The sequence below is a fragment of the Aulonocara sp. 'chitande type north' Nkhata Bay genome, linkage group LG20, assembly GCF_057382095.1.
Source record: "Aulonocara sp. 'chitande type north' Nkhata Bay isolate Kocher_YH1m ecotype deep benthic linkage group LG20, A_spYH_male_GT1.1, whole genome shotgun sequence".
Lineage (NCBI taxonomy): Eukaryota > Metazoa > Chordata > Actinopteri > Cichliformes > Cichlidae > Aulonocara > Aulonocara sp. 'chitande type north' Nkhata Bay.
The window spans coordinates 17,251,613-17,323,701 of NC_141363.1; the positions used below are offsets into that span (position 1 = coordinate 17,251,613).

At 44.0% G+C, this 72,089-nt stretch overlaps 2 protein-coding genes and 2 long non-coding RNA genes across 4 annotated transcripts; 1 reads left to right on the plus strand and 3 right to left on the minus strand.

Annotated features, from left to right (window-relative positions):
- Positions 1-25,174: 25,174 nt before the first annotated feature.
- On the minus strand, positions 25,175-27,494 carry LOC147305383 (uncharacterized). The gene is made up of 4 exons (XM_086278055.1): positions 27,356-27,494; positions 25,948-27,032; positions 25,704-25,872; positions 25,175-25,621 (listed from the first exon to the last, which is right to left on the minus strand). The coding sequence occupies exons 1-4, from the start codon at positions 27,492-27,494 to the stop codon at positions 25,560-25,562; spliced, it is 1,455 nt and encodes a 484-aa protein (XP_086134181.1). The 3' UTR covers positions 25,175-25,559.
- Positions 27,495-28,650: 1,156 nt separating this feature from the next.
- On the minus strand, positions 28,651-33,947 carry LOC147305384 (uncharacterized). The gene is made up of 3 exons (XR_015126596.1): positions 31,480-33,947; positions 30,304-30,392; positions 28,651-30,154 (listed from the first exon to the last, which is right to left on the minus strand). It is a non-coding gene; the product is annotated as an uncharacterized LOC147305384 (long non-coding RNA).
- Positions 33,948-38,582: 4,635 nt separating this feature from the next.
- Positions 38,583-39,834, plus strand: LOC147305385 (uncharacterized). The gene is made up of 2 exons (XR_015126595.1): positions 38,583-38,720; positions 39,566-39,834. It is a non-coding gene; the product is annotated as an uncharacterized LOC147305385 (long non-coding RNA).
- A 32-nt stretch (positions 39,835-39,866) lies between these two features.
- Positions 39,867-41,683, minus strand: LOC147305386 (uncharacterized). The gene is made up of 2 exons (XM_086277091.1): positions 41,328-41,683; positions 39,867-40,440 (listed from the first exon to the last, which is right to left on the minus strand). The coding sequence occupies exons 1-2, from the start codon at positions 41,585-41,587 to the stop codon at positions 40,170-40,172; spliced, it is 531 nt and encodes a 176-aa protein (XP_086133217.1). The 5' UTR covers positions 41,588-41,683; the 3' UTR covers positions 39,867-40,169.
- Between the last annotated feature and the right edge of the window lie 30,406 nt (positions 41,684-72,089).

Here is a 72,089-nt window from a genome sequence, read left to right on the forward strand (position 1 = left end):
ACCAGTGAGCCAATCACCTTAGGCTCCAACATCTGGATTCCTTTTATAACTCACCTGTTAGGATACTGGTAAAGCTTAAAGGGCTGCGGAAAAGCAGCAAAAAAATGTATTTATTTTATTTATTTTGGGTTGTAAACATTATTTTTAATTCTCTAAAGTTGGGCAAGTTTCGAATCTATGATAACTGACTATGAGTTTTTGCTATTTGTTGTGACTGTTCCACCTTCATGAGATGATGCTGCATGACAGTATAAGATTAGAATTATAAGTGTCAACACCTTCTTGACATGTGGTTTCAGTTGAGCTTATAAACTGCTAAATGCAGCAGCATAAGACGCATACAATTACAAAAACAACAACAACATTGCCCAGCCACCCTCTTCCCACCATCTTCTATCTCCCTGGCTTTTTCTCCTTTTTTCCCTTTCCTCCACCTCCTTCACTCTCTTCCACCCCCTTTGGCCGGTGCAGAAATGTGATTCTGTCAGCTGCTGTAAGCAGAGCTCTGCCACTGAGGCTTGTAACGGCCGTGTGGCAGCTATTTTAGCATGGACTCTGATGGTTGTGACTGTCACATCTGATGAAGAGGGCGGCGCTGATTTGAGCTGGCAGGCAGATGAAAAGGAGGAAGAGCTCCCTGCCTTTTTTCCTTTTTCTTTTACAGCATCTTTCACTACTGTACATTGCGGACATACTGGCACTTGCTGCTTGCTACATGACCTCTGCTTCGTATAACCATATGTGTACACAAAAATGCATTTGTCTCCATTACTCCTGCAATGCACAATTACACACACACAGATAGTACACACTTTTAACTTCATTCATAAAGAGACAAAGTGCACATTCTCAGACACACACAGCGCAGAGCACCACCGCATTAAGGTTGCAGTGCTGCCATTACTTACAACGCTGAACACTCAATTCTCTGCCTCTCCCTCTCTGTGTCTCCCCCCGCCCTTCCTGAATCTCCTACTTCCTTTTATTTTTATCTGACTAACTTCTCTACACATTCTGTTCTGCCTCATCTTCTCATTTTTCATTCATTCCCTTGTTCATTTAGCTTAGTGATTTATTCTTTATGACTTCTGCTGCTTTCTCTCTCTTCTCCTGCTTGTCCTTATTCTTCCCTTTCGCTCACTGACTTTCCTTTCCTTTCTCAGTTGCTCACATTCACGCCGGAGTGGCTCTCTTGTGCTGAGAGGATCACATAACCCTTACACAGTATTTGAAGTGTTATGGCCTACCCCTGCTCGACTCCCACTGGGTCGAGTCCAGATTTTCTCACCCTCAGAGACTGACTGGGTCTCAGAGCTACACCGGCGAGCCCTCTACTCATATCTCTAACCCTGAGGCTTCGCCAGATCAGAGGAGAGATACACTGGCAGCCCTCCTCACTTTCAGCCAACTGCTTCAGCTGTTCACCTGAATACTGAAATGTTAACAACACCAAGTCATATACTCCAACTGGGAACACACACATGAACTGAACTCATCAACTCATATTACCTTTGGTATTACATAGTTTAAACACTTTGGATTTAACAGAAAAAACTGTGTGTAATATCTTCATTAACAGCTTCTCAGTTCTAGCCTGAAAAATTAGTTATTTCCCATTTGATGACAGATTAGTCTGGAGAATCACTCCAAACTCTCCAAAGATTTTAAAGCCAGAAACGGCAATAGTGACATAAGTGCATGCAAGGCAAAGTTCTCAGTAATGGTATTTGTGCAACCATAGTAAAACCATTTACATAAAGTACACTTGCAGAGATGATGTTTTCTTGTTGAGAAGGGGCTGCCCAATGAAGAACAGAAATGCTGGCAGATACATTTATCAAATGATTTTCTCATTAGTTTTTACATAAATTATAAATGACAGAAAACTGAATGCATTTTCATTCTGAATTATTGCTCCCAAAACATTCAAGTTAAAAAGTAAAAAAGAAATAAACAAAAAAAAACATAAATACATCAAACTGATAAAATACAAAATAAATAATTTGACTTCTACTAAGGTTAATATAATTGAATCATTCATATCATTGAATCCAATTTGTTATACCTGTTCTAAACATAGTTGAAATGCTTTTCTTCATATTATGGCTGCTGCATATTGTTTTAGTCAAATGGTATACATTTGTTGCTTTGCAAATTTTGTGGCTTTAGGAGAAGGGTGTCTTTAGTCTGACTTCAAAATGTTTTGGCCTATTGACTAACTTGTTGAAACCAGTTATAGACATCTAGTTTGGTAAAGTTCGGTTTATCAGGTTTGACAATTGTTTGAGAGAAATTAGAACTAAAGCCACTACACGAAGAATTTAAAAATGAGTGACTCTAGCACTGTCAGTGGTAGTATCAGGAACAAGAGAAAACAACAGTCTAGCCAAATGTCTTTTCACTCACACTCTGGCTAAAGTTGTAAATGTTTCCATTGTGCACATGGAATTTACACGCAATGAATGACAGCAAGAGGTGGGACTGAACAAAGTGCAGGAGGTGAGACATTACCATTATTTCATGAGTGACACTTCAGAGATGTCTGGCAGGCCCTCAAACAGAGACTTGCTGTGTATTAATAGCAGAGCGAGGAAGCCAGCCTGGATACACAGACTGACTAGAACAGCAACAATTCTTCTCCACCAACTGCAAGAAAACCAGAACGGCACCTAGCCGTTAAAAATGAGTGACTGTAGCACCGTCAGTGGTAGTATCAGGAACAATTTTTGGAATTTAAGTATTTTTGCCAGGCATATGTTATTCTGTCAGGCTGTATATAACACATTATAATTTCCATGTGGAAATAGGATACTAAAGCTGTTTGCTTAAAAAAACAATAGCAATTGTCCTTTTCATGAACAGAAAAAAAGCTGTCGTATTTAAGTATTTAAAGTTATATCGGCACATCTATGCCCAAAACAACACTTTTGTTAATCTTCCCAAAGTTAAATAAGTGATGAACAAAAAGTGATTGCACAACCACTATGATCTTTATCTCCAAAATATCTATGCATTGGGCTGAACCATAATTTCATGCAGTTGCATTTTGTTTTACCACTTAGGTACTATAGCTAGCAAGATTTATATAGCTAACCAAAACTAAACTAAAAAAATGAAAACTAGATGTGAAAAACTCATTTTAGTTAATTAGAATAAAAATTTAAAAAAGGAAAGATCCTTATTTTTGGTAATGGACTTCTTCTTAGCGCTTTCTAACTCCCATTTACACTCCAATGGATGCATCGGAGATCAACTTGGGGCTAATATCTTGCCCAAGGATATTTGACATGCAGACTAGGGGGAGCCAGGGCTCAAACTACCAACTGTCCGATTAGGAGATGACCTGCTCTACCTCCTGAGCTACAGCCACTCAAGTGCAGAAAGCTGTGTAAAACCTTTACTACATCTTGCCTGATGGGGCACTGATGGACGTGTTTACTGAGACTGGATGTGTGGAAAACTGGGAGACAACCATTTTGAAAAAGGTTCTGCGGTTTTCTCTGTTACACCTGTGCTGAGTTTTTCAAAAATAATAAAAAATATCTAATTTTCCAATTGTTTTTCTAATGTTCTAATTTCTATTGCCCCTGACATATACCGCACAAGACTAAAACTAACACGGAAACTAATAAACTAAACTGAAACCCCACTATGGAAACTAAACTGAATTTGAAAAAAGAAAAAGAAACAAAAATTGAAAATAAAAAACTATGATCACTCTGGCACCAAATCCAACATGAGAATGAGCGGAAAAGATGGAAATACGGAAGAAGCATAATACTAATTTGGAACACAAAGCATTCTAGTGAATATAACAGTAATCCAAGACTAAACCACCTGAAAAGATCTTGGTATAGGCAGGACTCAAAGGCAGGGCTACAAGTCAAAGATCAGTTCATTTATTTACAGTGAAAACACAGCAATTCCAAAAGATCAAACAGTTGTGACAGTCCCAGTTTCCGAAAAATTTCCAACTCTCTCTCCATCACTCCAAACAAGGACAACTCACCACTCTGTTTCAGCGAATTCTCCAGGCAAACCAGAACAATCCAGCGAAGACTAAAGCTTAAAAAGTGCCTCTGGAAGTCACCAAATGCAGGTGTGTGATTACCACCAGGTCCCACCAATGCACCAAAACTGGCACATCAATACACACACACACACACACACACACACACACACACACACACACACACACACACACACACACACACACACACAGGGATATGGGAGAGGACAGGAAGAACTAGATCAAAGCTGGTAATGCTAAAGTTTGCCATGTAGCAATAGTTTAAAAGGAAACCTAATGTTCTAATAAAGCTAAAAGCTAATGTTTTCCAAACAGAAAAATTTTATAGATATTCGTAACAATTCTGTGTTAATCTTGATTCCCTTTTTAATTTTTTTTTAAGTTTGTTGACCTGTTTAAACTATGCGTTGTTAACATTAAGAGTAGGCTTATAGGAAATGCTATGTTACCTTAAAAGTAGCTGGATTTTGTAGCCTTTGTCATTGTGCTTAGGCAAAAAACCTCCTAGTTAATTTTTCTTCCATGTTTAAGTGAAAAAGTCCATCTGTGAACAACTTTTTCTGAATGTTTTCAGTAGACTTTTAATGAACTGAAAAAAATAAAATCTAATTTCAATAGATATTGAGAACTTAAATCAGAAGAACACTTCTGTCTTTGACTTTGAGGTGTTTTTGGAATTGGTTTATGCCCACTGAAGCTAAAGGATACTGTTCCTGGGACACAAAGACTAGCCAAAAAATTGTGACCACCCCTGCCAATTATGCTATTGGTCCTTTATGTGCCCAAACAGAAGATGTCGAAGATGTTGGCAACACATCTTTTAAGTCATATACAAAAGAGATGTTTTCTCATATGTTTTTGAATTACCATGTATCACAAGTATCATGTGAGGTTGACATGTTACTGAGTAGAAAGAAAAGTGAAAGAAAGATCTTCAGTTGACTACATCTGCAGTGGTAACCTTTGAAACTCTTAAAACTCTAAAGGGTGATTAAATAGGCGTATTATCTGTGTGCCTGTGTGTGTGTGTGTATACATTCACCTTGCCTCCACTTTTGTTTGACAAAGAATGTGAATTACACCTATAGGTGTGTGTGTGTGTGTGTGAACATGTGTATGTTTGGGCGGGTGGGTCGTGATCACCGCCCACATATAGGCTACACACACACCAACAGTGCCACTCAGCCATCTGTGTTACACCCCTGTCCATGACCTAGTCCCTGCACATGATTAATTCTGCTTTATTCCACTTTATGCATTAAAGTCCATTTCAAAAAGGTCAGCAACGGGGTGGCACAGGGAAGAATTGAACGGCCCCCACCCCTCCTCTTAAGATCATTTTGTGGACTCAAGGCCAGTTTCCTCTTAGTAAGCTCACATTAAATTCACATGTCTTTCCTTTTACCCTCTCCCTTTCTTAGCTTAAGAAAAATTATGCAGAGTAGTAGTACCCATTCAATTACCGTTAAGCCCTACTTACCCAGCAAAGAAAAAAGGGGATTCTAATTCATTAGGTGGGATTAAGTGATGGTTTAAAAGGCATTTTGGTGTCTGGGAGAGCAGTGACTATACTAAGTAGTGATAGGTAGTGAAGCGATGAGGAGTGTAATTTGAGTCCTCTGCATTTTCTGTCCTCGAATGTCTTCCTTTCACATTTCACGCCTGTTGGGCTGCCTCAGATAGACTTTTTATATGTCTGTTAAAAATGAAGGTGTCTACCTAAGAGGCATCATCATGGCCTGACTCCTTAACGGTCCGATGTCAGGAGCAAGATGTAAATAGATATCCCTGACAACCAAGGAAAACCCGTGTCAGCAACAAAGCAACACTGGAGGTCTTGGATAATGGAGCAAACGATGAGTGTAATCCAAACATGAGGATGTTTAAGTGTTTTAGTTTCTTTTTGAAATTAACCATTTTGATTTCATCTTACTATTCAGCACTTTTAATCTAAAAAGCTCAAAAACACTTGGTACACTGCACACACAACACTAACCAGTACAAACTGAGAAAAACTAGTAAAAGACCTGGACATTTCACTCTACATCTGGTGAAGCACCATATCAAGTTTTTAAAAGATTAGGCTGATTTGCAGTGAGCCATGAAACTACTTACATTAAAGGTCTATGCAAAATAAAGGTCTACACATATAATTTAATCCGCATCTTGTTCACACCATAATGAAAAATACTGACTCTATAAAATGACATCTTACTCATCTAACCCACATTTGTCATTTTGTTGCTCGTTTTTACTTGATATTTGTATTTTAGTTTAGGTACAGTTTTCAGATATTTTCATTATTTTCAGATTATTTTAACTGGATCCAGAAGAGTAATGCTTATCATTTTTGGCTGTTAGCAGCCTGGCTAGCTAACCTATGTCAGCTACTATACTTCCATGGGAAAATGCTAAAAAAAAACCCAAAACAAACATGCTTGTATACATATAATAATTAAACAAATTATTATTAGCAGTAGTAGTATAATAAAGCTATGGCAGCAGAACCTCCACCACCACCAACTACCCTACGCTTATATTTTGACATAATGGAAAGTGATGGCATTTAACAAATACAAGTCCACATACACAATGGACACTCGCATCACAAGATCAAACATAGTCATTTACAATGGGTCTTCTTCTTCTGGTTACAATCCACTGCTAATTTCCCCACCAACTCAGCAGCTTGCTTTGGCTTTCTTTTTAACACCTATAAGGCAATAAAAAACATTTGTATTGTCCCCAAATGAACAAAATTATCCAATACAAGCTCAAGTACATACTTTAATTAAGCAACAAACAAAACTGCCCAAGCTACATGCAAATAGATATGACATTAGAGTTAGATATTTAGAGTTTGAGGCTGTAGTTTCATATACGTACTTTATTTTGTCCTGAGATTCTTAGACTCTATTTTCAGTCATGGTAAAGTGCATAAATCATAGATAAAGAATATGGTGCAGCACTCCAATTTAACTTTTTATTGCGGTGTAGATGATACGGGCAAGATGCCATCTTTCAGCATGCATTTTAGGCAATAATAGTGTCAAATCTCAATTAATATTCATAAATCGACAATACAACCATGCACACAGCTGTGTCAAAAATATCATCCCTCATGCCCACATTCACTCCCACTCCCTGGGACAGTGGCTTGAAGAAGAGCTAGAGGCTCTGCACAAACTGCTTTCTGGGTAATAATTTCTTTTTAGAACTGAGAGAAAAAAAAACACCTAGATTCATAATAATTTTATGACCCACTCAAAGGGGGAAGAAGTTGGTCCCCCAGCTACAAAATATTTGGGAAACTCACTAAAAAATTCACTTGATTCTGTCTACAGCATTTTCATGGTGGTGGTAGAGTAAAGGGCAAGGGCAGACTGGATTTAGGGACGGTGGTGAGTTATGATAGGGCAAAGAAGAGAGAAGAAGACATCGACCAGGTTAGAGAAGTAGCACTCCAGGCAAAGCCACAGTTGCAGTATTTTTAAAAATTCAGCATGACAAAAAGATCCTCAGGGTCTTTCTTTGGTGTGAATGTGTATCTTTCTTATGCTTAGTCACGTGACATTGACAAAAAGGAAAAAGTTCAAAACAATATGCATTTTAGTACCACATGCAGTTTATAATAATAATAATAATGGATTGGATTTATATAGCGCTTTTCAAGGCACCCAAAGCGCTTTAGTACCACATCTACATTAACCAGAGCTCCAACTTTCAAGGTGAAGAAAACAGCTGCACCAAGTGAATGCACACTGTTTAATCTGGACATAAATGTAAATGGACGATTTTTATATAGCTCTTTTCTACTCTGAGCACTCAAGGTGCGTTACACACAAAAGCACTTTTGTCTATGCTCTTTCTATCTAACATTCATACTGCGATGGATGTATTGGAGAGCAACCTGGGTTAGTATCTTGCGCAAGGATATTTGGCATGCAGACTGTAGCAGAAGAACCAACCACCACCTTCTGATTAGGAGGTGACCTCCTCTATCACCTGATCTACAGCCACTTCTAAATTAAAAACACTGTCAGAACCTGGGGTTGAACCATCAAGAATTAGAGGCAACACTCAGCTGTATAGGCTCCACTTATGAAGCTCACATCTCACCTGAGTAGAATATGCTCAACTAATTTCTTCAGTCACTGGATTTTCCCGTTTAATCCAGTAAAAGTCGATGCTATGCTAACAGTAGAAAGACATTCAACAGAAAGGAATGTCTTGTAAACTCACTCTTGATCCTTTTGACGATATCGATTGATTATTCCATTTGCCATCCATCTCAAGTTTTCTCCTTCAATGAAAATTCATCTCCCCTTCCATGTCTCCCAGTTAAAGCCTGTAACTTCCAGATCTTGGTGGACTGGGAGGAGCACTCATGAATCCCCCACTCGTTCATCCTGGACCCTTCCCTCATTCTGAAGCTCAACAGGCAGCATCTGGACAAACCTGGAAAGCTGTCTTGGAGTGTCTGTTCAAGAGGGGATAATGTCAGGGTTACAGGCTGGCTGATATGTGTTGCAAATAAATATATTTACTGTAAGATGACAGAAGTGGGAAGCAATGAAGTGCAAATACTTCATTGTTGTATTGGTTCATTTTCAGGTATCTGTACTTTACTTGAGTATTTATTGCTCTGCAAACTTTTTACTTTTACTCCCCGCGTCTTTCCACAAATATGTAAACCTTGTGCTCCTTACATTTTCCAAAGAGGCTCATTACTGTAGCTTCAATGCATTTGAGGTAAGTTTTTATTTCCCAGCCCTGTGTGTATTTTAACATCAAACCAATTTGAGCCTAAATCAAGGGAACAATGCTATATAAAAGACAATCCAGTTGTTGTATCCATCACTTGGGTTTATAGCACACAAAGAGATGAAAGAGCAAAATGATAATTTTTGCAAAATAGTCCTATACTCAAGGGTTAAAGTGGGATGGATCGATCTGGAATGACAATTTTTATGCAGATTGTCATAAGCTGTGGTCTTGTCTTGGTATAAGCATGAGAGAAAAGTAGCAAGTAGAAAAGAAATAATGTTTTCTGACAGGTAATTTCAATGGCAACACTTTTATAAGCTCAACAAATATTGGAAATGCAACACACCGTATGTGTACAGTCTGTTGCACAATGTGTCCACTAGATAAAGGTATAGCCGCTGTATCTCTCAAGGAGAGAAAAGTGAATGAGATAACTTCACTCAGAGATTAAGAAAAGTGTAAAGGACATGAGGATCAAGTGAATGCAGTATAACATTTAATAGTATATATTATGATAATATATGATGAAATATTATTGTAGCGGGTCAGGGCTGTTTGTGTTTTGCTTGACAGCTGTGTTCTGTTGTGTCAGGCGGCAGCGTTATGTTGCCATGGCTACCATGTGACGCGCTCTCTCTTCAACTGTGTGTTTTCTAGGCGAGAGAGTGCCATTTTCTTGTTGTTGTTATGCTAGAGCTACGCCGAGCAGTGTTTTCCTGTTGGAAATAAACTGCTGTGCTCCCTGGCAATACGGGGAAGCAAGACCAAATGACACCTCTGTCTCCTCCTTGTCTGAGCTCGCCACATTGATGTCAGAAGTGGGATAGCTCACCCTCGCCAGAATGGAGAGAGATATTCAGAGGCTGGAGCAAGCCGTCGAGGAGAGCATTCACTGCTTGGGGAGCTGGCGATTGAAGCGAGAGGAAGCGACCAGCCATGTAAGTCCCCCGACGAGTCCCAATGGTGTGAGCACACCGCGGCGACGTCAGTCCATGTCAGTCAGAGGGGGGGGGGGACAGCAGCCTATCGCGACAGACGCTAGGACAATGCTTCGTGGGCTGCCTCTGTTGACCAACACACCAAGCCCCCGACAGCGAGCAGTGATGCCTACAAGGCCAACTAAAGTACTGAAATACAACGGGCTAACCCTGCTAGAGCCCTACCTCTCACAAGTCTGGCTAGCAGCGAGGCATAGTGGCTGGAGAGACGAAGAGGCTGCTTCACACCTAGCGCTAACATTGGAAGGAGATGCACTACAGGTACTCCTTGACCTAGCCTCGACAGAGCTCCAGGGCCTCACCATGGCACTCGAGAGGCGATTTGGGCAGCGGCACTCCACTGATCAGAGCAGGGAGCAGCTGACCAACCGGGCACCTTTGCAGCGGATATGTTGCTGTATGCTCGTCATGGCTCCCAGCAGCAGCCCATGAGGAGCTTAGCCTGCATGCTTTTCTACGAGGACTTTTTCCAGGGCGATTGCGCCAACACGTCCACCGGGCCATGCCTCGAACTGTCCATGAGGCACTCCTTGAGGCTGAAAGGGCCGAGCTGGTGCTCATGGGGGGGGGGGGGGGGGGGGGGGGGGGGAGTGAGGGGACACGGGGTCTACCATTTCCTAATATAAACTGGTGTGCTCCCTGGAATGTCCAGGCTGCTGGTGATGGGTTGGTCACCCACCGACACCCATCTGATGACGGTGACGGGGGAGAGAACTGACATGCGGGGGAAGAAACCATTGCGGATCCAAGTGTAGGATCTGGAGCTGGTGCATGACTTCTGGCTTGCTGACATTCAAGACCAATGCATCATTGGCCTTGATCTGCTGACCCGCTGGGGGGCCTGCGTTGACACCATTAAGCTGGCCATCACTCTTGGTACAGAGACCCTGGCCCTCCAGTGCAGTCAAAAGCAGACAAGCCAGGCTTCGGGCAACTGTCGCTCAGCAGACATTGGCAGGTGGAGCTAGCCCCCGATGCAGATTGGTTTCACCATCGGACAGGGGCTGTGGCAGTTCAGGGTCATGCCATTCGGGCTCTGCAATGTGCCAGCGACGTTCGAGGGGCTTATGGAGAGGGTGCTCGTGAACATCCCTCGTAGCCGCTGCGTTGTGTACCTGGATGACCTGTTGGTGCACGGTGGCAACTTCAACAGTGCACTGTCCAACCCGAGCGAGGTCTTCAGTGCCATCCGACAAGCTGGGCTGCGGCTCTACCCTGCGAAATGCCGGCTGTTGGCGAGAGAGACCATGTTCTTGGGCCATGTGATCAGCACTCAACATATCGCCACCGACCCCGCAAAGGTGGCTGCGTTCTGGGACTGGCGACTCCCTCAAACGTCAAAGAACTGCGCAGCTTCCTGGGCCTAGCCTCCTACTACCGCCGGTTCATCAAGGGGTTCGCGACAATAGCCAGCCCTCTCCACCGCCTGACTTATAAGGGCTAGCCGTTTGGCCAGGGTGATGCCTGCGCTGCGGCTTTTGCACAGCTGAATGAGGCCCTCACCAGAGCTCCAGTCCTGGCCCACCCCGACAATCGGCAACCTGTCATTGTGGACACTGACGCTAGCAATGTAGGAGTCAGGGTGGTCCTTTCACAGCAGGATGAGGCCGGAGAACGAGTGGTGGCATACTTCAGCCATGCTCTAGGGCGAGCCGAGAGGAACTACTGCGTGACTCGGTGGGAGTTGCTCGCCGTAGTGCTGGTGGTGCGGCACTTCCAGCCATACCTGCACGGCTACCAGTTCCTCCTGCGCACTGACCATGCATCTCTAACTTGGCTCCTGAACTTCAAACACCCAGAAGGTCAGGTGGCCGCTGGCTGGAGGTCCAACAGGACTACGACTTCGAGACCCAGCATCGGGCAGGTCGACAGCATGGCAACGCTGATGCCCTCTCCAGACGGCCCTGCATGGCTGTCGAGTGCCGCTGCTGTTGGCGGCAGGAGGAGCGGGCCCAGCAGGCATTGGGCGTGGCTACTGCTCAGGCCACGGCCTGTGGAGGGGGATTGCTCCCACTGACCACGCAGCAGCTGAAACAGGAGCAGGAGGCTGACACGACATTGGTTTGGATGGGGGCCAAGACTGGACGAGGGTGTCGGGGCAGGGGCCCGAAGTGAAGGCCTATCACTCCCAGTACAACAATATGGAGACCCACAACGGCCTCCTACACCAGACATGGCGGGCCCCCGGTCAGGGCAGAGATCTCCTGCAACTGTTGGCGCCTCGGTCGCTGCGGTCGCAGGTGATCAGACTTGTCCAAGGGTCGGTGGGGGCCGGCCACTATGGGAATTCAATTCAATTCAATTCAATTTTATTTATATAGCGCCAAATCACAACATAAGTCGCCTCAAGGCGCTTCATAGATACAGAGAAAAACCCAAGAATCATATGACCCCCTATGAGCAAGCACTTTGGCAACAGTGGGAAGGAAAAACTCCCTTTTAACAGGAAGAAACCTCCGGCAGAACCAGGCTCAGGGAGGGGCGGCCATCTGCTGCGACCAGTTGGGGTGAGAGAAGGAAGACAGGATAAAAGACATGCTGTGGAAGAGAGACAGAGGTTAATAACAGATATGATTCAATGCAGAGAGGTTTGTTAATACATAGTGAGCGAGAAAGGTGACTGGAAAGGAAAAACTCAATGCATCATGGGAATCCCCCGGAAGCCTATGTCTATTGCAGCATAATTAAGGGAGGATTCAGGGTCACCTGGTCCAGCCCTAACTATATGCTTTAGCAAAAAGGAAAGTTTTAAGCCTAATCTTGAAAGTAGAGACAGTGTCTGTCTCCTGAATCCAAACTGGAAGCTGGTTCCACAGAAGAGGGGCCTGAAAACTGAAGGCTCTCCCTCCCATTCTACTTTTAAATACCCTAGGAACAACAAGTAGGCCTGCAGAGAGAGAGCGAAGTGCTCTAATAGGGTGATATGGTACTACAAGGTCATTAAGATAAGATGGGGCCTGATTATTTAAGACCTTGTATGTGAGGAGCAGGAGTTTGAATTCAATTCTGGATTTAACAGGAAGCCAATGAAGGGAAGCCAAAACAGGAGAAATATGCTCTCTCTTTCTAGTCCCTGTCAGGACTCTTGCTGCAGCATTTTGGATTAGCTGAAGGCTTTTCAGTGAGTTTTTTGGACATCCTGATAATAATTACAGTAGTCCAGCCTGGAAGTAATAAATGCATTAACTAGTTTTTCAGCGTCACTCTGAGACAGGATATTTCTAATTTTAGAGATGTTGCGCAAATGGAAGAACGCAGTCTTACATATTTGTTTAATATGTGCATTGAAGGACATGTCCTGGTCAAAAATGACTCCAAGGTTCCTCACAGCGTTACTGGAGGCCAAGGTCAGAATCTGGTTAGATACCATATTTCTAGGCTTTTCAGGGCCGAGTACAATAACCTCAGTTTTATCTGAATTAAGAAGCAGAAAGTTAGCGGCCATCCAGGTCTTTATGTCTTTAAGACATTCCTGCAGTTTAACTAATTGGTGTGTGTTATCTGGCTTCATGGACAGATAGAGCTGGGTGTCATCTGCATAGCAGTGAAAATGTATGCTATGTCTTCTAATGATACTGCCTAAGGGAAGCATGTATAATGTAAACAGAATTGGTCCTAGCACTGAACCCTGTGGAACTCCATAATTAACCTCAGTGTGTGAAGAGGACTCTCCATTTACATGAACAAATTGGAGTCTATTAGATAGATATGATACAAACCACTGCAGTGCAGTACCTGTAATACCTACAGCATGTTCTAATCGCTCTAATAGGATATTATGGTCGACAGTATCGAATGCTGCACTAAGGTCTAGCAGGACAAGCACAGAGATGAGTCCACTGTCAGAGGCCATAAGAAGATCATTTGTAACCTTCACTAAAGCTGTTTCTGTGCTGTGATGAGCTCTGAAACCTGACTGAAACTCTTCAAATAAACCATTCCTCTGCAGATGATCTGTTAGCTGTTTGACAATTACTCTTTCAAGGATTTTTGATATGAAAGGAAGGTTGGAGATTGGCCTATAATTAGCTAAGACTGCTGGGTCTAGAGATGGCTTTTTGAGTAAAGGTTTGACTACAGCTAGCTTGAAGGCCTGTGGTACATAGCCGATCATTAGAGATAGGTTGATCATATTTAAGATCGAAGAATTAATTAATGGCAGGACTTCTTTGAGCAGTTTTGTAGGAATGGGGTCTAAAAGACACGTTGATGGTTTGGAGGATGTAATTATTGAAGTTAACTCAGAAAGATCAATTAGAGAAAAAGAGTCTAACTTAACATCAATGGTACTAAGAGTAGCTGTAGATAATATTACATCTGTGGGATGATTATTGGTAATTTTTTCTCTAATGATAAAAATTTTATTTGTGAAGAAGTTCATGAAGTCATTACTAGTTAACGTTAAAGGGATTGTTGGCTCAAAAGAGCTCTGACTTTTTGTCAGCCTGGCTACAGTGCTGAAGAGAAACCTGGGGTTGTTCTTATTTTCTTCAATCAGTGATGAATAGTAAGATGTTCTGGCTTTGCGGAGGGCTTTCTTATAAAGCAGCAAACTATTTCTCCAGGCTAAATGATGAACCTCTAAATTTGTGACACGCCATTTCCTCTCCAGATTACGAGTCATCTGCTTTAGGGTACGTGTTTGAGAATTATACCACGGAGTCAGGTACTTCTGACTCCGTGGTATAATACTTTTCAAAGCAATCAGCACAGTCAGATGGCGGCGCGCACAGACGCAGCGGCCCGGAGCTCCTACACTTTTGCACTTTTGGTGGTACTGTGTATTATTTCACACAGTCTGGGGTTACTTCAATACAACAGAGATGATCTACTACAACTAAGCCGTGGAGATCTTCAACTAACATCCGAGTATCTCATCCCCCCGGAGATCGTTAAGCAACCCCCGGGGCTACCCGCAACAGCAAGCCGCAGGAGGAGACGTTACGAGCGGAGGCAGAAGAGAGGCAAGCGGGGAGGCCTGTGGGCACGGCTAAAGACTAGTCCGTTTAAACCACCACTCCCGATCATATTCCTCTCCAACGCCCGTTCAATCCGTTACAAACTGGATGAAATACGACTGCAGATCGCCACTCGACGGACTTTTAATAACTGTTCGTGCATGATTTTCACTGAAACCTGGCTGGACAGCGCCATTCCCGATGCGGCTATCGATCTAGCAGGCCGCACCGCCTATCGAGCCGACAGGTCTGCGGACTCGGGTAAGAAGACTGGCGGGGGGCTGTGCATCTATATTAACAACCTTTGGTGCACGAACGTCACGGTAACGGAAAAACTGTGCAGTACAGAGGTAGAACTGTTGGTGTTAAAGTGCCGTCCATTCTATCTCCCTCGGGAATTTTCTGCCGTTTACATCTGCGCTGTTTACATTCCACCAGATGCTAATGCTAAGCTAGCGTTAGCACAGTTGAGCAGCAGCATCAATAACAGCCTGGTAGCACACCCGGACAGTGTCTTTATTGCGGCTGGGGATTTTAACCACGCGGACCTGAAATCTGTACTTCACAATTTCCACCGTAATGTGAAGTGTGCTACCAGAGGAGATAGAACGTTGGACCAGGTGTACACCAACATGGCGAATGCGTACAGAGCCCAGGCTTATCCCCACCTGGGTCTGTCAGACCATCTCTCCCTTCTGCTACACCCAATATACACACAAAAGATCAAGAGCACTGGGATTACAACCAAAACCGTGAGAACATGGCCGCAGGACGCTATTCCGATGCTTCAGGACTGTTTCCACTGCACAGACTGGGATGTATTCAAGGTGCAGGACACTGACAATCGTGTCGCATTGGACAGTTACACCTCCACTGTCTTGGACTACATCTGTTTCTGTGTGGACAATGTAACAACTTGGAAACGATTCCGTGTGTTCCCTAATAATCCACCCTGGATGACACACGGAGTTCAACAACTTATTCGAACAAGGAACAACGCTTTCAAATCCGGGGACCAGGAGGCATACAGTGCTGCCAGGGCCAACCTGAGAAGAGGCATCAAGACTGCCAAGCAGCAGCACAGGAGGCGTATCGAGGCCAGGTTTGAGAACAACACAAACCCAAGGCAGGTCTGGGAGGGCATCAGGGCTATCACGGACTACAAAAGAAGAACACCATCACCCTCAGCCGACAGTTCTACTCTGGCTGAGGATCTAAATCTCTTTTATGCCCGTTTTGACAGGGAGAACACCGACCCTGTCCTGTCCCCTCTCCCCTCAACCGACCCTGCTCCGGTCCTGAGCACTCATGAGCTGAGGCGTGTGTTCCGGAGCATTAACACCAGGAAGGCGGCCGGGCCGGATGGAGTGCTGGGCCGGGTGCTAAAAGACTGTGCTGCGGACCTGGCGGACGTCTTCACCTCTATATATAACACCTCGTTGTCCTGTTCACTGGTACCATCCTGTTTCAAAGCAGCAACCATCGTTCCCATCGCAAAACAGTCAAATGTCACATGTCTGAACGATTTCAGACCTGTGGCACTCACCCCCATTCCCGCCAAATGCCTGGAGAGACTGGTCATTAAACACATCAGAGCTGCTTTTCCACCATCCCTGGACTCGCACCAGTTTGCATACAGGGAGAACCGGTCAACCGAGGATGCGATCGCCACAGTGCTGCACACATTACTGAAGCACTTGGAACACAGGAACACCTATGCACGGCTCCTCTTTGTAGACTACAGCTCGGCTTTTAATACCATCCGGCCATACAAACTCCGTCCCAAACTCCACCAACTGGGACTTAACTCCTCTCTGTGCAACTGGATTGTGGACTTCCTCACTAACCGTAGACAGAGTGTCAGAGTGGGTAAGAACACCTCTTCCACCCTTGTGGTCAACACCGGTGCCCCTCAGGGGTGTGTTCTGAGCCCTCTGCTATACACTCTCTTCACCCATGACTGTATTTCCTCCTGCGCGTCCAATCTCATTGTTAAGTTTGCAGATGACACTACAGTGCTCGGACTTATATCCAACAATGATGAGACAAACTATAGGACAGAGGTGCAACAACTAGAGTCATGGTGCCACGACAATAACTTGGTCTTAAACACCAAAAAGACCAAGGAGATCATTGTAGATTTCCGGAAGAGGGGCCATAACAACCATCTGCCTCTCTTCATTGGCAGTGAGGCGGTGGAGAGAGTGAGCAGTTTTAAATTCTTGGGGGTAACTGTGACCGAGGACCTGTCCTGGGGCAACCATATCACCTCAGTTGTACGGAAGGCCCAACAGCGCCTCTACTACCTGAGGAGACTGCGGAGCGCACACATTCCCAGATCTCTGATGTTGAACTTCTACAACTGTGCCATCAGCAGCGTTCTGACGTATGGATTTCTAGTGTGGTTCCCCAGCTGCACCAAGGCCGATCAGCAAGCACTCCAGCGGGTGGTGAAAGAAGCTGGCAGAATTATTGGAACAAGTCTGCCAGAGATCAGTAATATCTTCCCCACTCGCTGTCTGAGGAGGGTGCACAGTATCCTGCGGGACCAACATCACCCTGCGCGCCACCTTTTCCATCTGCTGCCCTCAGGGAGAAGGTACAGGTCTATACAGGCCAGAACATCCAGACTGGCCAACAGCCTGTATCCACAGGCTGTGAGGCTCCTGAACTCTCTGCCCCCCTCTCACGGACAATAACCATATCCAACTTCTTAATAGCAATGAACTGGTCTGCATTGGTGCATCATATCTTTATTCTCTTCCTCCTCCTGCCCCCCCCCCCTCTTTCTTAAATAGATAACTATCATATCTGATATCATATCTCACAGTACAATAATATTGAATGGGTTGCATTGTTGTATTTTGTCATGTTTCTCAGGTCTTTGTCTGAATTTCTACGAACATTATTGCTAAGGATTGTCTTATTGCATTGGAGTCACACTGGGTTAAATATGTACACTTGGGTTTTAAGGGGTATTTATTATTTTCTTCTTTTTTTTTTTTTTTTTTTTTTTTTTTTTTTTTTTGGTTGTATGGAAGCCCCAAACGCAATTTCATTGTTCTTGACAATGACAATAAATAAAAGAAGAAGAAGAAGAAGAAGAAGATGATTAGAGACCTTAGTTTTCACAGGAGCTACAGTATCCAGAGTCGTACGTAGTGAGGAGGTGAAATTATTAACAAGATAATCGACCTCTGAGTTTTGGAATGCCAAAACTCTCCACCGTCTCAGGGGACGGTTCTACTGGCCTGGTTCTTGACGGGATGTGGAACTTCATGTGCACTGCTGTGACACCTGCATGGCACAGAAGGGCCCAACTCAATGCTCCACTGCCCCCTGCAGCAGTACCTGGTGGGGGCCCCGATGGCGCATGTGGGAGTGGACGTCCTAGGGCCTTTCCCCATCACAGAGTAAGGGAACTGGTATGTGTTCGTGGCCATGGACAAAGTGGCTGGAGGCCTACGCAGTGCCGGACCAGAGTGCAACTACGACGGCAGAGAAACTGGTGGAGGAGATGTTCACCTGTTTTGGGGTCCTGGCTGAGCTCCACAGTGACTGTTGTGGTTTTAGGCAAGGATTCAAGCGACACCTTGTAGAGCACTCAAACTCCGACCTTTATTGTCTACTTCCTGTTTCCGAACCCCCTTTCACAATAAAACAGGTTATGCTCAAACAGATTACACCACATTCTCCTTTCGCTGAAAACATCAAACTTACAAGAACATTTACTGCATATATGAAAACTGTACTCTTTTTTTTTCTTAGAACCTTTCATAGAAACTTTTCTTTCTCTTCAACCTTTTTTCCTTTACTTTTAAACCCATGTTTTTCTTTTTTGTTTTGTTTATTTTCACAAGTCCAGTCTTTGTGGTTTTGTGACAACCCTGCCAGCCCTAGTTCTGACAGGACCTGGGTCTTCTGTCTTAGGAGTCAGAGTTGTAGTCGCCGATAGATTTGAAGCAGGCAGGGCGTTCTCTGTTGGACTGACAGGCGTAATTAGGGTTTGTAACTTTGGTGTGGCATCTGGCAATGGCTGGAGGAGATGCCTATTTCTCCTGATGGCTCCTGAAGGGGTCTCGACAATGTATGAGCGGGGTGTGGAGTGAGAGGAGAGGACAGTCCCTTCACGCCTAGTGTCTGTAATCCACACTGGTTGTCCCGGTGAGAGTGGAGGAAGTTCTGTCACACGGTGTCTCCTGTTGTACGCAACACTGTCCTTCATCACTCTCTCTCTCGCTTTTGTCAACACTGTAGCCTTGTTGGGCAGGCTGGGATTGAGCAAAGAAGGAAGCTGGGGAACTGACGTGCGCAGTCTTCATCCCATTAGTAGTTGCGCAGGGCTATATCCATTAGCCAATGGGGTTGCTCTGTAAGCTAGAAGTGCAAGATATGGGTCTTTTGCTTTCTTTAGCAGACTTTTCACAGTTTGGACATGACGCTCAGCCTCACCATTGCTTTGTGCAAATCTTGGACTTCTTGTTACATGCCTGAACCCATAAGCTGCTGCAAAGTCTTTGAACTGTTGTCTTGAAAACTGAGGTCCATTGTCACTGTAGAGAAACTCTGGAATCCCATGTCTGGAAATGATTATTTTAGATGCACTATAACATCCCCCGTTCTTGTGGGAGTAAGTTTGGCTATTTCCACAAATTTAGAGTAGTAGTCCACCAGAAGCACATAGTTGCTGTTGTTAAACGTAAAAAGGTCTGCTCCAACTTTTTGCCATGGTCTCTCAGGGAGTTGGCTTGGCATTAAAGGTTGCACTGGGTTGGTACGCTCTTTGATGCATATGGTGCAGTTTTCACAAGTTCATTTATTTGCCCACTCAGACCAGGCCACCATACTGTCTCCCTGGCTCTCTCTCTGCATCTAGACATTCCCTGATGTCCCTCGTGTAGGGCAATGAGGACAGAGTGGCGCATAGCAGTAGGGATCACTAGTCTTGTGCCTTTCAGTAGCAGATTGTCGTGTACCGTTAAGGTGTCTCTGTGTGGCCAATATGCTTTAATTGGGCCTGTGAGATGGCTGTATTCTGGCCAGCTGCTCTGACAAAAAGCCATGACATCTGAGCATATGCTGTCGGTTTTAAGCTGTTCCTTTAACCTTCCTGCCTTCTTGGGACCTTTTTGTGCCACTGCTATGTGTTAAATGGCTGCCATTTCCACTGTGTTCAGTGGAATATAACCAAACTTGCCACAGGATAGTTTTTACCTGTCAATGTTAATATTCCAGTGTGAATTCCTTAAATCAGCCTAAAATGGCTGAGCAGCAGAAATCCCCACACCCATCACCCTGGGGACCATTTTCTGCCCATTGACTTCCATTATAAACGCTATTTTTCAACCCCAAATTATCATCATATGATTTTATTTTTTCTTCTTTTCTTGGATGTCAATGAAGACTCAGGGCCTTGAAGTTTTAATTTTTAAATTGCAAAAAAAATGCAAAAAAAATAATGGCAGGTCAAAATGTATGTTGGTGCCAATCTTTGGTCCATCTAAAGGCCTACGTATAATGACAATCACATATTACTTCAACTGGTTTTTTGTGGAAATATTTAGTTTCGTTTTTTGGTTTTTGGGGCTTATAACACAGGGCGCTCATGTAATAACACTGGGATTTGAAGGGTTAAAACAACGAAAATATAATTAAAACTTTACATGAATATTTCAGGGAGAAGTAGTTTTACAAGGTTGGCTAATTTAAAGTGGAATAAAATATGGATATATGGTCTTTTTATGGCGTGGCTGAGAATGGTCCCTAGGGTGATGGGTGTGAGTTTTTTAAAGGATGGCAGGAGGGTTAACTGTGTGATGTATGTCGAGGTAGCAGGCATGCATTTGACTATTTCATCCACATATATATTTGTGTCATCCAGTAGTTCAGCTGTAGCCTTAGAATCAGGGTCTTGGTTAACGGGTGCACGTGACAGTGCATCTGCTGTGAAGAGTGCTTTGCCTGGAGTGTGTGAGATGGTGTAACTGTACCTCACAAGCCTTAGACGGAACCGTTGGATTCTGGGTGGAAGCTCGGTTAGAGCTTGCTGTCCTAGCAGGCTGACGAGTGGCTTATGGTCAGTCTCTAAGGAAAAGTGTCTCCCGATGAGAAAATCTTTGAATCTTTCACAACCCCATGTTAGTTCAAGCGCCTCCTTCTCCACCTGTGCATACCTCTGTTCTGTTTCCGTTAAAGAACGAGACGCATATGCAACAGGTCTCCATTGCTCTCCCTCTTTTTGAAATAGGACTGCTCCCAGTCCATAGCAGGAAGCATCTGCAGACAGTTTTAACTCTTTATTTGGGTCATAGAGTGCAAGAATGGGAGTTGACGTCAGATCGCCTTTTAGCTGATTGAACGCTTTTTGCTGTGCGCAGCTCCAAACCCACTGATTTTTCTTCGAGAGCAGGTCTCTTAGGGGTTTGTCTTTTTCGGCTAGTCCTGGGAAGAATTTGCCTAATTGGTTAACCATCCCGAGAAAGCTGCGCACTTCACTGACGTTTGATGGCTCTTTCATTGCTGTGATTGCTCAAATTTTGTCTGAGTCTGGCTGTACTCCCTCCGCAGACAAAACGTGTCCGAGGAACTTCACTTCCTGTTTGCTCAGGTCACATTTCTCCAGGTTTAGTGTGACACCGGCCTCTTGTAGCTTATTGAGCACTGTGTGCAGTCTGGCATTGTGCTCCTGCTGATCCTGTCCCCAAATGAGGATGTCATCCATGTGACAAACCACACCTGGCAGCCCATTAAGGATCACTGACATTCTACGCTGAAAATGTTCTGGGGCTGATGCTATTCCAAAAGGAAGTCTGTTAAAGTGGAAGCCCCCAAAGGGTGTAATGAACGTTGTGTAGTGTGCTGACTCTGGTGACAATGGAACCTGCCAGAAGCCCCTGTTTGCGTCTAACTTACCGAAGACTTTTGCTCCCGCCAGGGATCCAAGTGTCTGTTCAACCGAAGGCAGGATGTACTTTTCTCTGCACACTGCTTCATTGAGGTGAGTGAGGTCAACACAAATACGAACAGAGTCGTTTTTTTTTGGCACTGGGACCATACCTGCACACCATTCTGTTGGTTCTTCAACTCTGCTGATTACTCCCATGGACTCCATTCTTTCCAGTTCCCGTTTCACCTTTCTTAACAAAGGGATGGGGACCCGTCTTGGTGTGGCCAGGGAAAAAGGCACAGCATTGCGTTTCAACTTAATCGTTTAAGGTTGTTGCATTAAACCTAATCCCTGACACAGCTTTGGGTAGTTCTCATTCAACACATTCATGTCAATACTGTCAGCTCTACACACAAGGGTCAGCTTGACACTTGCTGGCCTGCTTAACAGTGCTATGTGCAAATCTTTGACAATGTACACATTTTCCTGTATTCCCTGTTCACCTTTGCAGATTGTTTCTCTGCTCATACCCAACACATCAAGTGGAGTACCACCTGGACCAAACAATGGTCTATCTGGTTTACATAACTCTGTCTGATTTTGGTTTATGCAGTAATACATCTGGGCTGGGATAACAGAGACGTCAGCTCCTGTGTCTATCTTAAATCTAACTTTGTAGTTTCTGATAGTAAGGTCTGCATACCTAGGATCTGAACCTGCGTCTACAGAACCAAGAAACATGGGTGTATCATCACTTTTCTCTGTTTCTATCACATGCACATATTTAACAGATTTACACACTTTACTCAAGTGTCCTCTTTTACCACATGAGTGACATGTTGCATCTTTTGCTGGGCATTGTCCTTTACCATGCGCAGGGGTTTTCCCACACCTGTAGCATGATCTCCCATTTGGTGTTTTGTCCTTTGTTGTGCATTTACGTTCTCTTCGGGGTTTGAATGTTGAATGCTTTTGTTCCCTGTGCTTCGCTGTCACAGCATCTATTTCCATCTTATTTTACCCTCTGATATCTGTCTGTTGTTTTTTGATGACTTCAGACTGCCGGGCCTGATTAACCGCTTTCTCCAACGTCAAATCTTTGTCCATTTGAAGTCTCTCCGCTAAGCTGATGTCCCTCAGACCCACGACGAGGCGATCTCTTATTAACTCATCTTGCAGTGCACCGTAACTGCAGTTTTCAGCTAAAGCATAAAGTGCGGTCCTGACAAACGAGTCAACAGTCTCATTAGCTTGCTGTGTTCTTTGATTAAAGCGAGCTCTCTCATAGATAATGTTTTTCCTGGGAACAAAATACGTATCCAAAGTGTCTCTTACTGCTTGGTACTGCTGCCTTTGTATGTCCGATAAAGCTTGCCCTCGGAGGATATCATCTGCTTCATCCCCCATGCAGTAGATGAGTAGTGTTGCGGGAATTGCCGTCTTGTGTGTGACTGGGTGCAGTAAGGAGTGTATGTGATGTGTGTGTGAGCATGCGCGTGAAGGAAACGCGGGGAGCGAAAGAGAGAAAAATGGAGAGAGTGTGTCATGGGTAGAGAGGGCGACCGGGAGCAGCGTTCTAACGGGCTACAGGCTATGCAGTGTGTTGTCGAAGTGCGCAGTACTGTTATTAAAGCCTCATCTCTTCAGTACTCTCCGGTGCCTCGGCTGATTTCTGTCTGTCTCACTACTCCACAAAAGTGAAGGGAGTTAACCTCGAAGGAGGACAAACTTCGGCCCTGGAGGAAGCATCTCCCCTCGCGTCTCCCGACCACGGTCAGGGGACTGACGGCGAGGAATGGTTAACACTGGCGACCACGAAGGGACCCTCTCACGTTGTCAAAGGAGTGGTGAGCACTGAGAAAAACCGACAGGCTAAAGCAGCTAACGATAAAGCCGAGTGACCGTAATTACAAGTGTATTAGCCCGTAGCTAAGCTAACTCGCGATGGCCGCTGCTCACCATTCTCGTGCAAAGTACGGACTTGAGACCAATTACTCCAACCCTTTCATATCGCTGACCAGTGTCTCCGAGGGTGCCGCGAGCATTAGGGAAGCTAACAGAGGCAGAGCTGTGACTAAATGTGAACATATGAACCCATCCCTGTGTGCTGAAAGTTGTGCTAACACACATGCTAATGGAGAAGGTGTATTCGCGCTGCCCGATGGTCCTGCCCGGCGGCAGTTTTCTCGCACGAATCCCTTCGTTGATGCTGAATGCCGCAGCTACGGCCGTGAGGGAAACACGGGCAGCAGCATGAACTATTATCCAGCTCCTACTCCCCAAATGAAAATCCACTATCCAGACTCAAACCCATTTTCCTCCGCTCACATTGACAGTTTTGTACGCAGCACACCGGCTCAGTTTAACGCAATGTTAAATACACCCATGCAATGTATGCCTTCCAGTAGCCTTGATGAAGCCATAAGCTATGGGGAAACCACTGCACAGCATAAACCCCGCTCGAAACCAGGCAAGACCCGCTGTGTGCCCCGTCAGCCCCCATCTGACAGTGAAGAGGACAGTGACACTAGAGAGAGAGTCCCCACCCTATGTCCGGGCCAATATGACGGCACCACACCGTGGAAGGAATTTCTGCACAGGTTTGAGAGCTGTGCTGAAGCCAACTATTGGTCAGAAAAAACAATGACAACTCAGCTTAAATTCTGCCTAGTTGGAGCAGCAGGGGCCATTATCCACAGAAATCCCCGCTCATCCAAATGGGATTACCGCCGCCTGGTGGACGAACTGGAAACTGCATATGGCCCTTCTTCTGACCATGCAGCTGCTGTTGCTGTAGAACTGAGGCAGCGAGTGCGTAAACCTGGTGAGGCCCTGCATGTTTTCAGAGATGACATTTATGGGAAAGTGGCTGTTGCATTTGGTAATAGAGCAGAGATTGAACAAGACTCTATAGCTGTTGAAGTTTTCACCAATGGGCTGGGTGATGCAGAAATAGTACAGAAGTTGCTAGAGAGGGACCTAGCCACACTTGCCTGTGCATACAAAATAGCCCACCGACACGAAACCACTAAAAGGGCTGCATCTTATGTAACCAGTGCCATGCAGCAAGGAGCCCGTAACGCAGCTGAACGCTGGCCCCGAGCTGCTGTCGTCAGAGAAAAAGACAAAGATGAGACTGTTGCTGAGCATGCACCTGCAGCTAGCCCCTCACCAAATCGTTTTGTCCCACACATACCCTCGACAACACCGAACAATCACAGAAATTTTAAAAGGAGTGGGGTTCGCTGCCATAACTGTCAAGGTTGGGGCCATGTCCAAAAGCAGTGCCCTTCCCCTCACAAAACCACCAAGGCCTTAACATTGAACAGTAGCCCTTGGGACAGCCCAAAGCCCACTGTGCTCCACCTTAAGTGCCAAAGCCAAGAAATGAGTATCCCCATGCGCCTCTACGAAGTGGAGGTATGTGCTGTTTTGGACAGCGGAGCCCGGAGGAGCGTGCTGCTACAACTCCATCCACCCAGACGTGAGACCACCACTACAGCCCTCAGTTGTTGAGACCGTGCTTGGTGTGGGACCTGGGGACGTGCCGGTGCTAGGTGAAGCCCAGATACCTGTCAATATTAACAATCGACAGGTTGATGTTGATTTTCTGGTGGCAGATATAGCAGGAAATGAGGTGCTGCTTGGGCATCCCTTCCTCACTCAAGCTGAAGCACGTCTTGATTTCGGCAAACGCCGCATCATCCTGTTTGGTGAAGAGGTGCTCTACTATCTGTCATGGCGCAGTGGCCCGTGGAAATGGGATGGACTCAAGTGCAGATTCAAAACCGGAGGCCAGGGGTGAGGTGTAACGAAAAGAGATTTTATTTTACAATGCTCAGAGGCTAACAGAAAGTGCAGACTAGAATCAATGAACATAAACTAGATGTCTGAAGCGAGAGAAAATACTGTGATGATAACTAGATGGCAGGGATAACTGGGTGCAGGTACTGGGCAGGGGAAACTGTGGCGGGCCAGGGCACTGAAACAGAGGAGAGAGCAGTCAGGGGAATCCTACAGAGGGTTGCGAGTGAATCTAAGGATAGTACACTGAGCTGTCTTACAAGCTTGCAGGTGGGGGTTGCGTGGAGGGGGGAGGCAGGAGAGGTCCAGGTGGGTGCTGTATGCAATGCAGGGAGGCAGGCAGGAGAGAATGGCAGTTCCAAAACGGAGAGGGATTATCGGCGGCAGCAAACTGGTGTCCAGGAGAGCTTGGTAGGTGGGTTTCAGAGGCTGACGAGAAAAACAGAGATACGGTTAATACACACGATGAGTCACCAAGGAACGGACATGAGGCCGAGAACTGACTGAAGTTGGCAGATAATCTGGCGAAGACCAGTTGAGTGCGCCGGTCATAAATACTGCTGGTACGATTGCCATAAGGTGAGGAACAACAAAGACTCCACCCAGTGGGGAGGAGCCGATGCTGTGGAAAACCACCCAGACCACGACACTACCCCCCCAGCAAGGGTCGATCCCTGGCGACCGAGCCACCCGCGGCCCGCGCCGAGCCCTGTAAAAAGCAGAAAGCAAAGCAGGATCCAAAACCAAGGAACGAGACACCCAGGACCGCTCCTCAGGCCCATAACCCTCCCAGTCCACCAAGAACCGCCGGACCCGTCCCCGCCGATGGACGTCCAGAATGCGCCGGACCGCGAAGGCAGGATGCCCATCAACGAGCCGGGCGGGAGGAGGGGGAGCGGAAGGAGGGCACAACGGACTCACGACCACCGGCTTGACCTGGCAGACGTGGAAGGTCGGGTGAATGCGCAGCGAGGAAGGCAGCTTCAACCTCAGCGCAGAAGGGCTGAGGACCCGCTCCACCTCGAAGGGTCCAATGAAACGCGGGGCCAGCTTACGAGATGCCACCTTGAGGGGAACGTCCTTAGCAGACAACCACACCTTCTGCCCAGGGGAGTAGGCAGGGGCTGCCCTGCGGCGACGGTCCGCGTACAGGCACTGGCGAGCAATGGACCGGCACAATGACCGACGGGTCAACCTCCACGCCCGCTGACAACGCCTGAGATGGTGTTGGACCGAGGGAACCTCGAGGTCAGCCTCCTGGTCGGGGAAGAGGGGCGACTGGTAACCTATGGAGGCCTCGAAAGGCGAGAGGCCAGTAGCAGAAGACGTAAGCGAATTGTGAGCGTATTCCGCCCACGGCAGCAATGAGGACCATGAGGCGGGGTTGGAGGCAGCGACACAACGGAGGGTGGCCTCCAGTTCCTGGTTGAGCCGTTCGGCCTGCCCATTCGTCTGTGGATGAAATCCTGAGCTCAAGCAGGGTTTTGCTCCGAGAGCGGTGCAGAACGACCTCCACACTCGCGAAATGAACTGAGGGCCCTCATGCCTATCTGACACGATCTCCAAAGGTATGCCGTGAGTCTGAAGACCTGCTCAGTCATAATCTTGGCTGTCTCCGATGCGGTGGGGAGTTTGTTTAGGGCAATGAAGTGTGCAGCTTTGGAGAATCTATCTACTACTGTGAGAATTGTGGTTTTACCTGAGGAGATGGGGAGGCCAGTAACAAAATCCAACGCAATGTGAGACCAGGGGCGATGAGGTATAGTGAGGGGTCGTAAAAGTCCGGCTGGGCGTAGTGAGCTCGATTTGTTACGTGCGCAGACAGGACAGGCAGCTACATATTCTTTGACGTGTTTATCAATAGTCTCCCACCAGAAATACCTTTTAAGGAGTGAGCCTGTTCTCCCCCCACCCGGATGGTAAGCAAATTTGCCCTTGTGGACCCAATCGATCACCTTAGGGCAAGCCACGGTGGGGACATAGCGTCGGTTCGGATGGCCCGTGCCGGGGTCTGGCTCAGTCTCCAGCGCACGGCGGATGTCCTCCTCCATGCCCCAGGCGACAGAACCGATCCTGACTCCTGCCGGCAAGATGGTGGGTGCATCAGACGGGTCACACACAGGGTCGAACTGGCGGGACAGAGCATCCGGCTTAGTGTTGCGGGTGGAAAAGTTAAATCTGTCTGTCTCACTACTCCACAAAAGTGAAGGGAGTTAACCTCGAAGGAGGACAAACTTCGGCCCTGGAGGAAGCATCTCCCCTCGAGTTAAATCGAGTAAAGAATAGGGACCATCAAGCTTGGCGCGAGTTGAGCCTTTTGGCGTGCGTAAATAGGTTAAGTTTTTATGATCAGTCCAAATAGTGAATGGATGCTCTGCTCCCTCAAGTAAATGCCGCCATTCCTCCAGCGCCAGCTTTACAGCAAGCAACTCCCTGTCTCCAACGTCATAATTCCTCTCCGCGGGTGAGAGGCGGCGGGAGAAAAAGGCGCAGGGCTGAAGCTTAGCAGATGAACCTGAACGCTGGGACAACACCGCCCCCACCCCAACGCCTGACGCGTCTACTTCCACGACGAAAGGTTTACTATGATCAGGATGGATTAAGACCGGCGCAGAGGTAAACAGTTCTTTCAACCGGGAGAAGGCGGCGTCGGCCTCCGGACTCCAATGGTAAGGAAGCTTAGAGGAAGTTAGACGAGTTAGGGGAGCGGCTACTTGGCTATAATTCCTGATGAAGCGGCGGTAGAAGTTCGCGAAGCCCAAAAACCCTTGTACGTGTTTTCGTGAGGTTGGTAGTGGCCACTACGCTACTGCCTTCACTTTAGCCGGATCAGTCTTCACCTGCCCCCCTGCAAGAATGTAACCCAGAAATGACACAGATGGTGAGTGGAATTCACATTTCTCGGCTTTGACAAATAATTTGTTCTCCAACAACCGCTGGAGTACGGCCCGGACATGGACTCTGTGTTCCTTGAGGTCCTTGGAAAAAATCAGGATGTAATCGAGGTAAACGAAGACAAAACGATCCAGAAAATCCCTAAGGACATCATTCACTAGGGTTTGAAAAACTGCAGGTGCATTAGTGAGGCCAAATGGCATGACTAAATACTCGAAATGTCCTAAGTGTGTGTTACAGTTTTTTACAGACGCTAGGACACATTTCCCAATACTTAGGTCACTTTTGCAAAACACTTCACACAATCCTCCTAACTGACCGTCAGCTTGGCAAAGCCGTTCATTTCACATTCAAAATGCACTACAACTACCAAAACACTTCATTCAGGTCTCAAATAAACTCATTCTTCCAGAACACTAGCAAAGGTTGACAGCCGACAAACACACTTTGTCACCCACAAAACAATGACCTACACTCTAAGAAATAAAATGTTGCATTTACTCCACCCAGTTATGTCAACCGGTTCCACATAACTGGGTTAGTGAAATATAAAATGTATGATACACTTAATTTGAACAACAAATTTTAAGTACATCTGTCAAGCTTTGGCTAATTAAATGCAAATCACAAGAATGGTGTTGTATTAACTAAATATCATAATGTTGATCTAACTAACATATTGACTTAAATTGACAACACTAAATAAAATCTACTCAACCAAAACAAGCCCTACTTACTCTATAAAATAAGATGTTGCATTTACTCCACCCAGTTATGTCAACCGGTTCCACACAACTGGGTTAGTGAAATCTAAAATGTATGACACATTTAATTTGAACAACAAATTTTAAGTACATCTGATAAATTGACTAACCCTAAACGAGCTCTACTGAAACTATAGGATTAAATTACTTACTCTATTTAAAGTAAATTGAATAAATCAAACACAATTTTATTCAGTTAACCCAACTTTAATAACACTTGGTGTAAAATGTGCTGAAGCAAACTTTGAGCTGTTCAAAATTCTAGATCAATGCCTTTTTCCTAAACAAAAATATCTTCACATATATGCAAGTGCATATTAAGTACAGGAAGACATAATGCAGAATGTTAAAATCAAGTTATTAAAACTGGAAAGTGTTGTGATTCCAACATTTTTAACATTAACATGACTTAATTTAAACTTGCTTCGGGTACAATGGAAAACTCACAATACAGTCCTATAAACAACAAGTAGAAATGACTTTAGTGGCATTTTTGTCCATATTTAAAAAACCTTTTTTTTCCCCAAAACTTAAAATGAAGTCCAAACTTAGGAGCAGTCTTGTTCAATGTAGCTGGATGGTGGTAAAAGTTCAACATGAACAAAGCATGCCAAAAAGTATGAGGCCTTGCAGAAGTTCTTGCGGAATTCAAACTGAACAGTTTATAAAGTGCAAGGAGATGGGTTTGAGAATCTTGTAACCAGTTCAGTGTCCTCTATAGTTCAGTGCAGGCTGTTTCACTCAAGCAGTTTGTTTTTCAGAACTTGCACATTCATGGATAGGTTGTTCCCATCCAACTCCATCAGCACCTTCTGAAGAAATTCAAATATGTATTTCAGGTGCTTTGGGTACCTCAGATTTAGACTGTAGATTAGTCCAAGCAGGAGGGCACACCCCTTTGCCACATCACTAAGAGCTTTCAGCACAGTGTATCCTTCTATGATGACACCAATGTCCTCAGGTGTATCTGCAGAGTCTGCTCCTTCATGTCTGACAACACAGACTCCTAAAGTCAGCTGCTCCGTTTCTCTTCTTGCACTAAGATCCATATCCTTAAAATGAAAACAAAGGGGGGAAAAAGTTACTTGCATATAGATACATATGAACAAATGAGCCCACCTTCAATTTACTATCCCAAATTAAAAAAAAACCAAACAAACAAACAAACAAACAAACTGATCTTTCCCCTTTTCTAACTTACCAAGAATTCCTTGAACAGGTCATCTGGCTTTTTATTTAAGTAGACACAGTTTTTAGGACGCATTCCCGTCGAACATCAATGCTGATATTCTGGTGGAGATAAGAACTCAATGTGAGACAAGATTTTGGTTCTTTTCCACCTCTTCCCAAACCAAAGTCAAAAATATTAACAGATGAGTGATTAGCGATGAGTAATTAAACAATGTTTGACAACTCACATTAGTGACATTCAGTGAGGTTAATGATTGGTTAGGCACTGATTCTTCTGAGTCAGATCAACAAATATATGAACACAAAACTAGAAGCTTTTCATTTTTGACAATACATGAAAGCTTTCACTTTTGCTTTAATCAATTCTAGACTGTTCAACAATATAATTATTAATTGTACCCCTAAAAATGTTAAAATGAAATAGAAGATTAGAACTCGGCAATATGGATTCAAAATCCTATCACAATATTTTCTGGTATTTATTACGATAACAAGAGTTACAATAAAAGATAACAGTAACCACAATCACATCTGAGCCACTTTTGTTGTATCTACTGACAGACAGAACTAGCTGACCAACATAAAATGAAGGGGGAACACACAAATTGTCACTTTGATAATCAATGGAACTGATACAAGGAGTTAAATGCATTACATATAGCTGTATTACACATAATGCTGCATTTTAATGACACAAGATAAATGCATGTCTTACACTTTAATCACTGATATTAACACTAAACCAGATATCAACACGGGGTAGAATTCCTTCAAACAATGTAGCAACTTATTTGATGCATGTTTCTAAAATACACTATACATATATTTCATTCTTCAAACGGATCGGATCGCTGGCGCTCCTGGTGCTCATTACTGACACCAGGGAGCATGCGCGGTAGATGTTGGGAGTAATTTTAAAGCTGCAGTTCTTAGTAGGCAAGTTGCAGCTTAACATGAATCGTAAAACATTTTGGGAAATTACACTGAAGTGGGCCCAATAATATTTGTTAAATGCCTGACTAATAACACCTGTGAGAGGCATACAAGCTAGAATGCTAAAAAAAAAAAAATTACCAGACATCATTTGTTTTAAAATAAAACATACAGAAGTACTCCCGAAAATGTCGGATGTTTATCATTTAGTACACATTAACCAAATATGTCATCCTTAAATGGTTGTACTTACCGAATAATCCTCAAATGGCAATGGATTTTATCCAGGCTTCTGAGCATGATGCAAGTTTCGGTTGAAAATGGCAGTTGTTCAAACTTCCACACTGCACATGTGCAAACTGAGAAGTACGGAGAGCCTGTTAGGACAATCCTCTTCAAATTAAAGTGCTGTTCATTTTAAATGAACTTTTTACGTTGAATTTAATGTACTGCATTTTGTTGTATTGAAATATTGTGTTATTAATTAAAATCAAAACAATATCCTTGTGTTTAGAGTTAAAAATCAATTGTGACATTAATTTTAACATAAAACGTTTACATAATGCTAGCAACATCAATGTATCATTTCTTAGAGTGTAAAAAACACTAACAACATGTAGCATTACACAGTGTTTTCTTGTGTAAAACAAGGACACATCTCTGTTTATAATTTCAATATATGTTACTGGAATGAATCAGACATCATGCAGAATTCGTTAATATTTGTTTATGTATTTTTATTTTTTTGCACTAAGTAATCCCAAAATACAAGAATTTGTATACACACCATCCACTGATACACATACAATAGTAACGCTAATCTACTCGGTCTTCTCCATTTGGCCACAGGTTCTCATCCACATCACATCTTATGTCATCTAGGGCGATACACCTAGGAAAGAATCTTCTGGCATGCCAGAATTGAAGGAGTTGAAAAATTGAAGGAGTAACACCTGTGTAGATGTTCATCTACAATGAGAATAAGCTGTGGCTGGTTAAACTGCATTTTTAGATTTAAAATATGTTTCACTAAAATATTGCTGTTGGATTTTGCTGTCTTATTCAGTTTTGCATTGTGTTATTGTTTTGGCCATAAGTTTAACAGTTTTGAAAACAGTATGTAAGCACATGCAAAATGTCCTGTCCGTACAAAGCTTTTTGGCAGTTGTTGTGTCTGAGTGAGAAGATAATTCATGAAATTTGAGAGATGTAGTCATTGAATGCATTTTGTGCCAAAACAATGATAACTGGTCCTCAGTTTAGCCCACATAGACTTCTGTTGTGCTCACTGTGTGAGGAGTTTTGCAAACGTGACCTAAGTATTGAGAAATGTGTCCTAGCGTCTGTAAAAAACTGTAAACGCAGTTTTCCACTCATCCCCCTCCCTGATTCTGACTAGGTGACCCCATGGAGGGGCTCAAAAGCGGAGCTGATGAGTGGTAACGGGTATTTGTTTTTAACTGTGATGTCATTAAGGGGCCGAAAGTCGATGCATGGACGGAGTGTGCCATCTTTCTTACCCACGAAGAAGAAGCCAGCACCCACGGGGGAAGTTGATGGTCTGATGAGTCCAGCCGCCAGTGAGTCTCTGATGTATTTTTCCATGGCAGCCCGTTCAGGGCGTGACAAGTTGTAGAGGCGGCTGGAAGGTAACGTGGAGCCGGAAAACAAGGTAATGGCACAATCGTAAGGGCGATGGGGTGGTAGGGACAGTGCCTTATCTTTGTTAAAAACTTCTGATATGTCATGATATTCGGGGGGAACCGCAGAGAGGTCAGGGGTGCAGTTCTCCTTGCTAGAGGGCTCGGTGGCCCCTGGTGGGGCAGCTGAGACGAGACAATATGGGCTCCAACTCACGACCCTCTGTCCCACCCAATCCAGGTGAGGATTATGATGCCTTAGCCATGGGAAACCTAAAATTATGGGCGTGTCAGGGGACTGTGAGGTGTAAAAGATCAGTGTTTCTCTGTGGTTGCTGGAAGTGATCAAGGCAACCGGTGCAGTGCGATGAGTGATGTAAGAAAAGACCTGATCGTTTAATGCCCTAACTGGGATAGACGGATTTAACTCAAAAAGAGGGATCTGAAGCTGTTCAGCAAATCCCCTGTTGATCAAACTCTGCTCGGCCCCTGAATCAACCAGCGCTGATGAGACGTGGGCTCCCTGACCGAGTAAGAGTGTCACAGAAAGCAAAAATCGGGGCTTGGCGTTAACCCTGGTACCGCCCACCCGTACCCCCGGACCTACCGGCGGGCGGTCTCTTTTCCCTTCTTAGGGCAGGAAGAAATCAAATGCTCACCGGAGCCACAATAAAAGCAAGAGTGTGAATGGCGGCGCCTCTCTCTCTCCTCTACCGTCAACTGGTAACGCCCGATCTGCATGGGTTCCGGTTCCGGTTCACCACTCCCTGTGCCAGCAATGGGATTGGACGGCTGAACCGGAAGCAGTGGCGGGGGAGAAACGACCGGGGATGACTGCCGCAAGGACCTGTAGTCCCTCTCCCACTCTCGCTCCCGCAACCTGCTGTCAATGCGAAGTGTGAGGGAAACCAGCTCCTCAAAATTAGCGGGCTCATCCCAGGAGGCCAGGTGGTCCTTCATCTCTTCGTTGAGAGAGTGCAAATACACCCCATGCAGAGCCCGATCAGACCAGCCCGCCTCGGCGGCGGCGATGTGGAAATCGATTAGGAAGTCCGCAATGCTCCGCCGTCCCTGACGAAGATGCAACAGCCTCCGCGCCGAACTGCATTCAGAGGTCGGGTGAGCGAAAGTTTTCTTAAACTCACTCAGAAAGTCATCCGCCCATGTAAGGGCGCGATCGCGCAGTTTCCCGACTAAATAAGAAATCCGCACGGTATCAGAAACAAACGAGCGGGGTGAGCGACCGAATGCTAGCTCGCACTGAAGGAGGAAACCGCTACATCCCCCCCCCCGGCCGCCAGAAAAGGGTTCCGGCTCCGGGGAGGCGGCATCGCGGAACATCGGCGTCTGCAGAGGCTCAGAATCCGCAGCGGGCTGAGGCGGCGGCGCGGGTACCGGTGCCGACGTACCGGGAACGGGTTCGGGTTCAGGGGCAGTGGCTGACTGAAGGGTCTGAACCGCGGACTGCATCTTCTCCTGCTCGTCAGTGAGTGAGTTAACCTTCGCCAGGAGAAACTGGAGCGCTTCCTCGTGAGTACCAAGAATGGCACCCTGTTTCGAGACGGCAGTCCGGATTTGATCCGCTGAGTCCATATACTGGCCAGATTATACTGTCATGGCGCAGTGGCCCGTGGAAATGGGATGGACTCAAGTGCAGATTCAAAACCGGAGGCCAGGGGTGAGGTGTAACGAAAAGAGATTTTATTTTACAATGCTCAGAGGCTAACAGAAAGTGCAGACTAGAATCAATGAACATAAACTAGATGTCTGAAGCGAGAGAAAATACTGTGATGATAACTAGATGGCAGGGATAACTGGGTACAGGTACTGGGCAGGGGAAACTGTGGCGGGCCAGGGCACTGAAACAGAGGAGAGAGCAGTCAGGGGAATCCTACAGGGGGTTGCGAGTGAATCTAAGGATAGTACACAGAGCTGTCTTACAAGCTTGCAGGTGGGGGTTGCGTGGAGGGGGGAGGCAGGAGAGGTCCAGGTGGGTGCTGTATGCAATGCAGGGAGGCAGGCAGGAGAGAATGGCAGTTCCAAAACGGAGAGGGATTACCGGCGGCAGCAAACTGGTGTCCAGGAGAGCTTGGTAGGTGGGTTTCAGAGGCTGACGAGAAAAACAGAGATACGGTTAATACACACGATGAGTCACCAAGGAACGGACATGAGGCTGAGAACTGACTAAAGTTGGCAGATAATCTGGCGAAGACCAGTTGAGTGCGCCGGTCATAAATACTGCTGGTACGATTGCCATCAGGTGAGGAACAACAAAGACTCCACCCAGTGGGGAGGAGCCAATGCTGTGGAAAACCACCCAGACCACGACACTACCAAACCGAAGCCAGTACAAAGTCATACGCAGTGAGAATAGCTAGAACTGTGGTGGTGGAACCGGGGCAAGAGTATATGGTGAAAGGCAATGTGCATCCTGGTGCAGCAGCTCGAGGTGACATGATGCTTAGTCCCACCAAAGGTTTTGTTGAGAAGCACAAAGTACGATAGCGATAAGCCAGAGTCCTAGTCAACGCACAGCCTTCTAAAGCTGTCCCACTTCACCTTTTTAACCTCGGCAATAAAGCAGTAACAATTAAGGCAGGATCCATTGCCGGGCTCCTCCAGCCAGCTGAGGCCGTGGAACCCTCCACAGTCTCCCCAGCTGCAGACTCTCTGACCAGCCCTCCTGTGGTTCCTCTGCACCTGCAGGAGCTCTATGCCCAGAGCTCCACAGACCTCAATGACTATGAACAGCTCCAACTGAAACGCTTGCTTTGCACTTATGGACATGTGTTTTCTACAGGGCCTGCTGACCTGGGCCGAACCAGCCTTGTGCAGCATGACATCATAACCGGTCCTGGTGCCCCAGTCAAACAAAATCCACGAAGAATGGCAGGGGAAAAGCAGCAAAATGCTGATCAGCAGATCTACGACAGTCTACAGAGCGGTCTCGCCCAACGCAGCTGCAGCAGCTGGCCTCGCCCATCGTTATGGTGCGTAAGAAAGATGGGACATACCGTCTCTGCATTGACTACAGGGCTCTCAGCGACCGCACCATAACAGACGCCTACCCGCTGCCCCGCATCCAGGACACGCTGGACACACTCTCAACTGCCAGATGGTTCAGCACATTAGACCTCGAATCAGGCTACTGGCAGGTTGAGCTGACGCCTAGAGCACGCAGGGCTGCCGCTTTCTGCACTAGGACAGGCCTCTTTGAGTGGAACGTCATGCCATTTGGACTATGCAATGCCCCGGCAACGTTCCAGCGGCTGATGGACCGCCTCCTGGCTCTCATACAGTGGGAGACCTGCCTGGTCTACTTGGACAACATCATCGTGCTGGCTAAGGACGTGTCGGGGATGCTGCAACGGCTTGGCTAGGTATTCTATAGACTTCAACAAGCTAACTTGAAACTGAAACCTGCCAAATGCTGCCTCTTTCGCCGCGAAGTTGCTTATCTTGGCCATGTGGTATCCGAGCATGGTGTGGCTACCGACCCCAGCAAAGTTCAAAAAGTTCAGATGTGGCCCACACCTACGTCCATCCAGGAGGTCAGACGCTTCATCGGCCTGGCCTCATATTATCGCCGGTTCGTGAAAGATTTTGCCTCTATAGCCGAACCCCTGCACAACCTGACCAAGAGGAATGCACATTTTCAGTGGCATGCTGAGCACCAAGCAGCTTTCGACAAGCTGAAGTGTCGACTCACCTCTGCCCCTGTTCTTGGCTATCCACTTGACCATGGAGAAATGACACTAGACATTTTCGCCAGTACCTCCTTGGACGGCCTTTCGAAGTGCGCACAGACCACAGCAGCCTGCGGTGGCTAACAAAAATGAAAGAGCCAGAGGGACAGTTAGCTCGATGGCTCGAGAAGCTTGCCGAGTACAACTTTGAGATCATCCACCGTCCAGGTCGAGTGCACACCAATGCTGATAGCCTCTCCAGAAGACCCTGTCGCCAATCCTGTCCATGCAGAGTGCAGGACCCCCCCCCCCCCCCCCCCCCCCTTGGGGGGCCAAGCATCTCGGGGGGACCAGTCATCAGGCAGTCCAATGCGAGTTGGACTCTGACACCAGCTCCCTGTTGCTGAGTCCGGTGAGGGTGGAGGGGCAACCGGCTACTACAGCGGTGTGTCTAGTGGGGGTAAGTCATAACACCACCACACCAGAAACAAAGACTTTAGACCAAACTGCTCTTACAAAGTCAGACATTTTATGTCAAAACACTCCTACCAACACAGACATCTCAGAACAGACAATTCACACTAGAACAGACATATCACACCAGAACATGTCCACTAATACACACACTGTAAAGCTGACTGAGAGAGTATATGTGGCTAAAACCCTTGATACTGCTTCTCTGTTTCATGGCTGGACCATGGGGGAGCTGAGCCAAGCCCAGGACGCTGATGCAGACATTGCACCCATACGCGCCTGGATGGAGGCCAGCAGTGAGCACCCCCCATGGACTATCCGATTGTTCAGTCTGACGTCACTAGCCGTGTCTGGGTCTAAACTCCGCTGCAGGTCCATATATCAAACGATCACTATGGCATTACTGAGAGTTGAAAAACTATCTAAAGTCTTTCATCTTTAATAAAATGATCAGCGTTCTGCTCTACCAGGTGTAACACTTGAGTTTAACATCCAGGCATCCATGAAAACGGAATTTATGACATTTAATGGAGTTAGAAGTTAGCAGGGAGTTAGCTCGCTAGCTTCTATCTAAATACAATATAGCATGTCCTGACTGCGGGGTTTTGGAAACAAATTAAAACGTACAGCTCTGCTATAACTTCCAGCATAAATGAAGACAGAAAACTAAAAAGCAGTGACGTTTGTAGGGTTACTGAAGTTGGGCTAGCTGGTATATAATGATGTGCTACGTGACCGTTAGCGACACAGCTATGTTAGCATAATATAAACAAGCTAACTTTTTTTCCACTCGATAAAAGTTAACGTGAGTGTTCTCGGTGGTCAGGAACAAATGTAATCGCATGGCAGGATGCTGTAAAAGGACCAAACTTCAGCCGGGAGAACAACTGAGATAATCCATCCACAATACGAGGTTAGTCATTCATATACTGCTGCATGGGCTGGGCTGTAGTTACATCCTAAGGTTTTAAAAACTGAGCTTAAATAAATGATTAGCGGTAATAAAAGCCGAGGGAGGTCAACAGTGATCACTGACTGCTTTTTGAGATCAAATAGAAGAAAATACATAACATTAAACATGTTAACAACACAAAAGCCATATTAAACGCAGACTACTTTAGACCCGGAAGTAGGATTCGTCGCGTCATCACTGAACAACTGGATTGTTTCACCATGCAGCCCAGCCACTAACGGTGTGTTCACACCGAACGCGATGGACGCGAATAGAGCGTCAGGTTTACATGTAAAGTCAATGGAAAGGCGCGATGACGCGCGATTGCGGGTCCCGCGAAAATTCGGAAGCAGATTTGCGTCGCGAAAACGCCAAAACGCGTGAAACGCGCGTCAGTGTAGCGCGTCTGGCGCGTTTGACGCGCGAATAAAACCACGCGCGTGAGTTTTTGTGTTGCATTTTGTGCATACGCGCGTTTCGCGTCTACCGCTCGAGTTGGAAAAATCTGAACTCCAGCGTCAAATCGCGCCGCGACAACCAATCAGGAGCCTGGTGACGTGGTTGTTACCTAGGTCAAAGGGGCAGATCCAGCCAAAGTCTTTCATACTTCAATGGAGGGGAAGGCTAATCAATGCGGTAGCAAACAACTCGGAGCTGTACAACACCAGCTGCTTTCAGTACCGAGACAGGAATAAAAAGGACCGAGCTTGGAGGAAGATATGTGAAGAGATCGGGCAACCTGGTAAGTTCATTCATTTCTCTTTTGAACGTTTTCACTGACCCGGGAAGCCGCACAAAAGCTAGCAACCCACCGCTATTTTCCCACTGACGTACAAATACCGTTCTGCTTTTATGCATGTTGTCATTTAGGAATATATTTTATTGTTTATTAATAAACAGCACACAGTGGTCCCGCTGTTCATCCGTCACTGCTTTGCTTTTTCGCTGATTTTTTATTGCACAGTACAGCATTGCATTCTGCAGCCTGATTGACAAATCTGCTCCGTGCCGTGTCTCCTGCGCTTGCCAAATTTATCACGTTTGGTTTTGATAACCATCGCGTCCAATAGAAAAAACAGCACAAAAACACCCATAACTATGAGCCTCATTCGGAAATAGACACCTGCACCGTGAGGGAAAAAGGCGCACGAAAGTGGCGGGCAGATGAAGACAAACCGCGGCATAATAATACTTTTACGTTTTGCAATCTACAAAGGTTTGCACTTTGAGAATCAATTGTGAGAACTGTGACCAGGGGCTAGTTATTCTGAGAACCCCTGCTGCAATAAATGAGGGACCACTGTATATACTTTCTCTGATTATATCCAACCTGTTAACATTTAATACTGTATTGATAGAACCAACTGATTCTGCAGCACAGCATCCCCAGTCCCTGAGCTCCTGCTGCTGCACCCACAGATATGTACAGCAAGCACTGATACCTTTTTAGTCGGTGGGATTCCCTTTTACTAAATATCTACAACCAATCTGATTATATCCTGTTATTGTTTTTTTTTTTTTTTCAATGTTGAAATTAAAATCTAGTAGCAGCCTTCTCATTTCTTTGTGTTTTGTGCTGTTTTACAGGCCCACAGAGGAGGACGGCTCCGAGGCAGATGAGGGACGGGTCCCAGGACGGTCCATCGGCGGTGGAGCTGGCCATCCTGGAGTCCCTGAAGAGGCCACACCAGTCTCCAATGGAGCATTTCCTCCTCAGCCTTGTTCCTGCTCTGGAGAGCAGCTGGTCCTTTTTATTCCTGTCTCTCTGTAAATTCTTATATTTTATATATTTATGTTTAATGTTTTTCTGTTTGAGACTTTTAATATTATTTCAAATAAATGTTTATAATGACTAATGTCTCAGTTCTACTACACAGCAAATGTTGGCACACAACTTGACACATGTAGAATTTATTTCATATTATACTAATGACAAAATATACTGATACAGTGGGATGCAGAAGTTTGGGCAACCTTGTTAATAGACATTATTTTCCTGTATAAATCGTTGGTTGTTACAATAAAAAATGTCAGTTAAATATCATACAGGAGACACACACAGTGATATTTGAGAAGTGAAAAGAAGTTTACTGGATTTACAGAAAGTGTGCAATAATTGTTTAAACAAAATCAAGCAGGTGCATCAATTTGGGCACCACAAAAAAGAAATGAAATGAATATTTAGTGTATATCAATGTGTGTGTCTCCTATATGATATATGGGGTGCCTTTGTCTGGACGTGCTTCTCATCCAGAGCTGCACAGCACAGAGGAAAGTTCCAGCGCTCCTGGAATCCCTCTGTGATGGACCGCCAGTCTCCAGGTGAAGGCACAGCCATGAAGTCGTCCACTAGACAGTCCCAGATGGACGTCGCTGCCTGGGGGGTGATCTGGCTCACCGTGGACACACCGACTCTGAAACTGAACGCGATGGTCCTGAAGGAGTCCCCGGTGACAAGGAACCTGGACAAAATTGTTCAAAATCAGTATTATGTGTACTGCAGTTACAAAATACATTATTCAAATTCCAAAATACTTTTGTGATGTCAGATTTAAATCACAAAACTTAAATCTTACATAAAACATTTTGTAATTATAAGGATAATTACAAAATGTATATTAGATAATATCTAAAACAGTTGTGTTTTGTTTTAACTTTAACATATCATAATTTGATTGGTAGCAACTTTCACAACTACAGTGAGCCAATCACTCATAATTCCTAAACATGTCAATCAGGTAGGAATGAAGTAAGACATTAATAGAAATAAAGAGTTGTATGTTGACATGTAGCCCTTTCCTTGCTTAAATCATTAATATTTTTGAAAAATTAATCTGTGATGAGACAGCTTATCAAGATAGAACCATGTAACTAGAGATGAACCAAACTGTTCAGTTTTATCTAACTCTGTTTTAATAAAGGCTGGTGACCCCTGCTATAGAGTCTGACAGCTGCAGGGATTATATACAAATATTCAACTATCCCAGAATTAAACCAGGTCTAAATAAAAAGGAGTGAGTATCACTACAAGGTTAACTCAGTGGTGCTAATGCTACAGTTTGATATCAGCAAACACCGAGTGCATACATTGATGTGACACCACAGCCATGCTATCATTGCAAACACTGATAACAGCATAAATCGAATTAAATCGGGACTTGATGAGACCTTCTGAGTATCACTAGAAATATTATAAAGAGTCGTCTCTGTACCACAGTTTGCTTTCAGTAAACACCGACAGCATTCACTGTTAGCATAGCACATCCATGTTAGCAGTGTATAACTGGATGGATTAGCATATTAGCACAGATATCAATAAAGGACTACCGTATTAAACACTTTTACTAACCTCAGGCAGACGGACAGGCGCTCTGCAGGTGGGATTGAGCGTCTGTAGTTGGTGTCTAGGCGGGCGATGCTGGGACCGATGAGGGAAAGCAGGTCCTCAAACTGGCCGACGGTGATAGCGCTGGAATCGGCCGTCATCCAGGCGCAGCTCCTGGAGCAAGTGGTGAAACTCACCAAACTGCTCATGCCTCTGGAGGACCTGATGGACCCAGGTACGGCGAGGACGTCTTTTACGCTGCTGCTCTGCTCTCCACAGTACATAGAGAAGGGAGACTCTCTCTTCAAGCGCTAGCTCGATAGCTGCCATCTTGCAAAGATACCGGTCTGGCACAACTCCCTCCCACATTCCTCCCACATTTCCGGTTCACGCGCGTCAAAATATGATATTTTGACGCGCGCTGGATTTTTCTTGGACACGCGTTGAGACGCGAATGTACACGCGTCAAATTAGGGGCGTTTGGGGCGTTTTATTCGCGTCCATCGCGTTCGGTGTGAACACACCGTAAGACATACTGGGCTCAATGGACAACATCTCTACTTCAGAGATGCCGTTCTGGTCCGTCGCTTCTACTGCCTTGACGAGACCCAGTTCTATCCTCAAATCGTGCTGCCACGCAAGCTACAACCAGAAGTGATGGGCCAGATGCACGAAGGGCCAGTAGGTGGACATTTTGGAGTTGAGAGGACTGTGGCCAGACTACGAACCCGATTCTATTGGTATCACATAACGGAAGACGTCGCCCTTTGGTGCCGTACTTGTACCAGCTGTGCATCCAGGGCCCAACCCCAGAAGACACCACAAGCTCCGATGGGAACTGTCCGGGTAGGAGCCCCAATGGAGCGCGTTGCGCTGGACATTATGGGACCACTGAATGAGACGGAGCGCACAAACCGATATGTGCTTGTGATACAACACTACTTTACAAAGTGGACTGAAGCCTTTCCTATCCCAGATGAACGGGCTGCAACCGTTGGCGAAGTCGTTGCATCTGAGTGGGTGTGCCGCTACGGGATACCTCAAGCACTGCACAGTGACCAGGGACGCAATTTTGAATCTGATGTGTTCCAGGGGGTGTGCAGTTTGTTTGGCATAGATAAGACTCATACAACGCCATTCTGACCCCAGTCAGATGGCCAGGTTGAACGTTTCAATGCCACTCTCCAGAAGATCCTGGCCTCCACAGCAGAGCGTTGCCATTGGGACTGGGACCTGATGATCCCGTACGCTGTTATGGCCTACAGGGCGACCAAACACAGTACTACAGGTTTCACCCCGAACTTCATGATGTTTGGCCGAGAACTGAGTGAGCCAGTGGACCTTGTTGCAGGTCTACCTCCTGATCCAGACAACCAACCCTCAGCTCCAGAGTATGTGCAGCAAATGCGTGAGCGGCTGGAGCTGGCCCACCTCATCACCAGGGAAGCCCTGGGTGAGTCAGTCAAGCGCGCAAAAAGGCAATATGACAAGAACTGTTGCCACACACAGTATAAGACTGGAGATCCTGTGTGGTATCTCATCAAAGGAACACGTCACGTCAAGAACAAGGTCAGAAAGTTCCTCCCATCGTATGAAGGACCATTCTTTGTCCTGGGGCAATTGGATGACCTAGTTTATCGGATCCGGAAGAACCCAAGGTCTAAAGTGAAAGCTGTCCACTATGACCAGCTAAAGCATTATCGCTGCCGCGAGCCACTGGACAACACCTGGGTCCTTGATCAAGCTCATCAGTGGTCCCCTACAGAGGTCCCACCACCAGCTTTAGAGGATGACCTAGCAGACCGTGATCTGGGTCTGCACAGTCTGTTCTCTACTGCAACTGGCAATGGCCCCAGCTCCTCTCAGCCTTCTGTCTCAGTTGCAGCTGATCCCGCTCTGGTTGTGGTTGTCCCATCGTCCCCTTCCCATGTAGACCATGAGAATGGTGGGGGTGTGGTGGGTGAGCCAGACCACCTGGGCCAGCAGTTTCAGCGGCCAACTCGTCAGCGCAGAGCTCCAGACCGGTATGGAGTTTGGATCACTTAGCTTGGTTTACCTACCATGGACAGTTCCAAGTAGGACTGAAGATTCAGTTCAAGTTTAAATCGTTTCAGCCTCCTACACTGTTAGCTACAATGGTTCAAAAGAGCTATATTTTTCATTGTTCCAGTGTTTACATTTAAAAAAAAAAGTGAGTAAAGTATCTGAAGGACCTACGGGGTTATCTACAGTACATGCACTTATCCATTTGTATTTGTGCCTTCCTAGATGCTAGGATAAGTTAGTTATTCCCGGTCGCCATGTAATAGTTACAGTTGTGTAATTTCTTTTCTACTTAACAGCACTTGAAATGCTTTATTTTGCACATGTATGTACACCTTACTTGAGCCAACCTCTTTGTCACTGAAGTGCACTCGTTGATACTATACCTCCCCTTATATGCGGTAATGGCTAACACTTTTATCTCCTGTGGGCTCCAAGTGGTAAAGGGGATTGTGTACCAGTTTTATGCATTACAATGCTGGAGTGGAATTGTTGTTTAATTGCCATCCAGAGTGGGGGTAGTGTTGCGGGAATTGCCGTCTTGTGTGTGACTGGGTGCAGTAAGGAGTGTATGTGATGTGTGTGTGAGCATGCGCGTGAAGGAAACGCGGGGAGCGAAAGAGAAAAAAATGGAGAGAGTGTGTCATGGGTAGAGAGGGCGACCGGGAGCAGCGTTCTAACGGGCTACAGGCTACTCAGTGTGTTGTCCAAGTGTGCAGTACTGTTATTAAAGCCTCATCTCTTCAGTACTCTCCGGTGCCTCGGCTGATTTCTGTCTGTCTCACTACTCCACAAAAGTGAAGGGAGTTAACCCCGAAGGAGGACAAACTTTGGCCCTGGAGGAAGCATCTCCCCTCGCGTCTCCCGACCACGGTCAGGGGACTGACGGTGAGGAATGGTTAACAGTGTGTTTACCTGGTTAGCCTCTGCGCTAAGGTGCAGTTTGCTTGCAAGTCGAAATCTTTCAAACCTCCTTATCCACTTTTCCCATTGCTGTGGCTTTGAGAAATCAAACAGCTCGGGAGGCTGGATGGTGAATGTGGCATTAGGGGGTAAGTTAGCGTTAGCATTATAGCCGCTGTTAGCTTGCTGGTGGGGCGGTGACGTGCGAGGCCGTGTAGCTGTTGCGCTAGCTCCCGCTTCTTCGTCTGACATCTTATCATCTGGAGAAAAACTCTTTACCGCTCCCAAAGCCGCTTGCTGTCACTCCCCGATGACAAGGCTCTTACTGCAATCCCACTTCTGACACCATGTCGTGGTTTTAGGCAAGGATTCAAGTGACACTTTGTAGAGCACTCAAACTCCGACCTTTATTGTCTACTTCCTGTTTCCGAACCCCCTTTCACAATAAAACAGGTTATGCTCAAACAGATTACACCACAGTGACCAGGGGCGTAACTTCGAATCGAAGGTCTTTGGGGAGATCTGTCGGCTGCTGGTGGTGAAACTAGCGGGAGTTTGTATCCTCTGCTGCTTCTCTTCAATGTGGGGTCCCACAGGGTTCAGTTTTAGGCCCGCTTCTTTTCTCTCTATATCTCCTACCCCTTGGGTCTATTTTTAGGAAACATGGGATTTCTTTCCACTGCTACGCCGATGACTCCCAGATTTATTTCCCACTTAAAAAGATAAATGGCTTCTCAGTAGACCCGCTGCTCAGATGCCTTGATGAAATAAGGGCCTGGATGGCTTTGAACTTTTTACATTTTAATGAACAGAAAACAGAAGTGATGGTTTTTTGTGGCGCTTCTGAGGCCACTATTATAGATCTTGGTTCACTGGCACAGTATGTTAAACCAGTCATCACTAATCTGGGAGTTAAAATAGAGGCAAATCTTAAACTTGAAAGCCAGGTCAGAGCTGTTGTAAGATCTAGCTTTTTTCATTTGAGGGAATTAGCCAAAATAAAGCCTATCTTATCGAAACAGCATTTTGAGACAGTAATCCATGCCTTTGTTACCTCTAGGCTGGATTATTGTAACGCACTTTATTTTGGGGTTAGTGATGCGTCCATTAGGCGCCTGCAGGTTGTGCAAAATGCTGCAGCACGTCTTTTAACTGGAACAAAAAAGTTTGAGCACATTACCCCAATTTTAATTTCACTCCACTGGCTACCTGTACATTTTAGGATTGTTTTTAAAATTCTCTTATTTGCTTTTAAATCTCTTAATGGCCTGCCCCCCCCCCTACCTCTCAGAGCTACTACAACCATATACACCTCCCCGTTCCCTTAGGTCCGCCAATCAGCAGCTCCTTAAGGTACCAAAAACTAAGTATAAATCTAAAGGTGATCGTGCTTTTGCTGTAGTTGCTCCAAAGTTGTGGAATGATCTACCCTTGCATATTAGGCAGGCCTCTTCTCTCTCTGAATTTAAAAGTCTTCTTAAAACATATTTATTCGCTGAAGCCTTTGGCATTGATTAGAGGGGTTGACTCAATTTGTTTTGACATGTTTCAATTTATTTTAGTTTTTTAGTTATTTATTTTATCTTATCTCATTTAAATTTTCTTTACTTATGCTTTTAGCATGTACAGCACTTTGTGAACTCTGGTTTTATGTTAAAGTGCTTTATAAATAAAGGTGGTATGGTATGGTATGGTATTGGAATTCAGCTAGCTTTGCTGGCGCTTTAGCAATCGTAAGAAACGGAAAGCCATTCACAGATGGGGAGTATGCCAAAACATTAATGCTTGATGAACTTTTTAATGACTTTTCGGATAAAGACAAGATAATCAAATGAATAAAAGACATGCCTCTGTTGGCAAGAACTGTTCACGATCGTACCATCATGATGTCAAATCAAATTGAGGCAACACAAGTGAAGGACATAAATGCAGCACCATGCTTTTCTCTCGCTTAGGATGAGTCAACAGACGTAAGCCATTTATCCCAGTTCAGCGTGATTGCAAGGTATGTTGTCAGTGACACACTGCGTGAGGAAAGTCTTGCTGTTTTGCCTATGAAAGGGGAGGATTTATTCAAGTCTTTCACTGAGTTCAAAGAAAAAAATCTACCGATGGATAAACTTATTTCACTGTGTACAGAGGATTCGTAGCACTTCTTCGTGAACATGAAACGAGACCCATCCTAAGTTTTCTCTGCATCCTAGGAAGCGCTTTGTGCTCAGATGTGTGGCGAGCAGCTTGGTGAGGTGATGTCGCTGATCATTTGGGTGGTCAACTTTATTGTTGCCCGAGCTTTAAATGATCACCAGTTTAGAACACTGCTGGATAAAGTTGGGAATAATTATCCTGGTCTTCTTCTGCACAGCAATGTGTGTTGGTTCTCAAGAGGGAAGGTGCTCAGCTGTTTCGCAGCTTGTCTGAGCGAAATCCGGACTTTTCTTGAAATGAAAAATGTCGAGCATCCTGAGTTAGCTAACAATGAGTGGCTCCTGAAGTTCTACTATCTCGTGGACATGACTGAACACCTGAACCAGCTCAATGTGAAAATGCAAGGCGTTGGAAATACAGTCTTATCCCTTCAACAAGCACTGTTTGCGTTTGAAAACAAGCTAGAACTCTTTGTTGTTCACATCACATACCACACACTGCAGCGTGTGAGTATTGCTGTACTGACAATGTTTGGCTCTACATATGCATGTGAGCAGTCGTTCTCACATCTAAAGAACATTAAGACCAACCTACGATCACGTTTAACGAATGGAAGTCTCAATGCCTGCATGAAGCTTAATCTCACCACATATCAACCAGACTACAAAGCCATCAGCAAACCCATGCAGTGCCAGAAGTCGCATTAATGATAAGAAGTACTTTATTCATCTTTGGTTAGCAACAGCATAACAACGTTATTAAAAAGAATTCAGAGACTTATTGTACTTTAAAAGTGTTGTTCTTGCATAAAATACAATCATTTACTTGTACTTAGTTTTAAGCATATTGTATGGCTCTCACGGAATTACATTTTAAAATATGTGGCGTTCATGGCTCTCTCAGCCAAAAAGGTTTCCCGACCTCTGGTTTAGGCTATGAAAAAAATCCTTGCAGGGATTCAGTTTTTCTGCTGTAGATTTTTGTACAAAACATTAGTAAGAATAGGATTAATGCATGATGCCATTTGCATTAAAATGCAAAATGGAGACTGGAAGTGGGCTCATGCACAAATTTCTGTTGGCTACAGGGGTTTTGATTCACATCACCATTGGTTTACAGCTAGAGTCAGCTGTACGAGGAGGTAGGTCCCTTGAGGCAGAAACATCATGATTCGAACTGAGCTTTGCTACGCTGAAGGGCTCCAGCACTATCCACTCTCATGTGTCATCACTCACTTCATCATCAGTGAAAAAGCCACTGCAACAGAATTTACAACACCTTCAATAACGTCCAATTCTGTTTGCAACCAAAGACAGTCTTGTCGCTCAGCTTTCATCTTGTGCTTTATCACGCTGTAACAATTAAATTTAGTTTAGTTCAATTTAGTTCAAAGGTAAATACTCTAGAGCATTCTGAAAATCCAATCCAACTACCACCTACGGAAAAAAAAAACGGCAATGGCAAGGGAGGTGCAATCATCTGCTGCATCCTGTTATAAGGGGTAATTGGAGCAAGAAGAGAAAAGAAAAAGAGCATATCTCACATATCTAAGTAAATATCAATAGGTATTAAAGTGTCTGTACTTAATGAGATTTGTCTCTAATGTTTACATTTTATTGTGAAGAAATTCTGGAAGTCATTAATGGAGCTACTGGAATACAATTCTTCATTCTACCTTCTGTATGGGAGACTGTCAGTTTATATGCTTCTGAAACTGCACAGTGACCAGTACAACTATGGGATGAAATGGAAAGGAGGTATGAAGGAAGCCTATCCCAACCAAAACTCTCAAAAGGCTGCTGAGAGGAGGAAAAGATACTATGATGTAAAAGTGAAAAGTTCAGAAATAGGACAGGAGGTCTTAGAAATAGGACACTAAGAGGACGAACTCTGAAGCTACTAAGGAGGAGATGCATAACAGTGAGACAAATCTGACAATTTTTTGTTTTTTTCTGTTCTTCTGTTTTCCCCGTACTATCATAGGCTTTTTACATTACGATATAAAGCACCTACAGGCAACTGTTGCTGTGATTTGGCACTGTTTAAATAAAACTGAACAGATTTGAATGCTCTTTCCTTAGGGAAATGCAGCATTATTCTCATTCAGTTAGACGTTCTCAGTCAGGAAACACCACTTTGTTACTCATGATAATTTTCCCTTTTTTGTCACATTGGGACAAAAAAGGGCACATTGTCTGTGTTTTAAATTTAAAACATGAGTTGTCAAATGTTTATACTACTTCTTCTTGATCAAATATTCAGTAATAACTAATAACAGTAATTCGTGTAATTTATTATTGCCTAATAACTGAGTATGATGTTTGAGACTGTTGGCTTGGCAGAGGTCAGTACTTGCCAAAAATTAAAAAAACAAAACAAAACAAAAAAAAAAACCCCATAAATTAGATCATTTCATTTTAAAGACATGTATTCAGGGTGAAGGGTATTTTAGTTGTTTTTGGAGCAGGCAATAAGTAGTTAGTTTGTATAAAAAGTCACCAGAAAAAATCAAGTAAGTCAATACAATGCCCTGTGTGAAGTGATGAAATCACAACTATGCTTGTGAGTGTGCGGCAGCCTGAAGGGCACACTATTCTTTGGCTGGTTTCATCTCCTAAGTGATGTCACCCTCCTTTCTCCATTTAATCTGTGCCTCTCTATCCGTCTACATCTCTCTCTTTTTTCTCAAGCTCTCTTTCAAGCCAACACCTTTTACACTCGAGGTATCACCTCTTATCATAGAAAAACTGTCTAAAGAGACTGTGGGATAATATCGGAACATTTCCTGCTCATACACATGACTCTCTATCTATTCTATTCTTTGTGTTATCTTGTTCACACACTCATTTATCTTCCTGGGTATTTTTTTCTTTTTTTCTTTTTGCTCCTTACAGCTTATTTAATTCCTTATTCCTTTGGCCTCTCTTACTCGTATAGAAAGTGTTATAGTTGAGTTAAATCATTACACCTTGCTGTTTGCGTTTCTGTTCTCCTTGACCCCAGCATGGTTTTTTCCTGATTTCACACATCAGCATTTTTTCCCCTAGACTGTTCAGTTCCCTTTTGTAACAGGGTTGGGGTTGGAGTGCAAATCCCACAATTCTTCACTCCAGGGGATGGGGGCTGTAAAAGGGGGAGTTCATCATCAGAAGACTGTCCTTCAAGAATCACTTCCTTCTCCTCAGAACCTGAGTCAGCATTGGATCACCTTTAGAGGGAACTGTTAATGGACTGTGTTCATTGCAGAATGCTTCATGCTGATGAGCCAGAATCAGATGACACAGTGACACACGAAGACTTGCACAAACATATATGTAGTGATATACACATTCCAACACACACACACTAAGTACCACTCCACCAATGTGTAAGGTACAGTACATCCCCTGATCAATCACATCCATTCACAGGCGTCTCAGTTTTCCAAAAGACAAAAAGGACTAGCAACATATGAATCAAACATACCAGTAGGCATAATGAACACAAGAGATTCTAAGAAGCTTTACCATACCCACTGAATGAATTATCAAACAGCTAATTTCCTAATCTGGTACATCCATGAGCATTTACCTGATTTGGTCATGCTTTCCCCTGACAGCAGGCTCCATTATCTTAATCACCTTTGTTGTAAATGTTCACAGAAGAAGAACATCTCAACAAAAAAAAAAAACAAAGAAAAATACAAAACAAGAAAAATGTAGGCCAAGTTTAATTAAAAAGCTAATTAGGGCCTATGATAGTATAATGATTTAAGTCAAGTTTAAAAGAAAATAAGTAATTAGTGCCACAAAATGCCTTTAGCATTTTCATAAAAAGGTTTCAGTCTGAGATTGTAACAATGAGCACCACAGTATTTAACAATTCATCGTAATGACAGGAATGCTTTGGATTGCTATTAATGCCACCTGTGGCCATTCAGTGAACTGCAGTCAGCTCATGCTCTTATGTGCAAGCTGAACACATGAACTGTGATACCAGCTTTACAGGACTGTGCTGGATTATTATGTTGCACTTTTGTATGTATTGTGCAAAATCGAGACACAAGCCTATACTTTAGTATAATCAACATAAAGTTGACTTGAATTTGAAAAAAAAAAAACCAAGCAATCGTAGATTTATATTGCATAGCTAAGTTACAACTGCCTGGCTTCACTTCTATCTTGGCTAATATGCTTAAATTTGTACATGCTTTAGCCTTTATCTGTTTAGAGTTGGTAGTTCAAACACTTGGCTGCTCCCATCTGCATGCCAAAGTATGAATATTAGATAGAAATGTGTGAATGACAATACTATATAAAGTGCTTGAGTGCTCAAGAAAAGTAGAAAAGCACTATAATACAGGGAGTGCAGAATTATTAGGCAAATGAGTATTTTGTCCACATCATCCTCTTCATGCATGTTGTCTTACTCCAAGCTGTATAGGCTCGAAAGCCTACTACCAATTAAGCATATTAGGTGATGTGCATCTCTGTAATGAGAAGGGGTGTGGTCTAATGACATCAACCTATATCAGGTGTGCATAATTATTAGGCAACGTCCTTTCCTTTGGCAAAATGGGTCAAAAGAAGGACTTGACAGGCTCAGAAAAGTCAAAAACAGTGAGATATCTTGCAGAGGGATGCAGCATTCTCAAAATTGCAAAGCTTCTGAAGCGTGATCATCGAACAATCAAGTGTTTCATTCAAAATAGTCAACAGGGTCGCAAGAAGCGTGTGGAAAAACCAAGGCACAAAATAACTGCCCATGAACTGAGAAAAGTCAAGCATGCAGCTGCCAAGATACCACTTGCCACCAGTTTGGCCATATTTCAGAGCTGCAACATCACTGGAGTGCCCAAAAGCACAAGGTGTGCAATACTCAGAGACATGGCCAAGGTAAGAAAGGCTGAAAGACGACCACCACTGAACAAGACACACAAGCTGAAACGTCAAGACTGGGCCAAGAAATATCTCAAGACTGATTTTTCTAAGGTTTTATGGACTGATGAAATGAGAGTGAGTCTTGATGGGCCAGATAGATGGGCCCGTGGCTGGATTGGTAAAGGGCAGAGAGCTCCAGTCCGACTCAGATGCCAGCAAGGTGGAGGTGGAGTACTGGTTTGGGCTGGTATCATCAAAGATGAGCTTGTTGGGCCTTTTCAGGTTGAGGATGGAGTCAAGCTCAACTCCCAGTCCTACTGCCAGTTTCTGGAAGACACCTTCTTCAAGCAGTGGTACAGGAAGAAGTCTGCATCCTTCAAGAAAAACATGATTTTCATGCAGGACAATGCTCCATCACACACATCCAAGTACTCCACAGCGTGGCTGGAAAGAAAGGGTATAAAAGAAGAAAAACTAATGACATGGCCTCCTTGTTCACCTGATCTTAACCCCTTTGAGAACCTGTGGTCCATCATCAAATGTGAGATTTACAAGGAGGGAAAACAGTACACCTCTCTGAACAGTGTCTGGGAGGCTATGGTTGCTGCTGCACGCAATGTTGATGGTGAACAGATCAAAACACTGACAGAATCCATGGATGGCAGGCTTTTGAGTGTCCTTGCAAAGAAAGGTGGTCGCTGATTTGTTTTTGTTTTGTTTTTGAATGTCAGAAATGTATATTTGTGAATGTGGAGATGTTATATTGGTGTCACTGGTAAAAATAAATAATTGAAATGGGTATATATTTGTTTTTTGTTAAGTTGCCTAATAATTATGCACAGTAATAGTCACCTGCACACACTAAAATAGCTAAAACTAAAAACAAACTAAAAACTACTTCCAAAAACATTCAGCTTTGATATTAATGAGTTTTTTGGGTTCATTGAGAACATGGTTGTTGTTCAATAATAAAATTATTCCTCAAAAATACAACTTGCCTAATAATTCTGCACTCCCTGTAGTTGGTCAAGTGATGAGAAGCTTAGCCAGAGCAAAATGTTGTATTTAATAAGACTTTGAACCAACAATTGAGACCTTGAACTTGTCAGAAAAGTATTTAGTTATGTCACAGATCAGGTGAGTAGTAGGGTCATTTCCCATTTCAGTATAATCAGCCTTTTTACATCAGTGAACCTGCCTCCTGTTGGCAATTACAAAGAATGGAGATTTAGAGTACTAGCACATTCCAGTCTATAGTCCTTGTTTGTATGCTCTGTCAGGATATCTTATGCAGGCTAGAACTTAACACATCCTAAAGAAATATAGATCATATGCTGCTGTTACACACAGTGCGTTTCCTTAATATCATTCAGCTATAGTATCTTGATGCAGGTGTGTATGCTCTTGTATCTATTTTAAGTCAAAGCATCAGCCTGCTACACATCATCTTAACATTGTTTGTTATTGACAACCTGTCTGACCTGCAGGGTCCCATATGCCTCCAACAGACAGTTATGTAAATACAGGATGGTGTAGCAGCTCTGATATACTTCCTTTCTTGTGTTTCAAAAGGAGGGTCACTCTATCACCTGTCACCTTGCCTGACTGACAGTTTGTTATTTGTTGTAGTTTCAGTGGAGAGTTATATATATTTGTAGGCCTTAATGCCTTGGCTGTTATCTGCTGCTGTTTACCTTACCTGTCTCTGGCTTTCCAAGGATACAAATAGAAGAACAGAAAATTCCAAGAAAACAGCCATGCCACCAGTTACAAGTTACTGCAATTACAAAGAACATTTAGGATTACATTTACATTAATGGATCTAGACCATAATACAGTCACTGTTAAATTAATGCTGCTCTCAAGGTCAAAATCTTTGGAATCCATGTTACAGATTTTGAATGAAAAATAGAAAAATGAATATGTTTATTGCAATTTAGTCACTCCGGGCTGGCTGTATACACTTTTGAACAGACCTCTTTGCATTGTTGAGTCCTACAACAAAGAAATATTGTTCTTCACTGACAGAGCTATGGACTTACCTTCACCTTTTGCTTCGACGGCTGGAACAGAAAAGTCATTTGGACATTGTACATCTCAAGATACTGTCGCTCAGTGAGCTGCTGGGCTCCATTGATTTTTAATCTCCTAAAGCACCGTGTCATTATTGCGGTAAAAACAACCGTCCCCATCTTTTCTTTGATGATCTCTCTAATCTTAATTGACAATAAGCACAGATTGAGTTTGTGTAGATTTCCGTGTCCCCTCTGTCCATCACAGCGTGTCCAAGCGTTACTCTGTTAGATAGATGGGTGGAGTGCATGTGCATGACTACAAGCAAGAACCCCTTGCTGTACACACAGGCACAAACACACTGCTCTGTCTGTGTCCACTGCCGACCTCTTCTTAGCTATCCAGCCCCACACCACAGAGAGCCCAGCTCCTGCCAGCACAAGCACTTTAGGGTTAATAAATGGATCCCAAATGGATCTAACCTCCAGAAGAGACACAAAGCGATGAAAAATGGAACTTTGTCACAGCACGCATAGAGGGCCTATCACCGTATGGTGACCTTGATATTTTAACCAAGTGCTTTGTGAGCCATAATTGACTTTCCCCTCGAAAAATCCATCCTCTCCTAACAATCAGATCCTTCCTCCCTCTCTATGTCCTTTCATCAGTATATTAGTGGATCACCCCTCATATCCAGTGGGGAGCCCAGACTGATGTTACTGTTCATACACTTTTCAGTTCACCACATATATCAAATCCCAGGAGGAGATACAGTGTGAAGTGCATAGATTCCAACTCACCCTTTAGATTGTCATCCTCAACATAAAGATGAGGAGAGAATTGAGAATCCCATGGGTTAACTGACTGGGAGATATTTTAAATAAATAAAGCTTAAAATTTTAAATGAAAATCAATCTATGCTTATTGTGATTTGACTCTAAGATGCAAATTTTGAGGCAAAAGCACATTTAACTTGCTGGCTTTTGCACTTCAGTTTATTAGTGCAGAATTGTTTCTCCGTCTGACATTTTGTCTGACACCTGTTTATTGTGAAAATCTAACTTTATAAAACTGGTAAAATACTAAAAATATTTGTTACAAACTGGCAAAGTTAAGTCAGTCTCTTTATTTAATATGTAAGCAGTATATTGTGAGCTTGTGATTTTTCAGCAGAAAATGCTGTAAACAGCAACTCCCAGAAATCCATGTAGTTTGCAGGTCTGAAAGTCTGTTTTTATTGTATTTTGTTTTATTTTCATGCATGTCGAGCATAGCTGTGTAGTTAACCCTCTAAAGTCTAAGCTATCAAATCTAACCATATATTTTGGAGATGGAAAAAAATAAAATGTAATCAGACTTCGAAAAGGGTCAGAATCGTCATGGATTGTCAAAGTCATGGGAGACCAATTCAATAAAAACAAAAATGACATATTCTGATAACCTGAGATCAGACTTAAGTTATTGGAGACATCATAATGGGAACTTAGATCTCAGATGGTTAAAACATCTGTTTGCCAAATTGTCATGAAATATTTCAGTGCAACACAGGTTCATCATAAATGAGACCAGAGTTTTTCTCATCAACCAAGTGAGACTGACAACTACACTTCTATTGGATGATACACTGGTGTTCCACTGTTAAAATCTTATCTTATTCATTAGTTTAGTCAGGCAAAAGCTGAAAACAGCCTTATAAAAGTTAGCTTATGTTGAGTTTAGAAGTATCTATTTAGATAAAGCTTATTCCCTCTCATGCAAACACCCATTGAGCCATAACTGTGGCTGTGAGGCTCCTAATGGGCTTTGTTATGGAAGCAGGATGGATAGTGATGGTTACTGTTTCACACTGGAACACAGCTAGGGCATGGAGGAGGCTATAATTCTCATGATAATTGGGTTAATACCTGTCATGATATCCCCTATTACCACAGCAGTAAATAGAGGAGAGATAGGAATTATTGTTGTTAATTAGAAAAGATGTAGATCAGCAGCATGAAGAGGAACTGTATATCTCAGCCTAATGCAGAGCAGAGATCACCTTTATTGTTATAACCACATGAATGTGCCTGGCCTGTTTGTGTGTGCATGTGTGTTCTGCAAAGATTGTACAGTATATTTTATGTATTGCTATTTTTGTGTACATCTTTTTATAGATATTAAAATGTTCCTACATATGTGTACATTTAAACTACCACAAGCACAAGAGCTCTGTGCATCTGTGTATCAATACACTGGACATTGTGTGCTAGAGTGTATATAAGTGTGTGTCTTACTGAGCAGGTGTGTGTGAGAATGTGACACGGTGTCTGTCCCCTGTCCTCTTCCCTTTTCAGGGCTGGTTACTCGGGGGGCAGCTATAAAAGGAAAGGGCTCTGTCAGCCTGTGATGTAGCTGGCTGTGTGCTACGCACACACACACACACACACACACACACACACACACACACACACACACACACACACACACGCATGCACACACACACACACACACACACACACACACAGATTAACACACTGACATACACACACAAGATAAGGATAAGGCAGAGGATATGGGCCAAAAGGCCAGCTGAGTTTACTAAACTTTCACAGGAGACTGAAATAGACCCCACCAATTTGTAGGGTTTATAGCATCTCTAGCTCTATGCATATGTCTGTGTGTGTGTGTGAGGGTGTGTGTGCAATATGAGTGAGTATCAGAGGGCCCTTTCAGACATCTGCCCATTTTCTGAACATGTTAGTCTCATGTCTGAGTAAATATGTGGTTCTGAAAGCTCAAACCCACTGTAGCTTAAGATGATAGTTTTGCATAGTACACTCTTGTCAATTTGTCTTGTACTAGGCTATTGTCAGAGACAAACTGTTTTAACTCATTTTCATTTACGTTGACTTTCGCAAGATTGTCAGCCACTTGCAAACCAAAGATTTGAACAGCAGATGGGTGTAGCTTAGTGAGATGTCACGTTCAGCTGAAAATCAGACACAGCGAGCAGGTTTAAAAGATTTATTCAACTGGTAAAAGATGTCAATGCAGAGCAGGTAAGTAGTTTGAGAGGGTGTTATGTCTACTAAAGGGGGGCTGGAGTTTTGTCAAAGAAGACAGAGGATGTCAGCGGTATCCAGGAAGAGCTGATAAGTCTTTGATTTATAATTGTAGTTTGAACCCTTACTTGCTGATTCCTCGAACCTCGCCTTGGAGCTATTGGTGGGCAGGCTAAATACCTATATGGAGCGATGAAAGTCCAACTGTTTGACTCAGTGTCTGTTAAACCGCTCAAAGCTACACAAGTCAGGAACCTGGGAAGGTTCACCCAGGATTCAGGCAGACTACTGGAGAATAAATAAGGCAATACTGCTACTGGTTGAGAAACACGGAAGCTAGTTTGCAACAAGGGAGGCCTAATTACCACTATTATGGTGACAATGATCTGGCAGAGAATAGCTGCACCAGCTGATTCTTAAATACCATGAGCTGATTAAATAGCAGCAGCTGTGGGATAGAAGCCCGGCAAAGCGAAACTCCATTTGCAGCTGGGCCCGATAGGAAGGACCAGTTCATAACTCCATCTGAGAGCAAGAGAAAAAGAAGAGTAAAAAAGAGAGAAAGAAAGGAGACAAAAGCCCAACCCCACCCAACCATAACAGTACCCCACCTCAATACACACCCCCTGGTGACCTACCAGGCTTTTCCAGGTATGGCCTATAAAAGTCTATGATCAAGGACCATCCAGAATGAAATAGCAAGGCATCCATTACCATTCCTAAGGACCGTATCCTTACGAGTTTACTGGATGATGGAGGCACCAGCCCTCATCCCACTAACAAACATCCAAATGATAATAATGAGAGCTGTGTGCCCAGGATGACCACATAGGGATATGTGCTCTGACTGACATCACACAGAACCAAAATTAGAAAAAGAATGACAAAAAAATCTACTTTAAAACGACATAAGAACCAATGAAGGCACTGAATAATCAAAACAGCAATTTGATGTCAGTGGGTTCAACTTTGGCACCAGCAATTTTAAGGTGCCATGATGCCAGTTTTGTGGCACAGTCTTTTATTTCAGTTGAAGTACATAAACAGGTTGTAGATTGGACACTGGTCGAATGCTGATAAAACTGTCATGGTGGGGATTGCTGGTGTGTTTATGGAGCAGACCCAAAAGCAGACAAGGGCGAGACGGAACTGAATCTTTAACAAAAAACGAGCCGTTTATTTCGGGCTGATGTCCAAAAACAGAAAAACAAGGCAGGGTGAAACTAAACTAAAACCTAGACTGGGAAAAACCTAAACTAGCTATGACAACAATTACGAGAGACAAGAACATGAAACATGAAACTGAACAGGAACATGCAAACGTAAATATGAGCATGAACTTGAGGAGTAGCAGAAATTCGGTGACCTGACATGACAATGAACAGACAACCTGGCAAAGAATAGAAGGAGGCAAAGGACTTAAATACACAGGAGGGTAATGGGGGAAGTGGAAACACAAATGACACAAATGATCATGACACCACAGGGAAAAGTGAAACTAAACGCAATGAACATGGAAACACCAGACTCTTCAAAGTAAAACAGGAAACATGGAGACATGTAGACATGACAGCACAAGCTTGACAACTAGAACGTGGAACACGGCGAGAGACTGACGCACAGGCATGACTGAAAGTAAAACACTGAGGACAAGACAGATTAGACAGAGGACACGAAAAGGCTCATAAATCAGGAGACATAGATGAATCAAAAACTAGAATAAAACTCAATCACATCCAGGGTTGACCAGAAAGAGAATGGGTGGTGAGGGTGGAAGGAGAGGTTGAAGGATTAACTGGTGAGAGGGAATTGTTATCAGCCAGTTAACTGCTTATGAATCAACATCGGTCCCTTTGGCTGCGATAAGGCATAACTGTTAGCTCCATGTCTATTTTTTTCCTGTCTATCGCCTCAAGACTGTTATTCTGCTCTACCTCTTCATCCACCCCTTCCTTCCCTATACTGCCAGCATTCCACATTAGAAAGTACAGAGGCCAATTACTCATGCATGAAGAAGAGAATTTGACGAAACCAGACCATCCATCACTGCACTTCCCTGTGTGCACATTTACCTCAGAATATTAATGTCTATAAATATTTGTATGTAGCAAAGAGCCATAGAAAATATGAAGTCCCAGCAAACCCGTACCTAATGCCTATGTAACCTTGTACCCAGGTGATTTTTGTTTTACTCAGTGAAACAGATTTTATTATCACTTTTCACACAGTTCAATTTGTGGCCCCCATCCTATCCATTCTAGTCTGTTATTGCATTGAAGATCACATCATTCCATTGTCAATGCATGCTGAGGCACAAAAGATCCACAAATCCATCTACAAAGACTTTTCCTGTTTCTTTCAGACAGAACTCTACAACAGCTTCATAATGAGAAATCTATATTGTGGTAGTTATGATATTCTGCATGTGGATATCATCCAGCCTTAATGTGGACCCACTTCCAGCTCCATATTTTTCTTTGTGGACTCAATAAAAAGATTTGATGCCAAGATTCGGCAAGTGTCTGTGCTCACAGATCTCTGATCCTAATATAACCATATTAGGAATATCCTCTCTCATTGACATCATACCAAGAGTAGAAAATAAAGTGTTCCATCCATAATGTTTGGGGCAGAGACACAATTTTTTTAAATTTTGTCACCTTTACACAATCACATTGTAAGTTGAAGTGCAGACTTTCAGGTTTAATTCAAAAGGTTTTACAAAAATGTACCATAGGGAAGGTACATTAACAGAACACAAAGAGTAGAAATCAGAAGATACTAAAGAACTTAGGGAGCTAGAAATACAAAAGCAAAAACCAAGAAACTAGCAATGATTAATCATAATGAAATCAAAGATCAATAATAATTAAAAACACTGGTTCACAGACCCAGGACTGTGACACGTACGACTCTCATGGAGCATCACTTTGAAACACAGCCTGGCAAGATGGTGCGTTCACAGCCCTATAGGCTACATAAGCACAAAAACACAAATTGTGCAAAAGTAATTGGCGGAAATGTGAAAGCTGGGAGTAATAGAAGAGTCGCACAGCACTTGGTGTAGCCCCACAGTTCTTGTAGTAGAAGAAAGACAGGTCTCAGTGGTTATGTGTGGACTATCGCAGGGTGAATGAAGTGTCACAGTTTGATGCCTACCCCATACCCTGGGTCGACAAAGCTCCTGAACCGGGTAGGCACCCGGTCCAGGAGCTTTACACAACACTGGATTTAACCAAGGGCTACTGACAGATTACCTTGTCTGCAGAGTCTAAGGAAAAAATGGCCTTCTGTTCAACTTGTTCGGAGCCCCAGCCACTTTCCAGTGTCTCGTGCATCAGGTGCTGTGGCCGCAAGCTGCATATGCTGCCACCTACCTGGATGATGTCATCATCAATAGAGACACCTGGGCGGAGCATGTGGGTGGTCATGGTCCTGGAGTACCTGAGGCGAGTGGGGCTCACAGCCAACCCGAAGAAGTGTGCGGTTGGATGGACGGGGTACAGTATCTGGGGTACCACTTGGGGGGCAGGCAGATGTGTCCACAGATGGACAAAACAGCAGCCATTGCATCCTGCTCTCGTCCCAAGACTAAAAGAGAGTGTGCGCTGGAAAGTGCAAATTGCGAAGTGCAAAGAGCAGACTGTGTGATTGCGCCAAAATAAAAGAAGGTGAAATGCAGCCCACTTATTTATAATGGTCCTTTTGGGTTACAACAGTTTAGACACAGAGAGAAAAAGGAAATTAGCAGAGCTGGCATTTTGGCATTGGGGTGATCATTTATCGAGTGCAAGCTAAAACAAGAGAGAGTGAGAGAGAGACAAAAGGCAGCATAGCAAGAGAGACTCAGGAACCTCGACAATTTTAAAGCATTAACTAAATTAAATCTGATTACAATCAGCTTAAAAATGAAATTGTTATGAAATACTGTATTTTGTGAGTCCCACGTCACCTCCTGAAAATGTTTCTGCTCTTAGCAAGGTAAGCATCTCACAGAGGTCTTGATGCATGCTTAATCATCCAGGTAAGGAAATCCCAAAAAGTTGATTCTGTTCATCTGGACTTTCAGTGAGAGAAACATTTCGTCACTGAAGACTCTCTTACTTGGATAAGAATGCTACGTCCAGATGAACAGAATCAACTTTTTCGGACACCTGTGTAAAAAGATAATATGCAGCTGGTACCATAGAGCTCTTTGAGTGGTCAGTAAAACAAGAAAAGTTCTATATAAACGTATACTTGTGCATGTCTGAATAGGCTGTAATTACATCAGAGACAATACATTTGAAAAAAAAAACAAAGATAGCAAAGAGTTCAAGTTCACACAAATACATCACGTGTATTTCAGGTAAAATATTCATCAGTACAGACAAAAGAAATGCTGAGTGAGAAGTTAAAGTTTGCAGATTGCTGCTGTCACTTCCATCATGCCTCTGTGAATTTGTGGCTCATTTGTAATCTCACCTCCTTTGTTAATAATTAAAGAAAGGGTAAGAGAGCCGGAATTTTTTGTAAGTAATGAATCTGATTCTGATGTCTGCATACTCCACGAGATGAGGCACTCACACCTGGAGTCTGTACCCCTGCTAGTTGGGACAGATCGCCTGCAATGCAGTAAACAGCTAATGCAGATATACTATAGTGTCCCAGTAGCACATGCGCACACGCGCACACAAAAAACAGAGCAAGCACATGGAAACAGAAGCACAGATTTAATCAAGCATATATCTGCATGCATCTTTTAAGATACATTTTGCCTGCACTCATGAAACATAATCATACGCTCAACTCATTTGTCCAAGAAATAAAAGATGCAAATTACGAATGGGTTCAGCTGCAATCAGATTTTGGAGGCCACAGTGGATTTTGCCCAACCCCATAACATTCAGTGTTACTTCAGCTCACTGAACTGAGTTCGTCTAATCATGCTGTGATGTAGAAATCAGATGCATCCATCCTAAAATAAAATACTTCCTAAATAATGTCTGAAATGTCTTACTTTTCTGCATTTATAACATGATAAAAAAATTATTATTTTTTACTGTGCAAGTGTGCTATGTGGTCAAATCCTGCCTCAGTTTTAGTATGCATACTTTGATTGCAATTTTTTTTCCATATTTTGATCACAATTCTTTTTTTCTCATTTCTGTTCAGATCCGGAGTGACTGTGAAGATAAAGTGGCTCAGTGAGAGGAAGTGTGAGAGAGCAAAAGGGTGAGAGAGGGAGGTGCAGGAGGAAAGACCTTGATGGGAAGCAGAGGGCATCCAGGAAAACATCAATGAAACTCAACTGATGAGGACTAAAGCTGAGCGAGAGCGAAAAAACCTTGACTTTGACGAAGAGTTGGGCAAAGATATAGACGACTTCAAAAGGAGACGGCGAGAGACGAAGCGGGATGAGAGAGTGATGGAGTGAGTCTGAGAGGTGGGGTGGGCAGAAAGAGTGATAAAGACTTGTGACAGGGTGAGAGCATAAATAGGTGGAAGTAAAGAGAGATTGACAGAGATGGATAGGTGACATAAAGAGACAGAGATGTTCATTTGGATGGCACATCTGTCAGTGCCGCGGTCACTCGTTGTCATTACTGACCATAGCCCAGTGTAGGCTCACAGTACCTGAGGCACTGAGTGTGCCCCCCTTCATTCTTGTGTTATAATCTGCATGTGTGTGTGTGTGTGTGTGTGTGTGTGTGTGTGTGTGTGTGTGTGTGTGTGTGCGTGTGTGTGTGTGTGTTGTAGCCATTTCATTGCACTGGCAGCTCTTAATCTGTATCTGTCCATGTCTGACAAATGAACCAGTATTTTATTCTTAAAACGAAGGCCAATGATCTATCTTTTCACTCCTATAACATTCTCACTCACTATTAACTTTATTTTCTTTTGAAAGCAAGATCAAACTTGATGCAACATAATTTCCCCATCTATCCATCTTCCTTGTCAAACACCTGCCTCCTACATTACCCACAATGCAGCCTTATTACAAACAGTTTACTTAGATATAAGTGTGTTATGCAAATAGTGGCTAATGTAGCCTTGAGCCTCTAACCTAGCTACACAGGTCTCCACAGACACATACACAGATACACACCAGTGAATTTCTTATTGTTTACATACTTGTATTCTTTGGACCAAACAGTGATTCAAGTACCTATTTTTGAGGTAATTTGCCTTTTTTGATTTTTATTTGAGTTTTGTTACTTATTTCGGAAAGATGTTATCTTTAGCGTTGGGTTCACTTTTCCCTCAAATTAATACTTGCTTTGCTATCTGCTTTGAGTTTCTGCTTTAGTGTAGTTCCATACATCAAAAAAATTAGATATAGATGTTTTTCCTCTGGTTCTTGTGTTAAACAGCAATATGATGCAACAAACACAGCAGTACTACTAATCCAAAATACTTAAAGCTTCATAGAACTGAAACAAACATTTATTTTAGGTCCATTCTGCTGCTGATACATACTTTAGGTTTCTGAATATTAAAGTTGTTGCTGCCTTTCATAGTGTGTAACTTGAAGGCCCTGAGTACTTTCTCCCACACTGAAAACACTGGAATGATACAATTATTTTAACATTGCCTAATAAGACTGATTCAGGACAGACAATTAGTTATTTAAACTTTCCTAGCAGTTCTTCACAAACAGGGAACAGTCTGTCTATTTTCTCCATCTGTCAGCTGCTGCTGGCTCTTCCTCCTCCTCTTCCTCACACACTGCTGAGTTTGTCCTGGTGGATCATCAGGGGTGCAAAGCCTCACAGATGATGTGCAGCAGTGGGTCCCTCAGTCTGTCCTCACTCTGGACACTTGCAGTTGTCACACATGGAAATCAAATGTGTGACAAGCTGCAGGATTCAAACACAAGTGCAACTTATAAATACATGTTGTATGTATACTGCACAGCCGCTAACAACTCCAACATCATTGTGAAGTTTGCGGCCGACACTACAATGGTGGGTCTCATCACCAAAGGTGATGAGACTGCCTACAGGGAGGAGGTCAGCGCCCTGACCCACTGGTGTCAAGACAACCATCTCACCCTCAACGTCGCAAAGACAAAGGAGTTGATAGTGGACTTCTGGAGGTGCAGAGAAGTACACACCCCCATCACCATCAACGGCGCTGCTGTGGAGAGAGTGAGCAGCTTCCGGTTCCTTGGGGTACATCTGGCTGAGGATCTTACGTGGTCAGTACACATAAACAAAACAGTGAAGAAGGCGCAACAGCGCCTCTTCTTTCACAGGAGATTGAAAAGATTCGGCATGAGCCCCCGCATCCTCAGGACCTTCTATCGCTGTGCCATTGACAGCATCCTCACTGGATGCATCACCACCTGGTATGGCAACAGTACCGCTTACAACCACAAAGCTCTCCAGAGAGTAGTGCGGTGCTCTGAACGGATAATTGGAGGTGAGCTTCCCTCCCTCCAAGACATCTACAGGAAGCGGTGCCTGAGGAAAGCAGGGAGGATCATCAAGGACTCCAGTCACCCCAGCCATAAACTGTTCGGACTACTTCCCTCGGGAAGGAGGTTCTGTAGCATCCGGTCCCGTACCAGCAGACTGAGAGACAGCTTTTTCCATCAGGCCATCAGACTGCTGAACACGTCATAGACACCTCACCTTCACTACTGGAACTTCAACATTATGCACTACATACTGTACATTAATGCCACTGTTTTGCACATGTCTCAACTCTGTATATTTTTATATATTTTATTTATTGTTTACTTTATTTAATTTGTAAAATATGTATACACACACACACGCAGAAAAACATATTTAGTATACACATCCAGAAATGCATATACTGTATGCATATATATATATATATTGTACATATATTTATTAGTTTCAGATTAAGCCATTCTTATATTTTGCTTGTTTTACGTTATTGTATTTTGCACAACTCTGCTGCTTGTGAAGCTCGCACACAAGAATTTCACTCACATGTACTGTACCAGTGTATTGTCACATGTGATGTGACAATAAAAGTGATTTGATTTGATTTGTTCATACTTTTATTACACAATCAGAGAGAAAGAAAAAGAGAGAGTGTGTAGGACAGACAGACAGGTGGCAGTCTCAGGTGTATACACTGCTACAAAACAGCACAAAAGAAGGAGGATTTAGTGTTTTTGTTATTACGAAACAAGAAGAGTTCCCAGATGATACAGTGGACACATGTGTGACTCCTGTGATTAAAGCATCTTTCTTTCAGCTTAACGAGTGAACCGTCAGCTCGTTCAAACACACGTTAAAGTCCGTTTGGCTCGACACCACCGAACAGAGGCAGCAATATAACATAGCTAACATTAGCAGTGCAGTGAATCCTGCTTGTGCCGTCATATTCAGGACTGCAAACCGAGCAGCATCACTGACTTTCAGCTTGTTGTGTTTGTGGATATATGACTGACTTTAATTATCCATAAAATCATCACATTCTCTGTAAGATTAAAGTAAACTATTGAACAGCGTATAAAGTAAAGGCTTTAAAACCAAGTTAGTACAAACATCGCTAATGTCACATAACTTTCCCGACATGTGGCCAACAGTAATGTTTTAATGTTCTTCATTATAAAAACATTTGCGCATAAATAAGTGACATAATATTCAGTACTTACTTCTGAAATTTTACTCATCGTCCGCTCCCGCCAGTTTTTTTTTCGGCAAAATTATCCACACCACCGCCGCGCTATGAAGTCTGGGATATGTTAGGCCATGAAGGCTACACCGACCCATCCTTAAAATTCAGGAAAATTAAGGACGCATTTGAGGGCCGCATTTCGAGCAGCCTTTGAATTGGGACAGCCTTCGTCGTGTCACTGTGACGTAATCGGCCTTAAAATGCGGTCTTTAAGGCTGCAGACCAAATCCGGTCATTGGTACTTCCTGGCTTGTGTAGTTACTAGGTAACAAAAGCTCAACACTGCCCCTAGCATCCTGGAGCACTTCCGTTGTGTTTTGGAATTTGCATGTGTGTTGGGGTTTGCATGTGTTTTGGAATTTGCATGTGTTTTGGATTTTGCAAGTGTTTTGGAGTTTGTACGTGCTTTGTCTCTAGGGGCCACTGTAAGAAACAGAGGGCGCAAGAGACGCGACTGAAAATACTATATCAAAGAATATTAAATAATCAAACATAAACACAGGACCATGACAGTTGACTCTTCAGCTGTATTGCCCTCTTGTTTGCACTTTCCTCATCATCTCTTGTACATATTCTCGGTCTTTATGTATGTGCGTCACCACCCTTATCTCCCTTGTTTCTTGGGTCTGTTAAAATGAATCTATAATCCACATAGCCAAATACAAGTATATCAATTCTTGTCAGCATTCAGAAATATATTTGAAAGAAGGAAAAGAAAATGGGAATGGGTCATGTTTACTTACATCACTTCTCCTTTAATAAAATTCTGTATGCGTATCTGTGTATCTGTATTCTGTAGTGTATGCAAACTTAAGTTACAAATTGCCAAACTGTATTTCGTATCCATGACAAGTGCATTTAAACTTCTGTCCACAACTGTATGTCAGATTTGTGGTCTTTTATGCCGATTAGTAGTTTTAAAAATAAAAAAACATCCTCTCAGAATGGATGTGTGACTCACAGTAGACAGGCAGTCTGGGGAAAGTAGTGACCCATTAAACATCATAGCTGTGTTAAAACACATCTGACTGACATACATTAAAGTAGCATTTTTCAGACTCTGGGCTACGGTCCAGATCTGAGTCACCAAAAAGATTTAAAACCGTTTTCAAATTATGGTAAAATTAGCATCCAAAGCTATTATAAGAATAGTGTTGCCAAATCCTTTCAAAAGCTCTCCAACAAATGACAGGATAAAAAAGTGACTATGACACAGTGGGTCACTTCTCTGGGAGAAAAAAAGAGAGCGAGAAACAGCAGGGTAATATTTTGTAACATTAGCTTATAATGTAGAATGTGCACTGCAGTCAGCAAAAGCAGCAGAGGGGAAACTAGGAGAGAAAATACAGTCCCCCTGAGAGGAAAAAAAAGAAAAGTTTGAAACCCCACTGTAATAAAACGCAGAAGATGAGTTGATGGGGAGATGCAGAGGTGAGAGGGAGTGGCAGGCAGGGTGAATGAAAAGCAGAAAGTGATTATGGTGGATGTCTTATCATTCATATTCTTCAGTAGCTTTATTCCCACCCCCAACCCTGTCCTAACACAAAGGTCTATCCTTCACTGGAAAGGAGGTTGAGTGTGCTTGCATGTGCCTGGGTGTGAGTGCTTAAACAATTCCAGAGCAAGAATGCACTTATGCTATTGTGTGTGTTGTTGCGTGTATGTGATTTGAGGATTCTGTCAGTAATACAGACTGTCCTGAAAATCACTTCATTAATCTGGAGTGATGTACATTCATCTTCTGGATCCTGGCTCCTTTTTAACACTCAGGGTGTGTGCAGGCTGACAGAATGCAGACACATAGTCTGCTGCCTCAATAGGGATGGCATAATCGGTGAAGGAGAGAGAGCATGGGAGAATGAGAAGAAAAAGAAAGGAACACGGGTCAAAGATAGTTGACCTACGCTCAAAGTCAGAGTGTTACAAAGGAAGAGAGAGGCAAGAGTATCGGAAGGGAAAGAAGAAAACAGAACGGGAGAGACGAGACAGATGGATAAACAGAAAGATTAATGTTGACAACCTAACAAGACTCAACTTAGCAAGAGATGACAAAGACAGAAAGAAAATACAGACAGAGTTAGCAGGCGAGGAAAAGAATGATGGTAGAGCGGAGAAAGACAGATGAGACAAGCTGAGAAAAGAGATGACATATTGCTGTATATAAAGGTGGCAACAGCTGGCATAGTCTGCAGTTGTCAGGGCCTTCACCATGCTGGAACAGTAAAGTTCCCTGCCAATGCATCCTTGAATAGCAATGGCTAAAGACAGACTGCCAGTATAGGTCACTGAATGGCTAGGGCTAAAGAAAGACCCAAACTGTAGAGCCATGCAGGGACACAGACAGGGATTTTAAAGGCAAAAGCAGCTGGGGTGTGTTAGGTTGGTGTGTACAATCCTCCGGGACACCCTGCCATGGACAATGTCACCTTAATGTTAGGTAACAGCAGGACAGCAGCTTGTCAGGGTATATATACTCCCTTTACACCTGTCTTGCCTACTCATTTATTCTGTGGGTTTAATTTACTATATGCCATGTCTCTCTTTAGCTTTATGTTGTTAGTGAAACTGATGAAATAGAATTTTTTTTTTGTTTGTTTTTGGAGAGTTTTTAGTGTAATTAGAACATAGACATAGATATAAAAAAAAAACAACCCAGAAATAAAACCCCTTTTAACGCAACATCAATCATTTATCATTGATTATCATTGATTATTATTTATGTACATTACATAGCCATGTAACCTCCGGATTCTGTACATTTCAAAAACAATATGAATTATAGAGGAGCACTAGAGGTAATACACCAGGAAATATATGAAGTAAAGTCTTTACCAAATGTATCAAATAACTCAGAACTACTAATTTTAAGAAGTTCTGATAGTTAATTTTTTTAAGCCTATGGTGACAGTTCCTCAGTCTGTACAGATTTTGTTAGCTTCTGTCTTTCCTGTGTTGTGGAAGGCACCACACTGCTCCACAAGGGGCCTACCTTGACACTGTGCAGCAACCAGCTTGCCCAGAGATTCAGTTTTTTGTTTGTTTTTTCTGGCTAACACTAATGATCCAGAGCATTCTAGGTCTTAAAATCTGCCATAGAGGAAAGACCTATAGATATCAGAGAAAGAAATGGTGGTCTTCCTTCTGGTTGTGTAATGGAGGTGCCATAAGGAGGGTTAATTTAACTTGTGGTGATTTATATAGGCAGTTTCAATTCAATTCAGTTTTACTGATACAGCTCCAAATCACAATAACAGTCGCCTCCAACTACTGGTCACCACCCATCTTGAGGAGTTTGCCCCCTCACATATACTAATGTGCCACAAACAGGACTTTAATATCACCAACCATTCCCATTTTAATACGGTGTATCCATATAAATGGCCCACCCTGTAGGATACTGGCATACAGTGGGTTTACAGAATAGAGAGTGGCCTGAGCAGCTTAACCATCTATAAGAAAAACTATTTGGAGGACTGCAAGGAAAAGTCGGGTGAAACTGGTTTCAATGAGATATAAAGAGCAAAAGGTATGACACAAAAGGGTTTGGTCATAGTGTAGCCGGGTCAAGGATATATTGCATTCTTGTTTTCCCACTGACCACAACGCCTTCAACCTGGCTATAACTTCACTTATCTGGATGCTGGTCGAATCTCTGAATCTCACGCAACTGGTTCAAGCTCTGTTTCTGTTGCTTTTCATCTGCCTGCCCTCCTGCCACAACCTCCTCGGACCACCTGATCACTCAGGCTGGATTCACAATCCACACTCACCCCTTCTGAATACGACCCAGACCGTTCCACCTCTCCCTCGTGTCACACTCAACCTGCAAGCAAGTAAGCCGCTGAAAATCCATTGAGTTGCCTTGCCTCCCCGTCATTCCACTGACATTTCTCTCCCTCTGCTTCAGTGACCTCAATCCACTGCTTGCGAATCCCACTAGATTGTCATCTCATTTCCTGTGCTTAAGTATTTGTCTTTTGTCTTTGTAAATACAATCTCATTGAAAAACCTACCAGTTTGCCACCATCTGCATCTGCATTTGGGTCCAATTTCATGCACTGCCCTTTGCTGCCATAATACTTGGCCTTGTCAAATTAAGGTGCTGACCTGCAGCACCTCGAGGTCAGCACCTTAGCAAGCCACTGGAGGGAATTTGGACCAAGCAATCAAATCTGGGGAAGTATATTCATGGATGCATAGATCTCTACAGGCTTGGCAACAGCACCCTGACTGCCATTATGTATCATGATGAAATCTTTTAACTTTTTGTCAGACCCTACGCTGGTGTAGTGGGCCTGGATCTGGTGTCAAGCCAGCACTGCTGGCTGACTTCTGGCATGGTAAGTTGTATATCATCCAGATATGGGCCAGGCCTGGAGTAGATGGCACTGTCTATGTGATGGCATGCCACATCTGGCCTGATTGTGGTTTGGTTTATGTGGCCCAGGCTCATAGAAAACAGGTCTGGCCCGGATCTGGCAACAAGCTGGCACTTCTGACTGACTGGTGTCATGGCAGGGTGTATGTCAATCAGATGTGGGCTAGGTCTGGCAATGATGGCACTATTTATGTTCCTATTTTCCTATTTTAGTTAGAAGACCCAAAAGACATGTTGCAATACTATACTGCTTTGGTAGCCAACGTTTCAAATGCAGGTTTGACAGGTTTGGGATTTTACACCTTATCCAAAACCTAGTGAGGGTTTACTCGTTTTTACCCCTGAGTGGCTGTAGCTCAGGTGGTAGAGCAGGTCAGCTACTAACTGGAAGGTTGGTGGTTCCAGTCCATTTACCATAGAAAAGCACTATTAAGAATTAGTCCATTTACTGTCTGAACAGAGTTTCGTCATGTTACTTTTGCACTATTATGTTCCAGCACATGTTGTTATTATTACATGGCTTGATTAAAATACACATTAGGCTGACATCTGGGGCCAGAGCTGAAACTGTTCTGGTCCAGCACAGGACCACCAGTGTGTCTGCAACTGGCCTTGTGCTGGCCCATGTGTGGATTACCTCTGGCAAACCTGGTCTGGGCCACCAAAGGGCCGTCATTCTTTGCAGTATATGGGCCATGTGTAAGCACATTGTGTGGTACAGATCCAGGACATGCATGTTTTGCTATCTGGGCATCCGTTGTCTCTTTAGGAGCATGCCCCAATTTTGTTAGACATACATACAAACACATGTGGTCCATAACAACTAAAAACCATTTTGAGTTGCTGCAATGAAATTTCAACAAAAATGAATTAGCCTGCTGCATTATTTTTTGACTTTGGGGGGGTCTTTGATTTCAGCCCTCTGTATGTTCATAATTTTAATTCCCATCGAACAATTTGACATGCTTTTGTTTTTAACACATTAACTGATCTCATGTGTTCCTTTTTTTTAGCAGTCTATATCAATGGATGTAATTCTTAAATACTTAATACCATACTTTTGTCACGGGTTGCTTAGAGGATCCACTCGCAGGACTCCTGGGTAGCGTTCAAACAGAGATTGTTTATTACAGATCTTCACCAAGTGTATGTACAGACAGTGCGAGATTAGTGCTATATACAAGACGTGAGGGGCAGGGCTCCAGGGCTCCAGGGAAAACAGGGAAATCACACACGCGCTCAGAACGGCCTCTCTCCACTCCGCTAGCGACCTGTCACTCCTTCCACACTCCACACGGGGAAACACGGGGACGGGTCCGGGGAATCTAGGAACAAAGGAACACGTTAAGTCTCTGAGACAGAGGCACGGGAAACTTGAGCTAGGTGTGTACTGACAAGAGCCTTCACAACAATCCAGCGTTGAACAGCTGATCTCCTCCTTCTAATATACCAGCTGGTCTGATGAGGCCCAGGTGTGCACGATCCGGGAAGGCGTGGACTGAGGGCGTGAACCCACCATGAGTTCCGCCCCGGCAAAACAGGGGAGAGGGAGAGGGAGAGGAAAAAGAGAAGGGAAGGGGGGCTAGGAGTGGAGAGATGCTGATCAGCGCCTTGCCGATCCCGCAGGTCGTGACAACTTTTGACTATTTACATATATTTGTACTCCATCGTGTTGTAGTGCAAAGCCAAAATTACAAGAAATGTTTCCAAAAGTGTAAATAAAGTCCTTTTTCAGGTACTCCTGTGTCAGAATCTATCAAAGTGCACAGCAACTTCCGTCCGATCTTTCCTCTCAGGACCCCGTGACTAAGACCAGTTGTGCTGACAGAATTGAGAAGACAGTAATTAATGTAGATAATTTGAAGAGATAATCAGGCCAGGTACTAGATGAGGCTGACCTTTATAGTCTCTTTTTAAGAAAGGGGAAAAAAAACATCACCCCTCATCTTCAGAATGCCCAAAATGATGCTGCTGAACAGGATAAAAGAAAAGTCTATGCTCAGCATCGCCAGTTTTCAGGTCTGCGAACTTCTAAGTTTGCTGTCAGATACTTTTTGTTAGGATGCCTGGGTTGTTGATCCAGAGTTTTGAGTTTATTATGTTATTTATCATTTCTAGTCTTTGGTTTCTTTGTTAGAGTTCTGTCTTGTGGTTTATGTCTCTGTTCCCTCTGTTGCAGTGCCTGCCTGTGAGTCTGTCTTTAAGTTCAGTCTGTGTTATGTTTCCTGTTTTACTTTGGAGGTGCATGTCTTATGTTAATGGTAAATGGTAAATGGCCTGTATTTGTATAGCGCTTTTACTAGTTCCCCCTAGGGACCCCAAAGCGCTTTACACACCCAGTCATCCACCCATTCACACACAGGGGCCCGTCCAGCAACCTGCCTCCGCTGGAGGGTCCAAGGGGCCCGTCCAGTCTTCGCCGCCTGCAGAACCACCACCAATTCTGTCACCTGCGGTTGGCGTGCCGCCATCTGGTCCTGCCTCACCCCGCCCTGCTTCGTCCGCCTCCGCATGGGCTGGTTCCGCTTCGTCTGCACCAGAGGTCTCAGCGCCACCTCGTCCTGTCCGGCCTGCATGTCCTCGTCCTGTCCGGCACTTTTAAGTCTCTATAAGAAACTAATAAAGCCTATACACCCTTTTGCAAGCATTTTATAATGTCTGCTCACACATGAGCTAATCTTACCTGGAACACAAGAATGCTGATGCAGGCTTTTTGTCCATATATTTGGTCAAGACAGTGAAAAGCACACTACTTTAGATA

What these genes read in the sequence shown, in the direction of transcription:
- LOC147305386 (XM_086277091.1), bottom strand. Translation starts at nt 41,587, where the DNA reads ATGTACTGTGGAGAGCAGAGCAGCAGCGTAAAAGACGTCCTCGCCGTA. An exon ending in CGCCTGTCCGTCTGCCTGAG is followed by an intron (nt 40,441 to 41,327) that starts GTTAGTAAAAGT and finishes AATTTTGTCCAG; the next exon opens with GTTCCTTGTCACCGGGGACT.
- LOC147305383 (XM_086278055.1), bottom strand. Translation starts at nt 27,494, where the DNA reads ATGGAGGAGGACATCCGCCGTGCGCTGGAGACTGAGCCAGACCCCGGC. An exon ending in CAAATTTGCTTACCATCCGG is followed by an intron (nt 27,033 to 27,355) that starts GTGGGGGGAGAA and finishes ATGACTGAGCAG; the next exon opens with GTCTTCAGACTCACGGCATA. An exon ending in CAGATTATCTGCCAACTTCA is followed by an intron (nt 25,873 to 25,947) that starts GTCAGTTCTCGG and finishes TTTTCTCGTCAG; the next exon opens with CCTCTGAAACCCACCTACCA.